The sequence below is a fragment of the Metopolophium dirhodum genome, chromosome 7, assembly GCF_019925205.1.
Source record: "Metopolophium dirhodum isolate CAU chromosome 7, ASM1992520v1, whole genome shotgun sequence".
Lineage (NCBI taxonomy): Eukaryota > Metazoa > Arthropoda > Insecta > Hemiptera > Aphididae > Metopolophium > Metopolophium dirhodum.
Genome location: NC_083566.1, coordinates 391,907 through 452,854, shown reverse-complemented (window position 1 = coordinate 452,854; position 60,948 = coordinate 391,907). Strand labels below are relative to the sequence as shown.

Below are 60,948 nucleotides of genomic sequence, written 5' to 3'. Positions count from 1 at the left end.
GTGGTTATGAGGGAGTGGAGCTCCCCTGCGGTAACTAAAATAAACAAGATTCAGTCACGTTTGAATAAATTCCAATTTTATTGTGATACCTACTATATTATTAATTTTTTTTTTTATATATTGAATTTACAACAATATTTGTTTTGTTTTTGTCCATTGATATTTTTGATATACCTACTACGTAGAATATTAACTGTATATAGTGAATCTATAATATAAAAAAATATACTAATTATTTTATATTTTGTAAAAAAATGTCCTAAAGTCGATATTATGGTAAATAAACTTGAAAACTTAATATGTATTATTTATTAATAAAACCTGCAAAAAAATTTAAATTAAACGTTTATTGTTTAGATCCAAAATCTTTTGATTGTATCTTTTGATTTTAAGTATTTATACTGAATATTTTTTTTAAATAAATGGCTTCTCTTAAATAAAAAAAGACATGTTAGGGATGGACTGTTCAAAATAAAGCTTTTTATAGAAAACCAACTACACTCGTCAACCCAACACGGCTTTTAAAATTTTAAATTCATTACATGTCAATCCAAAAATATGCAAGCTGGACAATTTTTTTTTTTAAATATATAAATCATTTTAATATTTTTTTTTAAGTTCTTTGTTCATTATTTTATCTTCATATAGTATATTTTATTGTGACTTGTTGAGTGCTTTGTTTATTATTATTCGTTATTTAAAATGGTTACCTATGACTTATGACTGAATTATTTTTACTGCAATAATAAAGGTAAACATAAGGTACATTTTTCCTTATTGTTACTTTATAAAATACTACCTGTTACTTATATCATTATTATTATATAATTGGATGAAACTTCTTAATTTTGAAAAATGTGATGAAACAATATATTATATTATATTATACCATGCGGGTTATAAATTAAAATTGGATGTACCATTCTGGAAATTAAATTGTCGGCATTACAGTTCTCGTGCAAATTATCTATATTATATAGTGTACATTATATGCCGATGTCTATTGGTGCACTTAGAATTTTTTTTTCAAAATTGTATGTCTTGTTCAATGTTTCAACGTTATTCATTATATAATTTCCTTTAAGAAGCTTATATATTATTTTCCTTTCTATAAATCCTAACTTTTAAATTTGATAGACAACAACTGACATTTTATCGGTGGTATATTAATTATTAAGAAGGTTGGAAGTGGTGATCTTCTGTCTTTGTCTAAAACACGTGAAACCTAGGAATTTAGAAGTGTTTTCATTCTAATAAACCGATTGATCTATAGACTATATAGAAGCGATAATAATTCAAAAAACAGATTTTAAGTTGTTGTCAAGCCTACTTGAGATCAACTATCCCAGATTTTAGATTCTGAGAGGAGCGATGAATGTATTGATTTTACAATGATGTGTGTTTTATTTTTTGTGTCTGTGTACACGAATACTCGATAAATAGTCGAAATAATGCTTCAATTTTGAACTTCAGTATCTTGTTTGATGGAAAGTGAATCTAGTTGGTGTATTGGGGACGTCAAAATATCATATTCACAGTAGTTTTCAAAAGCACCGGGAAAAACAAAAAAATAATTAAGGAAAAACGGTAATTTACAATAAACGATTTTTGTTTTTTTTGGTGTATATCTAAAACAAATGACCGTAGACATATGAAATTTTCACTGAATGTTTATATTTGCATTTTCTTATACACCATAAGCTTTTCAAAATATTTTGACTTGTTTTGAGCTGTTTATGGATAAAGTCAGAAAATCACCGCATCCAACCCCCTTAAAAACAAATTAATTGTTTGACCGAACCAAATCCGCCCACGCCTATGCCCTATGGTAGATTATATTGAATGCATTTTTGTCGCTCAATGCAATATGTATTAAATTTAATGTAAGTAATATGGGAAATTCAATTCATAAATGGAACTGTGATAAAATCAAAAATGTTACATCTCTGAACTGCTGGAGCGTGTCTGGACATTGATTTGTGAAAGTAGTATTGTTATTTTATTATAATATTGTATTCAAAACATAATAAATAATAAGTATCATATTATATTGTTTCGAGTTTAACCGTTTACATATAGTAAACACTAAACGTAGTATTTAATATATTATATATGTATTATAGGTAAGTAGGTGCTGCGCAGGTTTAGCATTAAAACAATAATATATAAGCAAATCCCCGGGGAATTACCACTATTATGTATAGTATTTATCAATTGTACCACGTCATTCAATCGATCACTGCAGTAATGGATGTGCTGCTACATTTAAATTCTACGATAAATCATTGTATAGGTACGATGGAAAACAATTCCGAGCGGAAGCTGAGAATTAATCAATATAGGTAATATTTCTAAGGATATTTTGTCATACCTATTTATTTTACACTGCAATTTTTTTTCCTTAGTAATATTGATTGATATAAATTTTGCAAAATACATTTTATTATATGGCATAAATTAAATACTTCGTAATTATTAAACATAAAATTATTAGTTATAATTGACTTACAAGTTACAAGTGAGAGTATAGAACAGTGTGTATATTGTTACACACTGTTGTTTAATTTATCTAAATATTCTGCAAATTCATTTGTGTATATTATGTATATACTATAAAATAGTAAATAATAATGTACTTCATAATGGTGATAAGTTTCAAGTTTTGACAAATAATGTTTTTGAATTACGGCAAAAAAAATAAAGTATAGGTAGTATAGTATTTTTTTTTTTTTTTTTTTTTTTTAATTATAATAGCTTTTAGTATGAAACTATAATAGCTCGACAATTATTAAGTAAAACAAATAATAGCTATGACAACAATATAGTAAGACAATATAAGATAATTAAAAGGAAAGAAGTAACAAATTAAAAAAACTAATTAAATAATAATGTGTGTAGATACCACCTTAAATTACAAAGCCAGCTTCCAATAAAAAATGTATTATTTTTTTTATAGCTGTTTCGCATTGGGTGTTGAGTATAGAAGGGAGAGTGGGAGGAATGTTTAAAAACGTAATATAATTAATCAAGGATGTACGCTTGGAATACAATGACGGACAGTCAAATAGTAGATGAGAGATGTCACAGATACTTTCGGTTATGTGTAGTGTACAGAGGGGAGAGTCATTTAGGCCAAGTTTGTATGCATGATCTGGAAGAAGTGAGTGGCCCACGCGAAGTCGGTTAAAACGAACAATAATAGACCTAGGTAGGTCTAAGTTGTAGAACCAAGTTTTTTTTTTAATGATACTGGGGACAATTGATTTATACCTATAGGCAAAGCGAGCAGGCAAGTTAGGTAGTATAGTATATATTATATTATAATCTTATAGCTATCGAAATTTAAAAATGTATAGTTAGCAAATTTTCGTAAATTTGATGAGTTTGTAAAACTTAGAACTTCAAAAGCTTATGTAAAAAATCGTTCCTATAAATTTTCAATATTTTTTAAATAATCAATAGAAGAACAAATTTTTATTTGAAAATTCAAATGCCTATAAATATTTATTTATTGGAAATTTGGATAAAGCTTAAAAACTGTCTAAATATTTTGAACATTTCATTATGCATACAGCAGGGGATCCACTTAAGTGCTTACACGACTACACTCCTTATTACTAAAAGTTTTAAATTTTTAAAAATATTTTTATTACATAATTTGATATCATTTTAAATGAACATTTCTGATAAAAATTATATTTTTTATCGTTACCATTTTTAAGATTTTACTATTTTGAATGACACAATACATTTTTTATTTCATATTCTTAGCAGAATATTTTGAACTACAATGATCAAATGTCGAAAAGTAGTTTGTTACTTGTTATATAGTTATAAGCGTTTAAAGTTTAGATAAGTGGAGTAGAGTCCTACACACCATAAAAATATTTCCTAACTATGGTAAAAATATTTTTAGGAAAATAATATATGACTGTCAAAATATTTTAAAAAGGTGCCTAAATAATTAGGAAATATTTTAGTTATATTCTTTGGCCAAGAAGTTCATATTTTTGATAATATTTTATAAAAAACTTTTACAAAACATTTAAAAAAAATTATTTTACGGAAACTTTATAAAAATGTTAAGTCAACATTTTTATGCAATCATAATGTACAATCTTTCGTTATTATGAGAAGAAAATATTTATACAATATTATTAGTCAAATATTCATTATTCAAGCACTTTAAAATATTCACAAAATATTACCAAATGCTGTATGGGGCGGGGTACAGCGATACACCGCAAAATGTCCACTACTCCGCTATTCTAAACTTAATAAAGTTATATGTAACTACTAATGAACTACTTCTCCGAAATTTAATTTTTATACATTAAAATAGATACTTACTCTGAATAATATTCTGCTTCGGAATATTAAATAAAAAATGTATGTAAAATAAATAAAGAAACTTAAAAAAGTAATAACCATAAAAATTAGTAAAAATATTATTTTATTCGGAGATATTGTTTTGAAATGGCATCAAATTATATAACATAAAAGAATATTTAAAAAAAAAGACTTCGAAATATTGAGTGTCAGACACATGAATGGATCCTGGTAGAAATGATGGTTTAAGTATATAAACTTCTATCGCTCGTAAAAATTGTCGCTTCAATCTAAAATTTTTTTTTAAGTTAAGTAAAAAAAGGTGGGAAAGTGGATGTCGCTCTGCTGTACAGTAGGTGACAAGTGGCTGTAATGGATGGTGTTAAATTTGAATTCAATGATATCATATCATTGTATAAGAAAAACTATTCTGAGCGAAAACGGTCAGTCAGCCTATGATATTACCAAGTATATTTGATGATATTATTGTGAATAAAGTAATTTATATATAACCTATTTACGTGGAATCTTGTTTTAAATTTTCAATCCTTTTCAAAAATAAAAATAAAAATAGTATAACTTTTAAGATATTTATAAATACCACAAAATGATCCAAATACTGAAAGTTATAACATGTCTAGTAAATGCTCATATGAATATTTTATAAGCATAGTTTCAAGTCTTTATACAGTTATTCAGTTTTGAACTGTAACAATAGTCAAAATCTGATTTAATGACAAAATTCCAGTTAATACTTAATTAATTTAAAAGTACACGACATTTTGGTAACCAAAAGTATCAACTAGACTAGATTTTCTACCAGAAACCACTCTCGAAGTTGTGTATTGAAACTTTTTACTATTCCAACTGATATAGTGAAAAAAAACACATATCATTGATTGTAAAATCAATAAGTACATTCACATCGCTCCTCTCAGAATCTAAAAAAAATACGGCAGTGGCTGTATTCTGTGTATGCCGCTTTTATTGTTTAAGAATAAAAAAAATTTAAAACTTTTAAAACACAAATCTCGGCCAACGGAATTCTCACGAAGTCTTTGCGGACGACCGGAGCGCTCCATCGGCGGCGACTACGAATATGCTATACCCGCGACGGACGAGAAATAGTGGTCGGTCGCCGCCGCCGCCGCCGCATGCGAGTGTACACAACGATGATATGGTGGGGTGAAGTGTGGAGGAGGATCGTGTCGGAGCGGGTGGAGGAAGATCGCGGCGGCCGGCGACCGAACGGCCACGGCGGCGTTCAACAGTCGTCAGCCCGTCAGTCGTCAAACAGTCGGCCGCTCGTCATCGTCACTGTTCATTGCACTCGACCACGGTCTGCCACGTTTTCACTAACGGAACGGCTTTTTTTCCGAATTTTTTTTACTTCTTCTCAACCGACCATCGCGTGCATATTATAATCCACACGGATCCCCGACGATGAGGAGCACCTGGTTACGCGCGTTGGCCGCGGTGTGCGCCGCCGTGGCGCTGGCCCAGGCCGCCGAACCGCAGCAGCAACAAGGCCAGTCCGAGACGCTGGCCAACGGTCTGAAGATCGAGTACGTGTACACGTTGGACGGATGCGAGCCCAAGTCCAAGATCAACGACATGCTCACCATGCACTACACCGGCAAGCTGGTGGACGGCACCAAGTTCGATTCGAGGTAAGCGGATGCTGCAGAGTATTTCCCTATACTCATTACTCATATAGGTCCCCACTCGTTTGACGAGCACTGCACATTTAATAAAATATGGGAAAAGGAACACCACACATCACATTGACGGACAGTGATAGTTATTGAAATTATTTCAAACTATAAAAATCACGCCTAAATAGTAATTTAATCGATGTCCTAGAAGTGACAAATGAAATGTCCACTCATAACTGTTATACGTAAATGTTTACCTCTTTATTTTGTCGGTGCACAGTATGACTTGGTCATCAAACCATTGAAACTACTATTTTCATAGCTGTAATGCTTGTTTCCGGTCGGTATTTCGATTACCTCTACTGTAGCTATAATTATGTAAATATTATCGAAAAGAGTCATCTGTTGCATTAATCAAAGCTACTGTTCAATAAAAGTACTCGTTAATATGACCGTCCGTCAATGTGTTGTAAAGTAAAAGCGCGCGATGTGTAAAAAAAAATTTAAAAAACTCGAAGTCGCACTTGAGAGATTTTTCATGGTCCGAGACTAGGAACCAGCTATAACGTGTCACTGCACTTACACGTCATAATAATATCAGTATCCACATAATATTATTATAATTTTATATCCACCGCCGTTTCCGCTCAATCGGATGCTAGCGCGTTACGACGTGCACCTACAACTAAACAACAAGTGGCGTTTATATATCACAGCTGTTACGAAAATCTCGGGAATATCGATATTAACGGTTGCATATTATAACAATGTACCTATAATAGTAAATTATTATTATATACCGTATATTATTATAATGCAAACATAGGAAATATCGTATTATTATTATTATTGTGCGCACGTTTTTATTGCACCGATCTATTATAGTCGACTGCTGCTAATAATTTATCTTAACTGTTTACACTTTGCGACAAACACGCACATGCCGTTATGTGTACGCTCGTTACGGTTAATAATAATAACGTCATCATCATCGTGTCGTCGCGGTAATGACGTTTTATGTACGAAAACGCCTCGACGGCTCCAAGTCCACGTCCCGATATGAGCGTCCTTACCGCGTGGTTGATGATGGGCGTGACATTTGAATTCCACGGCGTCGCTATCGGACGTGTTAACGTTTTGATATTTAATATTACATTATCGTGTATAACCTATAATAAAATTGTGTATAATATTATATTACCTACGGATTTTTTTGGCCATCGGTCCGATACGACGCGAACGTTTAAAATATAAAAACAATATCACGCCAATCCAATCCTACTTATTTCGCCGAACACTGGTTTTTTTCTTCAGATTTTTAAATCGTAAATCCATAATACAGTTAAACATAATAATTGTATTTAAGTCCACACGTCAAATTAATAGAATTTTCGAAATGTACGATATTATCATCGCTCGGTAGATACAATTGCGCCCGAGCTTTCACCCTACGTTAAAACACTATAATTTCAAAGATAAAATTATACTATCTTTCTCGAATTTTAGGCGATTTATAAAAACGCGTAATACTTGTATGTTTATTAGTGCAAGCCGTAATAGTATGTTATAATAACCACACAAGGGCTAAAATATTGTATTTTATAGGTGCCTGCTTATCACATTTCGTATACTACCCATGAGTATTTAATTTATACCCATCCATCAAACCGTTAGAGATCCGTATATATTTTTGTGCCAAGCCGCCCTCCCCTTTTTTTCCCTATAGATCATGGCTATGATGGTCCTATAGTCAGGTACCACAGCCGCATTGATCAGAATATTCGTGGACTACACGATAAGCCACATGACATGTTAATGTGTTTTATACGCATTTGGCGGCGGATACAAATCGCTGGTCGTTAGACAATCATAATTATATGTATTAATAACACGTAAACCGTGTATTATATAAATGAAAAATCATAACATTAATATTGTGTGCGTATCATAGAAGACGCGTTTACAGATTAATAACATTATCACCGCGTGCTCTGTTCTAATTAATTAAAAACGGACTGATAAAATATACAATGCTTAACGATGTTGATGTGTGTAACTCAGTAACACTGTAACAAATACTTACAATATTAGTAGGTGGTGATGTGGTAAATAAGTGTATAACACGTATATTGTACGCATTTATAACACCAGCTATACATGCATTATCGTTTTGAATGGTTATCTAACTGTTTAAAAACCGGTTTCGTCGGAGAACGTATAATATCATTTTCTAAACTCGAAATACTTGAAAAACGTCTAGAATATAATGAAGAATAATATTACTTTACCTGCGACACGTATAGCCACGTAGGTATGTGGTATCGTACTATACGAAGCGCAACTTATACATAATTTATTCTTAACCTAAACATTTCTCGTCGTTACTGCAGAAAAGGACAAGTATCCTCGTCCCGATACAATTTATTCGTTCTTTTAATCGTTATAAACATAAAATGTCCGCCCAACGCGCATAATATATTTTTCCCAAGAAAACTCTTTGAACTTCAAAGTCATTATGTACACTGTCTAAAGCACCTATTCATAATATTATAAACTGCAGCGGACGAGTCTTTTATACTTAACTTTTAATCATTACATTCTATCTGATGGCCATAATTAATCGTGTTCGTCTTAGCAACACATGACCGACCGAAACTCTAAAAACCAATATTGTGCCAAAGAAAAAGCTCATCACATTAATTTTGAATAGATTTTCTGCCCACACCCCGCCGTACGTATACACCTACCTGTGAGGACCTGGGATATCTCGAGCCACCTCAGTAAACTGTAAATGAATAGCTTTCGCTCCTAATTCCCATCACGCATCCGCGCCACCCCTTTTAGCTTTGTCCCGTGGGACCACGGTGGAAATAATTTAACCAGTTTATAAAAACACGGCGTTCCAAACGACATAAAAATCGAACGACTACAGCTGATAGAAAACGATAACGATAATTCGTGAATTTACGGTCGAAGTCGAGTTTCGACAATTATTGCTCGTCAAATCAATTTTTAAGCTCGATGTGATATGATATGTATCTTCACAAAGTCAAATGCGGTCAATACTAATTAGGTATAATCGGCTACCGAATCGAATACCGAATGAGACATAATTACATTTCCACTTGTGATCAATAACATATTTTATGAATGTGCCCTTTGTACCACCTATAATCATTAAAACGATCTGTGATCTGTCGCTGTTTTGAAACATTATAATTATACATAATATAATATGTGTGATGTGTATGCTGTATAATATTATGTTATTGTACATTAAGTGTGTCGAGTTAAAACATTTTCAACAAAAGTGATGTAAATATACAATAATAATATTAACCAATAATCAATGAATATAACTGGGTGATGATGAGAATATATTTTATTATGTTTGGGTCTCGCCGTTAAACTTTTTAGATATAAACTAAAATCTAAAGTCAGCCTTGAGCGATACTGAATAAACTGAAACGTCTATTTAGGTATAACTCAATAGTACAATACCCTGAATTCGTGGTTACAATACAGCTTTCATGTTAACTTGACCTCATCTTAAGTTGGAAACATTACTTATCGTATTTACGAAATATTGACTTATCTCGTACCGAGTATTTCACTCTTTGATGCGCACTGACATCCGCTTTCAAATAAGCTAAATAAGAAGCTTCAGATAACAAATTAAAAATGCATGCATTCGTATACGTATAATACGGATTTATTTAATTTATAAAATATTTATATAGCATACTGTATAATATGCTATATTATACTTATAGGTATAGACAATAACGCTTAGTCTTTCAGCTATAATAGTCTCAATTTTCTCGAATTTATTGCTATAAGCTATTCTAAATAATTTGACAAAATATAATCATTAGGAAGTCGTATGTGTATTATGCCTGTCATTGTAGTTTGCATATTATAATAACTATGTTTAAAAAAAATGAATAAACGTTTTTATAATTATTGTTAGTTGATTTCGTTTCGTATATTATGTCACATTATATTTCGCATCACGCGAGTAGTTTTCGCTTTTCGGCAGTCGCGGTTAGGTATTAAGATATAAATGAATATCGAACACGTTGTTTATTTTGACATTTTGCTTGACACTATAATAAATTCATAAGCGAATAATTAATGTTGATGATGAGGGGGGTTATAGTCGACTGTCAAACTTTGTTGAAAATCCAAAAGCTTCAATAATGAAATCCGTCACTGCGATGTCACCGAGTTTACCGTTGTGGGTCAAAAGAACAATGGATCGAAATATTGTGACAATAAGCTACGTGAAAATCCTTTTAGTGACAATGTTCAGGGGAGTCGGCGATGTACATAAGCCACCGCAGCCGCAGCCGTTGTGCGTATGTTAAATTTATCATTATTATTCAAGATTCGCAAAAAATGATAAAAAAAACCATTTTTTTGAAATTGTAACCTTCCACTTCGGCATCGCTTGATTAATCGTAAGTCATAAATAGCATAGAGACGTAACACACGCTGTGTGTATTAAAAACGTGCGTTTTGTATCCTTTCCGCCGGTTTTTGGATTTAGTAATTTTTTTCCTTAGAAAAGTAGTGCAGGAAAAACCTTTTTTGTTTTTTTTTTTAACTGAGCCTAAGATCCGACTAAGAAACATATATTCTGGAAAAGCCGGTGTAAATCATTTGTCACGTAGTGCACGTTGGTTCGCATAGTGAAAAAGGGGAAGTCTTGCAGTACACCGTTAAAAAAAAAAAAAAAATAAACGTCCGGGTAATCGGTTCTCATTTTCATTGGGAAATGTAGTGTAGCAACGCGGGACCAAATGATAAATGACCGTATTTTGTGATAACTAAATATCGCCAAAACATTTATAAAACATATATATAACTGACATACGTAACTTTTTCTATACGACACGTTACTATTATTATAACCGTACGACGGCTTTAATATAAAATATCATATACAGCGTGTTGCACTGTTGCTCCGTGCAAAAACATCGGGAAAACTTTTTTTCGGACTTGATAGTATCTGCAGCACCAAATCCACCCGATTCGTTTTCAATACTTACCCGCACATCCCACCCAGTCACAACTAACACAAACTGCACCAAGTCGCTAGTTGTTAACTATTACTGAACCTATACTCAAAGGTTTTTAAAAATGTATACCTAAGCTATATAATTCTCATATAATACTTATAAGTACTACCTCGAATCCATTCCTTTCTAATCACAACGATAGTAGCTATATCGTACATATTAGGCTCAGTTCTGTAATACATAGTATGTATAAATATATTAGTTTTAGAGGTAGGTTTCCCTGGCACCACAATGTTCAAAATTCCACATTTTTTTACCCGTAAAGGGAAATTGATTTTATCCTGGAAAATTTGTTGGTACAAATTCTGAAATGATTGGTATAAATTGGTACAATTAATTGTGTAGGAAAAACGTGGAAAAATTAATTTGGTGTGACTCCGGATATTGGGGAAACCAGGACCCAGGGAAACCTACCATGTGGTTCCAGGGAAACCTATACCTCGGTTTTAGTAAAAATTATTTTTAACGGTATTTAAGACTTAGGTACCTACCTATATCTTGTAATGCTATCGAACTTTTTTTATAACTCCACAATGAATAATGATATATCTCTCTTTCTTATATATTATCTATATAGTGTTTAAACTATGCTATATTTTAGTGTTCACCCTATATAACTGTATGATTCACCATCTTACTGGCAGTATATACGATATGATTTTCTTAATAATTTGTAGTTAATCTCTTCATCTATTAACAATTGTTGACCGACGTAGTACCTAGTAATCAACATAACCAATACCTAACTATCATTGTTGTAAAATCTTAAAAAATCGAAATCATTAAAAGTAATTATTATAATATTTATTATGGAGCACGCGTGGAACAAACACAGCACCGCGAACATAATATAGTAATAATTATAATATTTCCAGATGGTAGTTAGTATCGTTATTTCTGTAGTTTTAAGTGCCTACCAACTACCTTACCTACCCATCTATTGCTAAGCGGCGTAAAACGTATTTTCACTCAGCAACAATCGTTAGACATTTTAAAATATACATTTTTTTATCGTGTTACGTACTTACAGTCTTATAAAGTCTTTAAATAAAAGTAGGTATACTTAAGAAAATTAATGTATTCAAATATATATTTTGAATATGTTATTTTTCAGTATTTATATTTTTATATTCGAATACCTTTTACAAGAAAAAACCTATTACTTATATAGGAATTCGTATTTATAAATTATAAGCCATAATTTAATCAAAGATAATCTAGATTTCTATAGTATCGAATAAATTATATTTTATTATATTTTATCAAAAAAATATTGTATAAATAATAAAAATGTAAATAATCAGCAACTGAAAAATTTTCTAATACTTAATTCATAATAATACAAAATAAAAGTATTCCTGCTACAAGAATTATCGAATCATTTCTGTAAAAATTAAACAAAATAGATATTCAATGATTCTTATAGAATAGGCCTATAATAATATTATAGGCAGCGGTGGTTTTACGGGGGACGTCCCCCCACTTGACCTGACTAAATATAGTGTAAATACGTAGTACATAACTATATTACAGCCATCATATTATAGTCATCAAAATATAAAACATATTATATTCTTAAATTCTAAATAAAAAATATAAACTGTGTAGCATATAAAATTACTTTTCGTGTACCTATTATTAATAACGGAAAAGAAAGTCAGATTTGCAGTGTATAATGTACAAAATATTTTCGCTCCCCCCCCCCCCCTTTGGGATTTGTCAAAAACCCTTAGTATATACCTACGTATAAAATATAATATTTAACTCAAAATCCTTGTCACCACAATCGTAACATAATTCTGTATAATATCATACGAATAAAATATTATCACAGCAATTTTAATCAACAAATGCGTTTGGATTAAATCAATAATAGTATATATAGGTACACATAATATCGGCTTAGACGTGACTAAAATATTGTACCATGGGTCGTTAAGCCGGACAAAAATAGCGGTTTTAACCGAAAATCAAATAAAAAATAGACGTATACACTTACGTTTTAATAGTTATATCTTCGGGAGTGTATACGCTCTCTCGGTGTATTCGTCCTTATATATATATATGTTCCACACTTCCACCGCACAGCGGTTTTATATTGCCGCCGACGTTGCATATTAAGCCTTGGTTTCCTACAATCACGCGTGCGTGATTGCGCGGTGCGCGATGCGTGATGCGTGATCGCGCAAAAGTTGAAACCACGAAAAACTATGTAAGTGTTTATTAATAATTCACGCGCGTGAATATTCGCGCGCGCGATTGTCGATCACGCACTCCAGTCACGCAGCTGTCGCCACGAAGTCAACTTCTGCGTGAAACGCATTGCGGGATTTCATTTATTTTAATATATTATTTAATTATTATTTAATATAATATTATTGTATTATATGTTTTATTTGATTTTATCAATATCAAGTCAAATCAAACGGCAGGTAGAAGTAAGTAAGAATAATTTTCAAATATAAGCTGCTATATAAATAACAAATAATTTTTTTTTTGTAAATTATTACAATTTTCAATGTTTTTTTTTAAATTAGTTTTGGTGAACTATGGAGTCGAGGGCATTTAATGTTATGGATGACGAAAAACTCATAGAAGTTGTTCGTAATTATCCTGTAATTTATAAATTGAGTGACAAAAATTATAAGGATAATTGCATTAAAGATAATGTTTGGAAAGAAATTTCACAGTCTATTGGAAAAAACGGTATGTAATGTCATTAGAAAATTAATATAAATTATAAGTTAAAAATATAGTAAGATAGTAATATGATATAAGAAAATATTATGATTTGTGATTCAAATTGTTTGTTCTTGAATAACGAATACGAGACAACAGTCAAGAAAATTTGATATTTATAGAATATCAATATGTGACTGAATAAAATCTTATCTAAAATTAAATAATTTACTTACATTTCTAATAATACAGAATGTTTTAGTTTAATTATATCTATATGTGATAATTTATAGTGACCGAAAATAAACTTATATACATATAATGTTTGGTTTTATAACTTAAAATAATATGTTAGTTGATAATAATAAACTTAATTTTACATTATAAATAATATTACACTGAATATAATATGAAAATAGTTAATAGTAAAATCATATTTGGACTACTAATAATTTTTGTAAACAGTCAATATAATATATAACAACACTATCTTAATTAGTACGAGTCACGTGTTTTTGCTGCCAACTCACTGATCCTGACCTACTGTTAAAATAATCTTTAAAAGTTTCCCTAACTCGAAAAGCTTCATGAGTTGCGTTTCCTCCAACTGCACCAAATTGTATCATGTTCGTGTTCGTTTGAACGTCTGTTATGGGATCTCTGTCTGTCGAATCCATAGGACACACCATTCGTTCTTCTCGTAACATGTTATGGATAATACATGCGGCCATTATTAAATTGTCGACTGTGTCAGGCAGAATATTAATTGGCGTGAAAAATACACGAAAGTATTGACACATTATGCCAAACGTATTTTCTGTGGTTCTTCGAGCTCGACTTAGGCGGTAATTAAAAATGGCTTTTTTTGGATCTAGTTTTGATTGGTTTCGGGGATAAGGCCTCATCATTGTCTCCGTCAATTTAAATGCTTCGTCACCGACAAATACATGTGGCAAGACTACATCAGTGTTTGGTAAACATTTTGGTTCTGGAAATTTGAATTCTCCGGTTGATATTGATTTGCCCAAATTAGATTTAGGGAAAATTCCTGCATCGCCTTCTTTACCATACGATCCTATGTCTACCACCAGAAATTTGTTATTCGCGTCGACTAAAGCCAATAACACAATTGAAAAAAATGACTTGTAATTAAAAAACAGCGATCCAGAGTTATCAGGGCAAACGATCCGTATGTGCTTCCCGTCTATGGCGCCGCAGCAATTTGGAAAATTCCACATTTCATAGAAATCGTTGGCTACTTTCGACAAACTACATTGCGTTGGTTCAGGTATTGCTATATTTTTTAAACGATGACAAATAGCAACTAATACTTCCCTTATAATAGTACTTATCCAACTGTGAGATATTCGGAATTGAAAAGCAAGGGATCTATAACTTTCACCGGTTGCTAAAAATCTGTAAAATATAAATAATACACTAAAATTATTTTCAGTAAATGATTGTAAGACAAGATGGCGCACAATAAGAGATTCATATAAAAAAAATTTAAAGAAACGAAGATTAGGTACCGGTTCAGCAGCTACAACAAAATCGAAGTACAATGACGATTCATTAAGTTTTTTAGATAACATCGAAAACGAAAGAAGGTAAACAATTATTATATGTCGTATATTATTATGTATTATATTGTATTGAATTTTTAAACCTTAGATAAGGATTATAAAAATGTTATGAATTTTTAACTACTAAGGTTACTTGTACATTTTTTTTTGAAAATAGAAAACAATTAAAAAACGCAGTTGTAAAATCAATACATTTTATATTTATGTGTATTTTTTATGTGTAATTATTTTCAGAACTACATCGAACATTTCAGTAGAAAAAAAAGCCTGCAATGACAACACAAACTACTCAGAAATGGCCGTAAATGATAGTTTTGACCAAACTGAAGAAATCGAGCCAGAGAAGGAACTGTTACTTAAAAGTTCTGAACCATTATTAGATATGCCCATTGATGACAAACTACCAAATACAGAAATAAACCATAGTTTGATAGATTCATTTACAAAACCGTGCGAAAAAAAAACAACACGAAGAGCTCAAGATAAAATATTAGATGAAATTAAAAAAGGACGAGAGGAGCGATTGGCAGCGTTAAGAGAAATGAAACAACAAGAATCTATTGATCCAATTCAAACTTTTTTTAAAAGTATGGCGTCAACGGTTTCAATGTTTCCTCCAGAATCAGTTGTGGAAGCCAAAATGAGGATATTTAACATTGTTTCCGAAATGGAATTACGCTTATTAAAAACAAAGGCTACCACGAGTACACCACCTGTAGAAACAATGACATCAACATCAACATTTTCATCGAATCTGCAAGTTCCTACAATACTTGCCGATGAATCTTCGTGTTCCACTACGATGTCAAGTGTTTCGGACATTTCAAATCCTACTCCATCTGCGAAGTCCAATTTTTCTTATTTAAAATATCTCGAAGAATATTAATTTTTTTATTTTTATTAAGCAAGTTTAACATTTTTCATGCACAGTTTTATTTTATTTTATTTTGAAAAAAAATTATTTTTTGATATTTTATAGTTTGAAAATTACCAGATTGGTACGAAGTTAGTATATATATTATTTTATTTTATTAAAATGAAATCTCCATATAACATTGGTGTAAATTTAAATATTTATTATTTTTTGTTGCTTTATTTTAATTACTATTAACGCTCAGTGGTTAGGACTTAGGTTAGATATATTCCAAGTTCTAAATAAATAATATGTATGTATTTTTTAAATGAATCATTCTATCAATATCAGAATAATATAATTGAAATGGAAAATTACCCAAATATTTATTGTCCCTTTCTTATTTTGATAAATATACCTATAGTACAATAATTTTACTTACCTTAGAGTGACGCTAAGTTTCTCTTCTGGTGATATTGGTTTCTTAATCCGATTACTTGGACGCCTTCTTATATCTTCTTTAATAGCATTTAGTATATAATTAAATAATTCAAATGACACTCTAAAATATGCCCTGAATCTAGTTTCATTGTCAATTAGGCGCCTTTGAATTAAAGTACTGAAACAACCCTCCCTGCTCCGTTGACTAAACATTTCATCATTTTCATTACGGAAATGATTCGCAAGTAGCAATAGTTCTTCATCTGCTTCATCCTCCAAAATATTGTAAAGCATAACTACGTCCATTTTGATGAAATACTAAACATCAACTGACGAAGTGACGACACTTTTCTAAACTCCAAATCGCGCAGTCGTAAACACGCATCGTAGCAAAACACTTCCATCACGCATCACGCAAGCGTGATCGCGCAAACGCGCATCGCGCACCGCGCAATCACGCACGCGTGATTGTAGGAAACCACGTCTTTATATCTTATAACACATCGCGTAACAGCTGCAGCTGAAGTCGATTTTGAACATTTAGCCGTTGCCGTACAGTAAAATATAAATTAAACGACGCGACAATAAATACGACTGTTGTGTTGTAGGTGTCTTCCGAAAAACGTCCGACGAGAGCTGATAATTTCTCCGCCCGACCGGGAGGTAAAAAAAATAATCATTGTTTTCGTGCAGCCATATTATATAATTTTACATATTATACATCGAGCGTGGCGCTGAACGAAGAAAAATATTTTTAAAAAAAACGATCCGCCGAGGGAAAAAAATCGCGAGTTTTCGAGCCGCACACGCCGCTGATGCTTGTGTTACATGATAATAATACGATGCAAATATTATTTGCGTTGCATATTGTATTGTTGTAATGCACACGCGTACGTGATTATTTTTCTACTGAATTTTTATTGTCTTATCGGCGGGATTCGACCGGTGCGACCGGGTCGGGAGGGGGGGGTGTGGTGGGGGAAAACCGCTGCGGTTTTTAAACGTGTGCGGTGGCGGCTACCCTTTCGCGTCCCCCGAGAGTCGAGAGGGTTGTTATCACGTAGGCGTGCTGCAGCAGTACAACACACATATACGTGTAAATATAGTGAGCATGAGCTCCGGTGCATTTTTATGAATATTTCACAAGTCTCTTGATTAGAACACCATACACCATGTATATAATATAATATATAATATATATATACATTTGACTTTGTATATAATGCGTAGTATATACACACGAGAATTTGGTGATTTTTTCGCACCCCCCTCGCACCCGCACGACATCACTGGAGCGGCGCCGACAACATATTTATAATGAACAGTCTGCGCTCGAGTGTACATATAATAATATATTATTTATTATGTTTTAACGTTGCGTTACGCACACGATGAATATGTTATATTAATAATATTATCGTTTTAAACGCGCACAACACTGAAATTTAGCCGACACGCACACGGACGGTACGACATTTCTACAGTGTTCGGCCGCGCATGATTATCGATCAAAGGTTTAAAAAAAAAAAACCGATTGTCTACGATTCCAGTTTTACCGCGAGATTTATACGTTTCCATCTTCTCGGGTCGCATACACGCGTGTATGGGCTTTACGCTTGACTTTTTTCCAATGGTATAATAGAGAATAAAAAAAAATAAACGTTCGTTTATATATATATGTGTGTGTGTGGTTCAGTACCTGAACCTTTTGGCCGAGGGGAATAAAACATGACCTCTCGCTCAGACTTGGGACTTTATATGCACGGGGGTGAGGGGTTCTCCATTAACTTAACGTAGACTGGTAAACCGGAAACAGAATTTTTCGATTATCCCGCCAAAAGGGCCACGAATTATGGTTCGTGTTTTCTGAAGGATTTATATCGAATGCCAAACAGCATAATTATATTCATACAGATATATTATACATACAGTTATATTAGAGCGGCTTTGCTTTTTTTCCAAAAAAAATTACCATTAAATATTTTATAGATGAAATGCAAAAATATACCTAGGTACATATTTATTGTTCACCTGCAAAACACCAGAAACACAAACATATTATTATGATGATTGAAATCGTTTTTTTTGTTTTACTTCTTTCCGTGGCATAATATTCTAATGCACTTTTTTAGATAAACAGTTTTTCTATATACAATACGGACAAACTCTGTAACAATCGTGTCTGTTGCTGTTTGAGTGTACACAAAGATTCTTTTTGTGACAAAACAAAAATCACTATTTTTAAAATAAAGGTTAATCACTCATACATAATAAATACGCCATAATTTAACAATTTTATTTATTTTTACGAAATTCGAGCCTGTCGCATGTGTATAACATTTATTTGTAAACGTTTTTTAATTTGTTTTCAAAAAATATATATAAATAATGTAAGCGATAGTTGGTGCCGGTAGCCATCAGGTGCCTTTTGATATATCAATCCAATTTATACTCCGTGATCGCCTTTGAGGTTCTTAGCAATTTACTATAGATATAGATACTCGCATTTCTCGCGTGTATATTAAACTATAGTTGAAGTTTTTTCAGTATCATAATAGAAACGAATCTTTTATTGATTTGCATTAGTTCTATGTCGTCCGTAGTTTATTGCGATTCCTCGGCAACCGTTCAAAATATATTGGTAAAGGAAATAGAGATAACTTATATGGTCGGAAGGCAGGGGCGGTGGTGGCTGGTGAGAGGCGTGTAAAAATCAGTCACGTCGCACATATTTGATATTAGGCATTATTTCTTTATAAGTTTCCAAACGGGAAAAATACGAATTTACAGAAAAAACTGCGGGTCGAAAGCGATTGGCGTACACATCACACACCTGCGGATGTTCATTTTGCGATATACCTATATTTATATATATATATACCCGAAAGACGGTCTATCATTTACACGGCCCGCAGTAGAATATTACATTACATAGGCACAATGCGTTTTAATATTACCACTATACATATTATTAATGTCGTTGGTACATTCATACTGATGTGGGTTTGCGCCGCTGCCAGGCAGCGTCTGAATGAAAAACGGATAACGGAACTCTTTATTCCATTTTTTTTCACGCGTTTTGTGACGAGCTTTATATAATAGTAAACACGACACATTATGTACAACTTGGCAATACTTAAGCCGTTCCGAAAAAAGCGACCACGGTGCTCGTAGATTAGATTCCGGGCCGGTTAAAATTAAGGTCTGAAAGGTCATTTGAATTTTAAATGACCCAAAGAGAGAAAATCGCTTTTGAAAAATATAATAACCCTTCCCGAAGAATTTTAACTTTTTTCCATTTACGTTTGGGCCACAAAAAAAAAATAATATATACCAAGCTCTTGGCTGCTATATATTATAATATTATAAAGTATTATTATATTATCGCACGTAGTTCAACCCCGTGTCGTATTTTCCACACCGTAATAATGATTTGTTTTTCATTTTCAGTTGTATATTATATTATATTATTATGCATGTACGTTACTACTACAACAACTTACAGTCGTACGAGAAAACAATTTTACATACCGACACCGGTAATACCGGTTTCGCATATTATACGCGTGGCCGCTTATTTTGATCATTTATAACGATCACGACTGACAGTCAGTACATTTTTCCGACTAAAAATACCTGCGCCATAACGGATCGGACGTTTGACGAGTTTGACGATTCTGTCCCGGCAGTAAAATATATATAACCACTAATACAGTAATACCTATATTATAGTAACCAAGATAATATTTTATAAACACATTAGGTACATACAGAATATGAGGTGCACACTGCAACATTTAAATACGCATTATATACCTATTGGCGATCAAAAGCTTATCAAATTGATACGGACACGCTGTGTATCAATTATATGTTATTTTTCCATCTGGCCCGTTACAGACCACTCCCCGCTGGCTTGTAAATTGATAAGCTTTTGATCGCCAATAACCTATAACCATAGAGTTCAATTGCACGGATTTACCATATTAATATAATCGTACAGTTATATTCGATTCGCATAATATTATCCGGGAAAGTGAATTATTAAACGCTCGGAAGTTCCCGACTTTACATATTGTTTACGTCACGTTTATGGCAATGTTATACATATACAGATAGGTACTTGAATAGTGGTCGTAGCCCGTAGGTACCTTTATTTCACAGGAGATACCTACGATGGATTATAATATTATTATATTAGTCGTCGGTTATGCAATCTCAAACACGCGATAAAATATATTCATCGACGTTTCTCTAAAAGTTTTACGAAAAATACCGCCACGTCATTGTCATAAACTATTAGGTACATAATACCTATTATACAATATCGTATGATTTTCTATCAATATTATATGACTAATGATTATGATAAAAGTATTTGAAATTAAAAAATGTCTACCTAATTATACACGTGTAAGTTGGTGGAAATGTGCACGTCGCGTGTAATATATATAAGCCTATAACAAAAAAATACGTGTAAAAAAACATTCAATTCATCATACAAAATATTTATAGGAAAATCATACGAAAATCCCGGGCGGTTATAATATATAGTTAGTAAGCTATACATAGTACATACTGGAGAGGCCGTGACCATCCCCCCTCCCACCGATGTGGAAAATTTTTTCTCATTACTCTTGTAAATCGACTGCACAAACGTCTCAATATTATAATTTCTAACTTATTTTAGACTTCAATCAACGTTTTAACAGTACAATATAATGTATAAGCACTAATAAGCACTATAATATAAATAATATTATATGCCTAGGCATATAACCAATTATGTTTGTGTTGTATTTTGAATTTCTGAAATAATTTCTTCTGCACTAATATTTTGATACAAACATCAAACGAATCCCATGGGAACTTTGTTCATGAGACGAGTAGACGACAACAACGTTGGCTAACCATTTTGCATTTATATATATTATACCTGTAATAACTAATATTTTATATATTACTTATTATAGGTACGCACAGCATAATAATATAATATTACGTAAGTTATTACCAATAGGGTTTTGTCTCAAAAGAGTTTTCGTTTTTCTTAGATGTTTATTTTATAGATTGCCTTATTTTTCATATTATATACGTATATAATATAATATAATAGTATACCTAAGTATACGATAGGTACATTATTACTACAATTTTATGAACGACGTTTATACATTTTTTTTTATCTAACGAGTGGTTTATTGCCTCGGCACTAACTCGAGTAAATGGTATATTGTTTCCCTCGTTTGTTTATTTATCAATAATTATCATATTATAATATGAAACATGTACAGTATTTTCATACTTGATCATTTTCCGTAATGTACAACCGATAACATGTTCCAACAAAACGAACAAAATATGTAACATTATTAGATGATAACTATGGCACCGAAATAATATCTTCATTTCCCTACAACAATTGATAGTATCTTATAATATGATGAATATGACAGAGTAGATATATTGTGTAAAAATATTCTATTGTAATTTAACACTGGCAACAAACGAGAATTTAACCACGCGAATCATAAAAATAATTTAAGTGGAAAATAATTTGTTTCGCCCCGCCGTATAGGTAGGTATGAACAGTTTTAAAATATGGAACATTCAAAGTATACCTACTGTACAGAAAGCGAACCGTATAAAAATGTAATTAAAAACCATGTACAATTTAGTGGAAATCAACGCATAACGTTTCTAAGCAATTTATTATAAAAAAAGGAAATTTTTAGCTTTCAGCACGACTGAAAAATAATTCTTTATGATGTAGAATATTATATAATATAGGTACGCGCCTAATTTATTGAGCTGCTTAAAAACAACACTCAACATTCAACAATACACATAAGCATCACATCTATGTTGTGGCATGAGCGACGAGCTTTTAAATATTATGAGCTTCAATTCAACCGTATCGGGCAATGTCGTTTTAGGTTCATTTTGTCAATGATAATCGAAAAATATACTACATCGATAAGTATTAGTGGCATCAGTTACCTTTCCAGTTTTTTTTATTTTTTATCGGTTTATTTATTCACGGCTACCTGCACTATTATCGTTACGATTTAGTAAATATTATATAAAACCAAGAAATAAATGTCATCACTACAAATAATAATAGGTAGTGCATAAGATTAATTACTTATCAATTATATAACTTCTTATTATTAATAATGACAATTGGATTTGGATTAAAATGTATTATAATGTGTAAAATAATTTTGATAACTCGTGTAAAAAAAACGATAACGTGCGGGAAAGTTCAAACTTAAACTTTCTCTGTACGTCAATTTTGGGTTCAGGATTATTATGTAGGTTGTTTGGCCAAAATTATAACAACATTGTGAAAACAATTTCCTATGTTACCTATGCAGTTTTTAAGTGGTACACTCTGTTTACACGCATATATCATTATGTTTATTTAGGGCGGCGTTTTATTAATTGTTACATATTATAATCGTATTTTATACCTACGCGTTCGTAGGTGTACAGAGAAAAAGAGTGAGAGAGAGCTTTGAGGGGAAATCAGAAAATTGAAACGAGTTCGGTGTGTAACTGTAAAACATACTGTACAACCTTTATAGCTACTGCATAATATTATTATCATCATTATTATTATTATTATACGCCGATGTTCGTGCAATGTATAATTTTACAGTAGGTGACTATATACATTCCGGCGCGTCAGCTAATATATTATAGTACATTGTTGCAATGTATCGAGCGCGTTAAAATTGCCATCTGACAGACTTAAAAGGAAGTACTCGAATGACAATACGAAATTTTATACATCGACTATAGGCGGTACCATTAAACGTATACAAGCTGTGTGTTTAATAATATTGTGCGCGTTCAGCGTTTCCCTTTGAGTATAATAGGTATCAATAACAAAACGGAAATAGGTAAATACAATATGTATATATACTAACTTATGTGTAGTAGCTTTACAATAATGCATGCCATTATGTAATACGCGTAGGTACGTATTATTATTGTTACACACGTCGTAAGATTCCACGAAAATCCTAAAAAACGCATTCGTTAAACTAATTATTACAAAATTAATAATTATATAAACTGCTTCTATTCAATATAATCAAAATATTGACGAGTATAACATTATAAATACTAAATAAAATCCGCAAACAAACCAGCACGATTTCTTACGTACACAATTAATATAACCTTAATATTACTTTTATATTATAATATGTTGGGTTACAACTTCACGTCTTCACCGTAGTTATATGTATTTATTTACCACATACAAATTAAAGTGTTTTGTTCGCCAGAATGCTTCATAAAAATATTCATTTTTTGGTTATCCTTATCGCATATACCAGAAATAACAACTTAAACAAATACACATAAAAGGTTATAAAATAGTATTTGGTTGGATGTATAATTCAATTATCAAAATAGTTGGTACAGACGTTGTAATATGAGCAATATCCTGAAAAATAAATTTAAATAATATATTAAATCAACAAATAAATTAATAAATGTGAAAATTGTCAATGCTTATTTATTATTGTTAAACAGTCTTGATTAAAAAGAAAAAAAAATATGGTTAAAAGATAAAATTAATATCACACATACATTTAGGTATTATATAACTACCTTAGTACAACTGATTATTCTCCAATTATCCATATAGAAACAAAATGTAATATTTATGGAGGTTTAAAAAGTAATTAAAAAATACTTTGAAGCGTAGTATGATGAGTAGTATGGATTGGATTATTAGGGTTCTAGGATTATTTGAATAGATGAGTTTCTATTTTCAATTAGTAATTAGCAATTTTGTTAACATACCAACATCTAAAATGTGCTTTCAGATTTAAAAGATTAAAATAAAACTAGGTACTAATTAATAATTAACAATCGGCACCTAAATATCAACTAATGTCGATCCAGTGTAAAACCGGCTTCTATTATCTATTAAAACACTTTTTGAGCTAAAGCCGAACTAATTTTTAATTAATTAATTATTTATTTTTCCTTTATAATATATTTTATTATTTACCCTGGCGTATTAGGTACCTAATTTTTATATTTTTACGATAGGTACGGTACACCGGGTGTTCAGCCCCATGTATAATCTTTTAATAACCTTTCATAACGTTTTTTCTGTAAATAGGGGAGACCCGGGTAAGTTGACGAGCTGGGTAAGATGACGAATTTATAATAACTGATAGTAGATTATATTAACAGCTGATGTTTTACAACAAATGTAAGGAATAATGTTAGGAACAACTATTTTACCGATAAGAAATAATCACGATAAAGACCATGTGTTTTTATTTACGATTTTCTGTTATCACCGTACACACTTTAATTTTTTGTGTTTTGAAATAACGTTTTTCCGAAAAAAGGAAAGTGAAATCCATTATATATTGTTTTTAATCAATAAAGTATAGTTTAAGCTTTATTTTTATGTATAATTAATGTTTATTACGTATGTTAAAATGACAAAAATATTATCATGATTAAAATAATATCGATCGGGGCAAGTTGACGTGGGTAAGATGACTATCGTCAACTTATCCCATTTGATTATATTTTATATTAAATATTTTTGTTAATTCGTGTTTATTCACGAACTTTGTGCAGGAGTTGAATCTTGGAAAACATTCACCTGCGAGTTTTGCAGAAAACATATTTTATAAGTTGATTTTCATATTACTTTCATATTTTATAGGTATGAAGACTGAATGTTTATTTTTAGACTGAAGGAATTTTATTGTTTTAGATATTTGATATTAAGGCTCTTAGAAGGTTACAATTTTATTTTATTGTTTTATATATTTTAATATATTTTATATTAAGACTGAAAACGTTACAATTTTATTTTATTGTTTTAAATAGGTATTTGATATTAAGACTGAACAAGGTTACAATTTAATTTTATGTTATTTTATTTGATTTTCAGACTGAAAGAAAAATGTTATTTTATTGTTATTTGTCTTTAAGTTTTTAAGACTTCGAATTTTTTAATTTTTAAATATATGCACTGAATTTTATAAAAAGTATATTTACTCATTAAAACATAATATAAATTATGCTTTGTCAACTTAACCCGGCAAAATGTCAACTTACCCCAGCACATGGGTAAGATGACGAATTCCAAATTATTTTTTATTTAATTTTTTTAACCCGTTAAAAAAAAAAATGAAGTCTAACTTTTAATTTTAGAACATTCTTCAAAAGTACCTCTATCTATGTGTGTACAATTTACAAATATATATAAAGGTAGTATATTTTAAAAATACACCGAACCTTAGATTCGTCAACTTACCCAGGTCTCCCCTAATCTTTTTAAAATATAATTTTAGAAAAAGAAATGCCGCTGTAATACTGTGATTAGATTGTCTCGAGTTACTGTGCTTTTAATTTATTTGTTGATATCTAATTATACCTAAACTCAGAATAAAAATATTAAAAAGTGCTTTTTGGAATCTTTAAAAATCTGAGATTGTCAATTTATAAAGAAGTAATTTATTTATATACACATACGTCATATGCAGCTTGTGTAGAAATTTTCACTGTCAAATATTACTCTACTTTCAGTCATATATATTAAAGTTTTAAAGCTTCGGTGGAAGACAAACACCGCGCCGCGAGACGTGGGTGTACCTGGAAAATTTAACAAATGTCCATTCAAATTTAAACAATCTTCCATTTAAAGATAATATATTTTTTGATTCCTATATACTCAGTATGTGTGTAACTATAGGACTGCAAGGTCAGTGACCAGTGTGAAATTCGTGTTTCTGTTGACCTAAAAAATTACCCAGTATAACATTAGTTAGTATATATTTTAGAAAATGAACCAACTAGTTAAATTAAAAAGTAAAATGATTAACTTTTTAACTAGTTAGTATGCACACCTTTGCACATATTATAATATGTACTCGTCCTATATGACGGACTGCACTACAGATATACCTATACGGACATTGGTAGCTAGTTTGAAAAATGAAAAATTATAAAATTATAAAAATACCAAACAAACAAATAAATAAAATCGTATGTACGTAAAATTGTCTTGCCCATGGGCAGTTGCCCTCAGCAGTCAGCACAATCGATCGAACCAGAAGCGAATCGTATAGAATAATAAATATATACGATTAAACGTCCAACAAGCGAAAGGTCCGGCGGCCCCAGCACTACACCTTTATTAGATTATTGTCGTCGTGTGGGTACCCGGCTGACTTTCACCGTGCACGCTTTCCAAACCGGATGTCCGGATGTGCAAGTACCTATACCGATATAATTTGCTTCCGACTGTGAGGGCGACCGAGCGTCCGGCGCCGCGCGCAGAACGACTTTCCCGCAATTGCGTGGGCGACTGCGTTAATAATAATAATGTAACGGTCATAACAATTATTAATTCGAATAAGAATATGATTACTCGCGTGTATCGTCGACAAGGCGTTTGAACTTCAGCGAAATATAATATTATAATTCTACAACTATATTACAACTATATAAAATTCCAAAATGTACTCGAAAGTATTTGGGGAAGTGTAGTTAAAAATTAATATAGGAGTATCGATAATTACAATTGACAATAATATTAAGTCTTATAATCAATTGTATGACTAATATATTATATTATATAGTATACTTTTTCTCGAACAGAGATTTGTGAATTGGGCACATCTTGAAATTGACCACTTCATGACCGACGGTTGACGTCACAGGAGTTCACATCACACATAATATAAAACCGTACGTTTACCCACAGACCCAGAAGATTATTTTTATACGTTATTACATATTTTTACATATTTATCCATGCACGCGTGTACAATTACGACAATAATATGACGTGCTAAAAGGTCAAAGTGAAAATTCCTACAGTATTTGGATGTACAATTACGCACTTATGCGAACATTATTTTGTTTTTATTAATTCCCGACAGTTCAATCCGTCCGTTGATTTTTTTGGAATCCGTAGGTATTTTTATGTTTTATGAATTAACACACCAACTTAATATATTCTTCCTAAACAATTATAACTGAACATAACGAGGGTGTAAAATAAAAGCATCCTTTGATTTAGCCAATTTCGCTAGCAATTTATAGCGTCGTAATGGTACACATACACCCTACAGGTATAATATATTACCTGCCCATATAAAATATGATTAGTGCAGGTTACCCGGTATTACCAGGTATTTGAGTACCAACGTTGGCTACAGTGTATTAAGCGGTATTACAATACGTTATGTCCGTTTTGTATAACAACTCTGGACCACGATCATGTGTCAATAATCTGAGAAATTCTGTAGGGGGTAGTCATATTATTATTTATTATGTACCGTGCATGTTACATTTTGTTCATTTTTCATTTTTCTATCGAATTTTTCGGCCAACGGCTATTATGTATTTATTATCATAATATATAGTACGCGAGGAATGCGTTAAAAAAATGCTAATAACAAAGTTGGTTGTGGATAAAGTTAGGACGGGGACGTCATTGGAATAATATTTTATACCTAGGTATAATATTTACCATCGATACCAGTTATTCCACGAATCCCGGGCACACACAAATACAATATTATTTACTAGATACTAGGTACCTTTGATGTTTAATTGAAATCGATCATAATAATAATATTTTTTCTTCACAGATATTTCGCAGGTCTCTAGACACTAAATAAATTATATTCTCGATCTATTGGTACATATTATATTATATCGTATATATATAGATCCCGCTCAACAACCACAAAAAATATCAATCAATAATAACATACACAACAATATTATATTATATTATAAACATAACAGAAGGTTATAAGCATTTTGTTATTTTTTGTTTTGCATTTTTCCCGCTTCTATTCCATCAGGACGAAGACGTAACGATTTAGCGTGCCGTTGCCACTGCGCCGATATAATAATATTATGTCTATGGATAAAAAAAAATTTATTACTATATCGTTGTGTTACATTTTGAAATAACAACAGTATCGCATAAACACATCGCATCGATATTACGAATATATAATATTATTATAATAATAATTTTGGAAACTTTTCCGCGAGTTCTCTTCGGAGAAACAAAGTTAAAATAAACAATACTATATTATATTATATATAATATATTTCGCAATTTGCATGATCGACAGCGCAGTCTTATTGCCAAATCGCGTAACAAATTATGTAGAACTCGCAAATAACTTTTTTTCGTTTACGTGCATAATATTATGGTTTGTTTTCGTGCATGTAAAATAATACTATGGGTCGGCGGACGATTTGAATAAATAATAACGTTTCGAAAAATCACGTTCTCCCGTCGGTCAAATCGTAAAAACGATAATATTGCATGGCGTCCGTTATGCGATTGACATCGAACATAATAATATAACAATATTATTAAACATGTCAACTATTCGCTATACTGCTAAATAGTGTTATACTATTAAGTCTTCGATAGTTTTGAAATACGTTTTTTTCAAAATAATATCGCGTAGATTATCTGTCTTAATGTCGTATAAGATAAACCACCAAGCGGTCGACGCTAACACAGCCGAAATATCCATTTGCCTCTTTTAATTTCTAATATTTTTTTTACTTGTATACCTACCTCAGAAAGTAATTTTGTTCGACTACATTACTATTCATGTTACTATATATGCACAGAAGCACAGTATAAGTCCATAAAAATGATACAGGTGCAATAACGTTTTTTTTTTTAGGACCTTTATTCCAACTCGACTGTTACGAAATCGACTATAACTCCGACCAAATCTGAATTATTGTAATAAACATTTTTAATTTTGTAAATTCAATGATAACATATTATACATGCGTTTACTTTTTTTTTGTTTTGAAACGTATTACAAATATCTCATTTAAAACATACTTACGCTGAGTTTTTTAACATATGCGATGAGTTGACTTCTGAAAAAAAAAGTAGGTAGGTATTGAATATAACATTATTCGCGTTGTTGATATTTATTTTTTTCACAGAGTGGTAAATGTTTATATAAATGACGTATTCGTATTTGATAATCATTATGGACTTTTAACTCTGAGTAATGTCATATTATATACCTATCGAGTTTATTTAATACGTCGGTGAATTATTATAACTTATAAGTTGTTATAATTTATAAGTTTATAACGAACATATTGCTCCGCACAGCGTACCTATATATACCTATATATTATGAAAAACATTTCGCGTGCAGATAAATCATTTTTTAATCACCTTATAAAATAATATTTCAACGCGACTTACGCGATAACCGAATTGATATTATAATAATATGCACTGCGCAGGACTTTATTGAATTACATATAATTTATACAATATGGACGCGGCACAACGACACGTTGCCGAATAATGAAAAATGCAATAATTTATCTCGTTGCCGTTTTTAGTTTTGTGAATTATTATGACGTGTCGCCGATAAATATTGTGCACGAACAGTGTCCAACAATTATTATTATGCTGCAGGTCGTATACACTCGTACAACGATTTTTGATGCCTAGCACCACCCGTGTTTGGTGATATATTATTATTTTAGTCCGATATCATTTGAATCGTTTTTGCAGCGTCTATATATAGAGCTCCAGGAACAAAACGCGCTGTCGTATAGAAGTAATAATTTCGAAAACTAAGTTTTGCTAAGAAATTATCGGAGTTTTTATTTTCTTTCTCGTAAACGACCGCTTGTGGTGCTATTTAAAATAAAGTGTTTTTCTTTTTCTTTTCGTCCGCTGCGCCTTGCAACCTTTTGGATTTTCTTTCTTATAATTACGAAAGTTGCGGTGGTTATTGTAGAACCGTGTACCTACTCGCGTGCGGCTGTGAAGTTGATTATTTAGAATAGGTAGTCATTTTTTTTTTCACTCGTCATTTCCCACTTTTTATAACCATTATAATATCAACATAGACATTTTCCAAGATACTTTGTTACAATACATATTTGCACTTGGAATATTCGTAAGTAGTAATTTAAATTCAAAAAAAATAAATATGTAACGAAATATTTTAAACTTAATAAATATAAACTCGCGTGACATAAACGATAAACCGAATATACCTACTGTCATAATATATAATATTATGTCATTATGGTTTATTAACAATTTGTCACGTTTCGATAAATTCAATAAACGTCACTGGTCACCGCCTAATATAACATACACAATATTAATAATTTTGATTAAATTTATATTTTTACAAAATTATACAATCATTCCAAGCATCATAACTCAATAACATTTCGCCTTAGAATCTAAGAACATAAGCGTACTATATAATTATACATATATTCGACATCAGTCTGTTTGTCCTGATGTAACAATTTTATTCTAAAATTAATAAAATTGAAATTGGTGTATTATAATTTATAATAATTATTAATTTATCTATTTTCAAAAATACAGACTTTAGCCCAAAGTTATAAACATTGTATTTGAAAGTATTAGTAATAGTTATTTTATAGTTTGGTAATAATAATAATAATAATTTAATAGATATCTATGATATAATGGGTAATAGACAACATTATAATAGAACCAACATCATTATTTCTTGTAGGTACTAACTACCATGTACCACTAATCACTATTATTATAATATACCATCGAACTGTTCGTGATTACAACAAGGATACAATATGATAATAATATAATATTTATCTATAATATAGATAATATATAGATTATTATATGAGGTATACTTGTATAGAGGAATATGTATGACGTATTGTGTAATATCATTATTACGGATGTACAAATAACACGACATTTCCGCGAAATGTTGTACAACACGTCGACATATTATTTAGGTACTATACAGTTAAAATAGAGAGCTGGTCATCATTATTATATTCCCACATGCAAAATGAGTAGTGATGTTGAACGTCATATTTCTATTATTATTATTATTATTTGTATTATTTGTTGTTGTGTCATGGTTGTCGTTGTGAACACTTTGAGTTTAAAGGGTTAAAACAAAGAGTGTTTATGCGTATAAATAAATAAATAATAAAAAATCTATTCAATTATAATTTCCCCTGTGTGTGTCCCACACTCCCACTGTTTGTATAAAATAATATACTTATATTATGCGTACGGGCATGCGTCGCATATAATATACATACAACATATGATATGTGCTCGACATGGTATATTCGCACCCTCCCCCTAACGAGGCAGGAGAAAGAAAAGGAAGGAAAAACGCCGACAACTCGTTTTTAAAACGTTGTCAGACACTACGTACGGTAAATTATCGAATTTTTTTTTACATTTCTGACGGTTGACGCTGACATATATATACATACACTGTAGGTAACCGCGTGTTCGGCGAAAATAATAAAAAAAAATGAAAAGTTAGTGTACATAAAAAAAATCGTCAGTTTTCGATAAAAATAGACCGTAAAGTGTACACTGTACAGGTGTGTAATTATTACACGAAAAAACATAAAACGGTTTGTGCATTTTGAATAATCGCGTCGCAGTGTTTCCACAATAATAATACCTATATATTATTATGTATATGTAAATTATTCATAATATAAATCACGCGATAGAACTTTTTAATTATTACTATATGATTGCGGCCACTTGTTAGTGGTTATTTTACTCGTTCAATGCGAAACCGTCTTAGTTAAACCATTGATTATAAATACTAATACTAATGGTTAAACGTAAATTTGTTAGGTATATTTTATTGTAACGCGGAGAAAAAACTTCGTCGTGACGACAAGCGAATATATAAACGTTATTATATTATATCATTCGATATTGATTTACAGTTTGAAAATATGAAAACACTATACGATGATGATTATAGTATAACATACCACAGTGCGTCATTTTGGGTGTTTTTCTTCCAAGGTACACAAAAGGGCTAATATTCTCTTAAGTGAAGGGCGCGTCAGGCCATTCGTTCTTTCTTCCTTTCTTTTACGGTTTGCTTACGTGATTTTTCCACTCAGCTCCTACTCCTACTCCTACGGTGACTTTTATACACGCACTTCTATTAACATTTAACTGTCATATATCGGAGACATGCCACATGCAGTAAAATATACCATATACGTGTGTTGTATAAAAGATACGTCGGTATATCACATGTACATATGAATTTATATATACTCGACCACCGGTTCTACACTTGGAAAACAAAATATTTAAAACCCCGATCTGTCGATTTGGGGCAATTATAAGTTCGCCGGTCTTCATTGTCAGAGATTTTATGAATCGTATATTATGGTGTTATACGAGACACGACTACGGTTTTAGTAACCAAATTCTTAAGAAACCTCGACGTGGTTGGGGGGGAGGGGGGCATATCTTTACAATGCCATTTATAATATTGGAGCTCGTATGGAAAAAAACGAGAAAAAAAGTTGTCGTAGTCGTCTTGTATAATATAATACGTTCGTTCGAGGAGAAGACTGCAATGTACGATCGACTGTTCGCCACCGCAACAACCACGAAACCACTATCCCTCTAGTCTCCTACGTTTCTTTATAGGAAGTAAAATTATATTATTTTGTTGCAGTGCAGATTCTTATCGTTATATTGTATGTGAGGGTGGGGGGGGGGGGGTGGTTTAGCACGTATAGTGTGCCGTATTTGATGGCAACCCTGGCCCAATTCCGTAATTTTATGTTCGGGACCTTAAATAGTGTTAAATCAATAATATTATGTTTTAACACGAAATTCCATTTCAGTCTTTACTTTCATTCTCGTATACAAGACTGCGCTGATGATCGGTTGTCAGTTTATATAGCAATTTTATTTTTCCATCTACGAGTCTTGTAGTATATTGTTGGTCCACCCCAGATCACAGTAATATAATATATTATATTGCATACTATAATTATATGATACACACTTGCCCATGCATTCACTGATGTGCGTATGTATGTATGTGTGTATTAAAGACCTGCAATAGCCTTGAAATAAAATAAAGGGTTGAACCGGGCTTTTTAAGTCTTGGAATTTTATTCCGGGCCGGGCCGGGCTGGACTTCGAATAATAAATCAAGGGTTGGACCGGGCTTTTTAAGGATTTTTCTTCGATAATAAATAATCACAATTTAAAATAATAAATAATAAAAACGAAGTTGGTACAGGTTTAGATACTAGATAGTAGATACAACCACAATGAATATAATAATATATTGATTGGTGGATATAATAAAGCTATTTATATACCATAACGATATTATATTTTTTTTCACAATATTTTTTGGACCGGGCCGGGTAGGGCCTGAGGATAAAATTGATGGACCTGACCGGGCCGAAAATTTACGGCCCTTGTAGGTCTATAGTATGTATGTTTATATGTATACTTATATATATATATATATATATATATGTATATAAACTTTTAACACGCGCGTCCTGTTTTAATCAACGCCCCGGCGAGAACTCGTTATACACACATGCCGCGCGTCCACAACGGAAAATAGTTTTCGCGGAAAACGCGAAAAGTTTCCTCGTTTCCGGTCCGGCGTTCAATTATAAACGAATATATCCGGAACGCCACTAGTGCGATCCGTCTGGTTTTTTCCTCCCCCATAGGTATAATAATATACACGGTGCCAACTCGCGTGGTCTTCGCGCATAATAGGTGATATCGTAAGTCTTCTCACGCATATATACCTACACGTATTATAGCCACGTCCAGAAAACGAAATCGTATTTCCGCCGTCAAAGCGTCAACATCACTGACTCGTGGCTGATTATTATAGTGGCAGGTATCCACTTGTGCACACACGTCACACGCACCTACCCCATCGCGTTTGTCGTCCGTCACAGCAGATTTTTGCTGTGATTAATATTGATGTAAAATATATACCTAACATTGTATAAATTATTATATAATACCGTCCATTCGTATTCGTTCAATGTATACTGCACGCAAGCACGTGCTCGACGCCCCCCCCCCCCCCTCGGCCCTGCTCAACCAAAAGTGAACGATATAATATATCGGTACATCACATGATAAATTCAGTGGTCCCGTTTCAGCTGCATATATGCGGGTACATGCATAAGTGATGTAATATTATGGAGGGAATCGGATAGAGAGCGTGAGCTATGGGATCCGAACACTGTTTCAAACCTTTCTCTCGTTTATTACGGTTATAGTTCATTTATGATATGGTAACTACAATATTTCATAATATAATATGTGAGGCCCATTATCTTCTTGAAGAATAAATAAAAATAATTCGCTAGACTAAACCGGTTTAAAATTATCCCACATTATCCCGCACCGGGATAATGAACCATATAAATGATATGGTCCAAACATCCCGGTGCATTATTTTTCACACCGGTTTAGTCGCTAATTTCTATAATAACTAAATAAAATTTGTATATTATGGTTTATCTGCAGTCTTAAAGCTATTTATTTTTATTTATTTAATAGTAGGTATACCTGGTATATATAATATATATTTGGCAATATACGTAGGGTTAAACTTGTCGACACTGCAGTTGCAGCAAGTATACATATTATATATAATACGTGTGCGCACATTCCGAACCCGTGGTTAAGCGAAAAAATTAATTTCGTTTTATTTTCTCCTGCGGCGGTCGTTTCTTGGTGGTCCGTGCGTTAAAAGTTTGGACATAAAAGTGGGAGAAAAACAAAAAAAAACTTCACAATGGCCAAAGTTTGGCATGGCCATAATATAATAGGATGAAGAGACCGCCACCGCGTCTATATATATATATATATATATAAATATACTAATTATATCCACGCGGTCGCCCCTGCAGACTGAAAAGGTCCTTTGGGGTATCGCGGTTTGTATTTCGACCACCTCCTCCATGTATATATAACTCGCCCTCACATCCGATGAATTCTTTATGGACATGCGCGCGTACGACAACCTTTACATCCGCAAATATGTGCGAGTTTCTATTTTCTGAAAAAAAAAATTATATGTACCTTCTTATGCTATATACGTTGTGCGCACTTTAAAATTCATGAAGTTTTCAGATTGTAATACGATTTTGTTTTTTATTACGTTTTTGCAGTCACGACCGAGACCAGCCATTCACTTTCCAATTGGGTGTGGGACAAGTGATCAAGGGATGGGATTTGGGATTGACCAAAATGTGCGTCGGTGAAAAGAGGAGGTTGACCATACCGGCCAATCTAGCTTACGGTGACCGCGGAGCTGGAAACGTCATTCCCGGAGGTACGTACCGTTGTGAAAGCAACAAAAATATTTTTAATATATATCACTGCCGCTGCGGTTTAAAAAAGCTTAATTTACTCGTACCGAATAAATAAGGGATCTTAATCCGTGGTATATCTTCTATATACAGAGTGATAAATTGTTAGGTACAACTTAGGTATTTGTTAAAATATAACATCAAAATATTAAAACTTACCATTTTTATAATCACACAATATAGTTGGACAAATATACAAAAATCGATATGTAAATAAATCTTATTTGAAAAATCGAGTAAGTGTACACTCTCAGCAGCAAACCTGCAAATGTAAGAAAAACACTACCTACAAACAATTCCCTATAAAACAGTATTACAAATTTAAAATAAAAATAAAACGAGTTAATTACATAAAAAGACAGTGAAATAAAATAAAATATAATATTTTAATTACTTGCTCGGTAAAACACATATTTTATAGCTGCGACACAGTAAATCCAATTTACTTTTTCTTCCCTGTACGTACAATATTATGCTACGTCTTTAAAAAAGTAGATATTTTATAAATTGTCACAAAACAAAGAACCAAAAGCAATAGTTTTAACTTTATTGATTCTGACCGCTAAATATCTAATTTGCCTACAACTCCTTAAATGCACACGGCGTGTGTAATGTTATATTGATATAGTATATTATAGATAGGTGTACTGTGATTTACGTCAATATATAATATAATAATAACAAATGATTTCCAATAGAGTATTTTTAATCGTTATTCTAATATACGAGTTTGGGTTATAGCGGTTTGCTTATTTTGAAAATGGAGGTTTAATTGGTTACAGTGAAAAAGAGCTATATTATATCGCAATTAATTTTTGTGACGTTAAAAACATGTTATATTGTTCGTTGTTTTTTACATTAAAAAAAATGATAATTGCCTACTATTTGAAATGTGGAGTGAAGTGTCGAGGGGAAATATCTTATGCATTATACTCCACTCGATCATTCAAGCTAATTCTTATCAACATTAAAAAAAAATACCATACTTCAAAACTTTATAAAAACTATTGTACGCTGTATACAACCAAGTCTGTCAGCAATTCCAATTACGTAACAGCTCTAATTTTAAATTATCGAGCTTATCCTCCTCCCCCCCCCCTCTTCCAGAAATCGACAAGTTGTAATGACATTAACGCCATTGTATTTTGGTCATATTAAATTGAAATATGTATTATTATTTACTATTGATTGTGTAAACGACTTTACTGTAACGACTCATTAAGTATATTGTATGTATGTAGGAGCCACTTTGGTGTTCGACGTTGAGCTGTTGAACGTTGGTGACCAAGCACCCACCACAAACGTGTTCAAGGAGATCGACCAGGACCAGGACAAACAGCTGTCCAGGGACGAGGTTAGCGAATATCTGAAAAAACAGATGGCAGCGGCCGAAGGCGCGGAGGGCGGTGATGACATCAAGCAGATGATGTCCGACCACGAGAAGCTTGTCGAAGAGATATTCCAACACGAGGACAAGGACAAGAACGGGTTCATATCGCATGACGAGTTCACCGGGCCCAAGCACGACGAGCTTTGATGAGGGACACGGTGGATGTGTTAGTTGGGGAGGGGGAATGGAAATGGTCGGGAGGAGCCGGTTCACGGAATTACGCCGTGCACGTCATCTTATGGCACATTACAATATATTATAATATATATGTATACACATTATGATATCTGGACGCAAGTGCTCGCTTAATCGAAGTACTCCAGCATTATTTTTCTTATTATAATATTATTATTATTATTGTTTTTATTTTAATTACTTTTATTTTTTGGGGAAGTTTGCCAAAAACAAAAAACCAAAATCCCTCTCTGAGAGAAATGTTTTAATTTTATTTCTTTTTATGAATAATATATAATTATATTTATTTGATTCAGACACAAAATTAGCATAATATACATCTTTATAATATTATTATGTATAGTCGTAATTGGACTACTATACTATAAGTATACTATACATTTTTTATAGTCCGCGAATTTTTGTTTAATTGAAAACTTTTGTAAGAAGACTGTTGTAATAAAAATGTTTTATATATACAATTCATACTGTGTTTATTTCGTCTATTTATTAAGTATAAAGTTATCCGCATATAATATACGTTATACTTTGTATATAATATTATATTCATATAGCACCGGTAAATATAACTATGTACCGTCCAACCCCACAATTATAAAGTATATAATATACTTATTATATACATATTATTAATTTAAAGAAAAAAAAAACATTAAGTACCTATTCATCAACAAGCGCAATAGTGGAAACAACATACACGAAACTTAAAACTTTTTAAAAATATAAAGAAAAGATTATTTATCGTACCTATACAGATATACGCAGAACTTTTGATACCCAGCTTTGTTCCTAATGGTAAACCCTACTCATGCCCTACGTTTAAATGCGTAATATACCTACCATACAAATTATGATTTATATGCAACCGTTCATCCACTGCGTTTTCCGCGCACCCCTCCCTCACTTAAATACAGTTGAAATTGATTTCCTCCTCCGACGCACGTGAAACTGAACTGAACAAAATACATACACACAAACGTATCAAAATGTCAATCAAACAACACAATAATTGAATAATATAATATACGCGCAACTCAGAGAACAATGTTGAAATCTATACACTACACTTTATAATAAAATATAAGTAAGTACTTAGGATTATAATACTATATGCATACATAATAATAATATTATATTATATAAACCGAACACAGACGCAATTCGGAGTGGCCGTTTAAATGCAAGGTAAGTACGTGAAAATTTTTTTTCATGTAATGAAAACATTCATTCGATACCTCAATTATCACATTACGTACAAAGACAAATTAATTTTAAGAACAATAAATTATAAATATCGTATAATGTAAATACTAAATACACACAAATTACCTTTTTTGTAAATACTTACTTTTATTGGGAACCACTGCCCTATAATATCTGATATAAACGTGGGTATAGGGTATGAGACGGTACGAGACCTCAAGGGCGGCAGACTCCGGTTAGTCCAAGAAGCATTCAGTTGGCCCAATCGTAGGAGATTTCCCTAACGAACTGTATCGTATTTTAATGTTAGGCATCTCGTTCTAATATCTGTTGTCTATTGTTATAATAAATGTATTATGTAGAATAATTGTTGTAGGATTAAGGACTAATTGTTACAATTATAAATTATAATCCATGTGGCTGATGGGGAAGTAATAGTAACGCAGTTCCCCCTCAGGTAGTCCGATAATACAAATACAGACAAAAATAATGGAAAAAGGTATATAGTGTGATACAGAATGCGACGCTACAACGCTACAACAAAATCAAAACGAAAATCAATATTAATTATAATAGAGGACGATCGATGATCGACTGAAATTTCAATGAGTCATCGGTGTCCTCGTTTCAGAAAGCTCTCACACTATTACATATAGACCAAAGCACACATTATTATTATAATACATGCATACGAGTCGAAATACGATATTTCGAAACGGGGAGGGAAAACGGGTATAGAAATGGCGTTCTACCATTCATTATTATACCCAACATCCTCCAAAAGTTTCGTTCGAACGTTGAACTGATATTCAAGTAGGTACAATATTAGTATAAACTATATAGTTACACAAAAAGCTGCACACTGGGCTCGGTGCTATATTAGTCACTCAGCAATGGACCGAATTTTGGCAAAGATTTAAATAGTACCTATTCAATAATGTATCAAATAGAATAGGGAATGGTGTATGTATATTGAATATGTCAGTGGAACAATTTTACCGTTTTTAAGAGTAAGATTTGATATAATATTTTTTTGAATAAATATTATTATGTACTTTCGCATTCAGTAGATTCGCGGTTTTTATTATTTTTATTTTTTATTTAAATAAACTTGGTATAAACTATAAACACATTAGTTACGACATTTACATTTTCAATTACAAATAAATTAACAACTATTAAATTAGGAAAACAGATATTAATAATGGAAATAGATCCATAATATATAATAATTAAGACATTAGTTAAACTGAAAATGAAACACAATTTGAATATTTTAATGATATTAATGAGGGGCATGGTAGGTATAGTAGTAATGTATAAGATTATATTGAGGAAGTGTTAGACGAAAATTATAAATTAAGGAGAGTTAATGCATTTAACAATAGGTAAGTGCATTTAGATTCACAGTTAAACGGTTATATAGTTTCAAAGGCAACATGCAAGCTTTTGAATAGTTGAGCGATTGAACAGTTTATAGTAACCAGTATACCTAGCCACATAGGTAATAAAATATATAGCAAAATATAATGTGAAAAGTTGTTTGGAATTTGGGTGACAACAAATCATTTTTAATAACCGATATATAATGACTTTAATAGTTTAATACAACCAATGTGTACCTACCTACACCATATTGTGCATGTGATTTGTGAAAATGTTATCAATGTTACTACCAAATACCAATCAAATATGAGGAAATAAAGAACAGTTGACGGTCAGATAATTAAACAATACCTGCACAGTAGTTATATTATATAACTATATATTACCTATATTATATTGCTTTCTATATGATCGGGAAATGGGAATAATACTTTAAATTCAGTTATTTTCATTGTTGTTGTTTTTAAACGTTATTGTGGTCATATAATACATTTTGGCGGTTGTTTTCTCAATATGGTCAGTGGCCAGAGTTAAGTGTTAAGGTGATCATAAAATTATTAGTTTAAGATATCCGCAGGGCTGTAAATTTGTAGAACAATGTCATGTTGTAGGTTATTGTAAATTTGTAAGAAATAGCGTTTCTGTATAATACACATTATATTATTTTGCTCAGCCGAAACGATACAGACACAAAGTCAAAAACTCGAAAACATATTTTCTATACGTATATATATATAATGCCTTAATAATATAAGGACAATCGGGCGCCACTTCACAAAAGTTTCTTGTTTCGTAATCGATAAAACGATATATTATAATATTAGGTATATGAGTGCGTGTGCAAGTGTGTCTAAATGTAAAACAAAAATGGAGGACGAGCAAAACGTTTCTCCTTATGGAACGCGAAAGCGTATATTACTATAAAATCCAGTACACCCATCGATCGTCCGCGTTCCATAAAAATTATAATATAGAACTAGAGGGCTAAGGGGGTATAGGTCCCCCCCATACAAAATTCCTGGCCACACCACTGTATATAGGACCTATTATTAAATTATTGTATACAACTTGTTGGTATTTAAAACCACTAACCAGTGACATTTTTAAAATTTTTTGCTATCCCGAATAAATTAATTTCAGGACAAACATGAAACTATATTAATTTATGATAAGATTTTTTATTCATTATTATACATACAGTGAATATACCTGGCTGGGTAATGAACAATTTCGACAAAGGAATTTTAATATTTTGTTTGATTGTACCAACCAAAAAACTTCAAAAAACAGAACCCGGGTCGAAAGTTGATTGTTTATAACTATTTATTATTCAAGATAGTTACCGTTGAATGGTTCTGACCGTCCTTTTGTAATGCGGTTTGAGATAATTGTTGCTATGTGTTGTTACACACAGTGCTACTAATACAATTACGGTGGTACCCGAAAGCCCAAAATTGATTTGCTCTTTTGTACTGTAACAATTGGATAAAATCACAAAATTCAATTTTATTATTTTGTATTATTAAAATCTACTGCGCTTTAATTGTTTACCAACAATTTAAATTGTATTAGCTTAAAATTTGACGGTCGTAATATTTGATTTTCAGATATTGTGTAAGTATTGATAAAAATAACGTTCAGTAGAATTATATTTATTGGATTGATTATAGTAAATTGTAAACACGTGCATGCAATATTAAAGCATGGAACGTACCTATATTCTAGAAAAAAATGTCTCGACCACTTAGAAAACGGTGGGCTTCAAATTTAAAATTTAATACTAATAGGTACTTCGTTTAATTATTATAAAACTTAGTCAATAATAATAGGTGTAATAATACCTATATTTTATTTAAATAAAACTAACTTGGTTTATTTTTAGCAAAATATATTAAAGTTTATGAGTGGTTTTTGTTTGCGATAGTATATAAGCATTAAGAACCAATTGATGACGGTCTTTAAGTTATCATCTACATATAATATTATGATAACCTAATTATGATGAGATTTTTTAAGTAGACGAAAAACTAGGTTCTTGAAAAATAACAGTGGGCTCGTATTATAGACGTCTGCTACATATTATACTACCAAATGCTATCTGCAGAGTTGTGCTAGACGAGACTTTTTGAGATTTCCCCTACGTGCGCGTATCACTGAAAAAATTTACTTCGTACAAACCTTTCCATCCGCTAAGAATATTCAAAATAATAATAAACAATACAATTATTTATAAAATATATATTGAACAATGCGCTAACGATAAATTGTTTTACAAATAAAAATGTACATTATAATATATATTATGGTATCCGGATATTTCCCCCCCGGACATTTTCCCACCGGCTGTTTTCGGCGTAGTAGGACATTTTCCCCCGATAAATTTTTGGATGCGGACATTTTCCCCCCGTTTTTTTTTTTGTTTTTTTTTTATATTATTTACCTTCGAATATAAAATTATTATCTTTAACTAAAAAGTCTTTAATCTTAATTTGTATTTTATCCATGATCACAAAACAAAAATGTACAACAATGATTTTTATTTTAAAACGTATATAACCACTATAACCACTAAACCACTACTAAACTGCTTTGAACAGTTTTGATATAAAATATTGACTCAATCTTCATAACGATGTAAGATTGTATAGAATGTTATCTTAACAGTCTTAGTAATTGACTGGGGTTTGGACACAATTTTAGATTTCAATGTTAACCATCTAATTCAATATTAGTATACTACTATTTTACTTTTATTTAAAATTATATTTTTACTTAACTTGTTTTAAATATTATTTATTTATTATTTTTTTTATTGAAATTAAGATTGAAGACTTTTTAGTTAACGTACAGTTTTTACAAAAATAAAAAAAATAAATATGAACAAAAGCTAAAAAATATGTGTTAAAGATAATAATTTTATATTCGAAGGTAAATAATTAAAAATAAAAAAAATAAAAAAAATAAAAAAATACGGGGGGGGAAATGTCCGCATACAAAAATTTAGAAATGTCCTACTACGCCGAAAACAGCCGGGGGGAAAATGTCCAACATTCATATATTATATGTACCCACATTTTTATCATGGCAAGTAAGATTTATAACAACACTGAAGCAAAACCTTGGTATTTTTAACAAATACGTAGCAAAAATAAAAGTCATGATATCGTATGGCATTCTTAATTTGTTCAATCGCATCGGTCGGGTATCGAAACGTGCCACACTACACAGGCTTCGCGCAATGTTATTAAAACGCATTTGAATTTTAGCTGCATGAAAGTAAATAATAATATCTTTCACATCGTGCAGTGGGTTAGGTGTGGAGCCGGGAGCGCTGAAATAGACTTGTAATTTCGAAAGATGAAAACTGTAGCTTATATAATATAAACACACGCGGTAATTCGCATTATCCGTTTCGTCTCGCCCTTGCAGAATTAGCAAAATAATAATAATTGAAGGAAAAATATGAATATAATATGTTTAGGTCTTTGTTATACACGACGGGATACCTATAACCTCAAACGTAGATTCAACAGTTTGTAGGACAATATTAATTGTCCCGGCGTAAAATATATTATATATATTAGTTAGCTTTATATTTTAACTTATTTTGATCATAATAGTAAAGTAATACCCACTTACAACAAACAAAAAAATATTTTATTTATTAAATATATTAACACGAATAACTCAATCTAGGAAATTCAATGTACTCATTCATATATGAAGCTAATATTTATTATTATTGTAAGCTAATAAACTTAGTTGTTGATGCTGTACCAAGAATACAAAAAAAAAGAAGATAAATACCTACTTACATGCCCATCATCGTATCTTATCATTAGTAATTCACATATTGAAATCGCGTAAATCGTTATTAACATACTTACCTATTAATAATTACTTTACCAAACTACCATAGAAGTTTTTTTTTAAAAACCGACAAGGACTATGTTAAAAACTATAGGTACATTTTTCGGTATTTTTTTTTAACGATTCATATTATCACAATTTGGTTAGTCATCCAAAAGAGTAATGCAATAACATGCTGCAGTACTGCAGTATTATGCATAAGTACAAATGTACAATATACGTAGAGATTTTCTCTTGGATAACCGATTCCAAGTCGCCGTCGGTAGTTGCAGCAGCGGCGATGTGTGGAAGAACGAGAAAGGATATAATAATAATAATAATAATAATAATAATAGTACGAACAACAACAACAAATACCTTTTACGTCACTCAGTTATAATAGTGTAGATACTATATAGAAAGTCGACTGGGGTAGAGAAAGCGAGCGCGCTAGCCCGACGACGACTCTCATAATAATAATCACTATTTATATACCTAGGTACATAACATACGGACGAGAGATAAACATCACGATGACGGTGACTCGGCGGCGATCAGCTGCAGGGCGCCAAGCTATGTAAGTCTCGTGTGCATCGGATATATTAATACTCGTTGTAACAATTACAGTCAACACAATGAAATAATATTAATAACAGTAAAATAAAGATGGGTACACCTACGTGTGGTCGTGCCTTAATCTGGTATGTACCACGGTAACCACGTATGTGTTATACATTATATGGTAGGTACTTATAGGTGCATCCATGTCAATCGCCAATCACTTTTCCCGGTATTTCGCATGCATGCGCATCATTCGTCGTTAGTGCAAAGAGGATTTTAATGTATAAGTACATTATTCGACATTTTCGTTATTATTCAAATTCCAACATTTTACTTTCGACTTGTTAGTCCACCATTTGTACAGTCTAATACATAATATTTTTGTCGGTGAAACAAATATTATAGGTATCAACGTTAGATTTTTTAAACTCCAACCCATATTATTATGTATGTATAATTTGTACCACAATATTTTTATAACATCGTTATAAATATGATTTTCGGGATAAGGATGAAAAAATAAGGGCAATAGTAAAATAGACATTAGGAAAAAAGCTATAATGTACCTACTTTTCAAATCAACGTGTATAATACGCCTTTAAAAGAACCTCAAATCTCAGTGTATAGTCTTCCAACTTGGTGGGAGCAGTATTATATAACTTGTATATAATCACTATAAAATATATAATATGCAGCTGCACCGCACAAGAATAAAATACAATATAAATAAATTACTCACTAGATCGTTTTCGTTCCTATTCTCGTATAAAATAATATAATATCATTTCTAATATTTTATATTTACATAACTGCAGCGCAGCTACCGTGGGCGAACGTGATGCGAAGTGGCGAGAAGCGACCGGAAACGCGCGATACATCATCTATCGCCACTGCGACCGTGGCACTCACGTAAGTCCTCGGGCCGGAACGCCCAGAACAGAATAGAAATCATGTGTAAATGTATAATAATGATATAATAAATAATTTATATTATTGTATACCGTCGTCGAGTCTCCGTCGTCGTCATACCGCGGAGGCGTCTCCGCTCTCAAACCCATTACGATAATAATAGTATTGTGATAGGTACTTATATATCATATTTTTGGTATAAATATAATAGTGAAATGAATTATGCGAATTGCGGGCTGCTTTGATCAGCTTTTCCAGAGACTTTTGTAGGCGGGACGTGACGTTAGGACTTGTTTAGACACCGCGCGGCGACGGTGAAGTACGAAAACGTTTCCGAAGTGACCCGCCTTAAATGCAGTGCACATTTAAAACAAATTGAAACGATAATAATATTATGAAGGTTAAGTGCCGAGGGGATATCGAATTATTAATAACATTTTACTAACGGTATAGTGATAAAATAAAATTGTTGGTATATAGGTATTATACGACGTATAAACATAAACTGAGCTCAGCGATTTCCCTGCCACTATTCAATCTTCGCCGTAAATATATTTCCCAGAAGGTGATACTTTTAAAATTAAACACTCGTCACCCCGCAAAGAATTTATGCTTTTGGAAGTATTTGTCATCACATATAATTTAAATAGACGCTAACAAAACTACGTTTTTAATGAAATTATGTATGCTTTACGAGATAAGTACTGAGTGTTAACTGTTAAATGAATCACCCTGTATGTAAAACGAAAAGAAAAATAACCGGGTAAAAATGGTTTACGTGTGGATTACCGATGCACGCTGTGTTTTGACGGGTTGTTCGCAATATCATCAATTATACAATACAAGAGCGGTTCGCGGTAGCGCGCAGGATAGGCAGCGCATGTCGTAAAACGTAAATAAAAATAATAATAAAAACAGGTAAGCGATAAATACCCGATTGCAGTACGTATATTATGCAGTTTATTACTACCGTGGACTGTGGTTCCCATACATAATCACGAACAAAAATATACCTCGTATATTAAATAAAAGGGTTTTTTCTTTTATAAATATTTATTTAATTACAACTTCAACTTATAATTTTATAATCTGAATTAGAATACTTATAATATTTATGAATATAACGTCATGTCGAGTGTCGACGTATAAAAGATAATATCAAATAGGTATATAGTATTTCTTGTAAGCAAATTGTACATTTTAATGCTTGCCCTTAGGTTGTACGTCATCATTTAAAGTTTAGATGAAAGCAGCGGTTAAATGGAAATATTCGCGCTCGTCTCGAAATCTGAGGTGCACTATTCCACTCATCCAAACTGAAAAATTTTTATTATTAAAAAAAAAAACTATTTATTCAATATTCGAAATGTACAAACAACAATATTTATTGTATGAAATTATAACGTCACGGGTATTTACAAATTACAAAAACCTAAGAAATTAAATTATGAAAACTTACAAAAATAAAAACTTTTACAGGTAGAAATAATAGATAATTGACAATACCCTACATATAGGTACTTAAAACTATGTGAAAACATTTTTTTGATCGAGTTAATTTAGAGTGCTCTATTAAAACAATCACCCTATATCACCCTATTCTGCAAATATATTAGGATTTATGTGCGTATTATAGGGATTGTTATACATGCATATAATAATGTACACAACTACCAAACAACGGATAAACATCTAATTTTTCACTTTCTTCTGTGGTTCTATACAACTCTTATATTTATTATACGTATTTATTGTGAAACGGAATAGCGCGAAAAACTATGGTAACATTATTGAACACTTTACCTTATTATTTAAATATACAGGGTGATTTACCAAGCATATGCTTACCCCTATTTTTTCCTTTAGTAATGAAATTATTGGATACGTTTTTGAAGTTTTTTTAAATTCTTAAATTTGTTTGTACTACTTTAAGAATAGGTATCGTACTATGCCACCAACTTCTATTTTTCAAATGACAACCCCTCCTCTCTTTTTAACCCATGATTTTCCGCGATGTAATGTTTGTCATGTGATAATTTTTATGAAAATGTTTTCGTATCAGAATTTAGAATCAAAATTCGAACGAGTAGTTTTGAGTTATTTAACTTTGTGTAGGTATTAAAGATAATACTATAATAGGTCTATGATAATGGGTTTGTAAGATATGAGTGCTATGGGGATTGAAAAGTGTTGGTAATTAATATTAATCGATCAACATTAATCATTTGTAAAAATGGTCCAAGTATAATAAATACTAGATCCAATATTACATCTGTTTTATAAAACTATTTTTAAGAGCTAAGTATTATCCTTAGAATAAACATATTAGTTACTCGTTCGGTTTTTAGATTAGGTGGCTAGGTATATAAAGTAAATACCAAACAACTACTAAACACTAAATAATTTACAGTTAAAAAGAGGAGTTCTCATTTGAAAAACAGAAGTTTGTATCGTATTATGAGTCTTTGTCTCTTTGAGTGTAATTTAAAAAATTAAAAACCAGAATTTGAATAATTTCATCGTTAAATGAAAAACATAGAGGAGAGCATGGTTTTTTAATCACCCTGTATGGTGTATTGACGTCCACTTTCAAATCTTCCCGTTTAAATGCGTTTAAACATTAAACATAATAATAATATTACTATAGGTAGGAGATACCTACTGTGTATTTGCATTTTGCTCATGTGAATAATATATACGTTTACTCGAACTAATAGAATATTTTCATTTTTAACTGGAAACTACATGTTTGCAGTAGCCTGTATAGTGGGTGCAATAATAATATATATGGTAATATTACTGATTTGTAGTGAAATATATATTATATAATAATCATTCAATAGGCATAATACGCGTAATGTTCGACTTTATATAAATTATTTATTCGTATTACGTTTACTTATAGTATCTATATGTATGTAAAGTAGGTAATAGTAATTATATTATAATGCACTCGAGTGGTTGCATCGTTGAGGACAACGGTTTCCCCCCCGTTTATGACTACGAAGTAAAAGTGTACGTATATACAAGTAAAATATTCTATAAATGTTCTGACTTCTGAGAATATTAATTATGATAATATTATAAACCTAGGTAGAGGTACCTACTACCTACATCTAAACCTAATATAAATTCATATATTTTTCAGCACGACCGGTGTTTAATAGTATGGTTGTTTTATTGATTGTAAGGCCATTAGAGAGAATTTAACCCATATGAACATATAATAATATGCACCACGATTTGCAAGTGTAAGGTATACGAGGGACCAATTCGTCGTCCGTAGACCGTATAGGCACAGTTGACGATGCGTGGCATATTATCGTATACACTCAGACTCAAAGGGCTGGTTTTAAAAACAATTCAGCATCGTTTGAAATCGACGTTTAGTATAGAAATGAGTTTTGTATGTTGGATAACTTGGATATATTATTGTATAAAGTGTAAAATATGTAAATTGTATTTTATAATAGTTTGCAGTCGCGTTCGGTTTTTACGGAAACTATCTGTGGAAGCGTAAGTCACACCTCTAAAGCAGCGTCCAAACCAAAATCATTTATCAATAGAATATGTATCTGACAATGTCGCGAACATTCGATTACGTTACCTATCGGTGATGAGGGTAAATCAGAAACATTGTCGGACAAATGTATCATTGGACTGGACGAGGCGACCCCAAAGCAGGTCGTATACGAACCAAAATATATCCTGCAGTCACACTCAAACTGCGGCTATCCGACCTTTTTTATGCGAAATTGGCACAATAACAAAAAACACACTAATTCAAAATTATATTTAATTATAGGTATACACTATACACAATAAATCAAAAAATTGTAAATAATTATTAATTTATTTTAACTTTTCTGAATACACCCCTACGACCCTACACATAACCACCATTCTATTGTGGCCCGCGCAAGGTAATGGACATTTGTAGGTCTATACAACCCAATTAAGCAGAACATTTTCATATTTGTCAGTTTTATTGTTCCCTTATTAAGAAGCATGGTGAGAAGGGTGGTTAGGTTTACCTTGATTTGTTTTTACCAACAAACAAAAAGGGATCTAACGATTTAATGTGTTATATTATATATATTTTTTTAATATCTATGATAAAGTCTGAGGATTTGAGTCCCAATCCTTGCACCTCTACGGTAGTTGTGGAACTGATAATATAAAATCAATAACAATCGTTTCTATTGTGATCGAAAAAAAAAGTTTCACAACGACATACCTTATACCTATATGTATATCGCTATACTATGTTTTCGGTGAATTTATAAAGTTTTCCCAAGCGTAAAATATGGTTTCGATAGGGTTAAAAAATAAAACAGTCAGCAGATAACTGCTCGCGAGAGACCGCAATTAAATAAAACACGCGAGAACATTCAACCTACTGTACAAAAACTTGTATAAAAGTGAGTCAATTGAAGCACAGTTTAGTCTTGGACCAGTGGCGTAGCCAGAAGGGGCCAGATAGGGGCCCCCTGCCCCTCCCCCAATCGGCCGTTTGTTTTTTAATATTGATTTCATATCAGTAAATCCATATACTATAAATAAAAAGTATATGAGTATAATGTATATATATATTCTGCTACCTAGTGTAACGTCTCCACTCCACATGTCGCTTCGTATGCTGCTTGGGTGTCGTTCTGTTTATATTTACGAAGTCTCGGGGACTAGACCTCGGAGTGTGATATTATTACTAGAGATCAAGGTTACCTTATGTGAAGCAAAGTACTCAACGTATATATATATATATGTATTTGTTATTAATAATTATACTACAACATATTTTTACAATCTTATATTATAAACGAGGGTTACCTACCGATCGGGCTGTGGTGTGTCTAGGGTGCTGATATCCAATGTCGGTTGAGGCGGTCGTCCGCTGGTCCTCTTCAGGTCACCCATCGACTGCCACTGTTGACCTTTGCGACAGTGCAAGACCTCAAAATTGGAGATATTTCAATTTTCAACTAATTTTATTAAGATGTTCACTCGCTATAATACTGATTGCTTTTATTAAAAAATCTTCTAGGAAAATGTTAATTGTAGATTCGACATAATAATACTTAATATTGAAAATATTTACCTTATATTTATTAAGTTGTTGTCAATAAATTATTATAAATAAAAAGTTGTTAAATATATTATTCATTTCAGTAGGATGTATTTAGTATTATTAGTATTTTGGTCATAAAATAAGTAGGTATACGAATTATCTCTATTATTTTTTCTAGTGAAAACAATACAAATTTAACTATACTACCCCCTCCCCTCCCCCCATTGGCCTATCATCTAGGTTAATAAATTGGACGGTTTTTAAATATTGTGTCGTAAAACTTGGAAAAAACAACCCCCCCCCCCCCCCCCCACAAAATGAAATTCTAGATCCACCACTGCTTTCTAGGCTAATATTATGGTGTATTTAAATCATTGTAAAACAAATACGCAATTTCAAAAGCGTATTCTACCCTATAGGTAGGTATGGTCGTATGGATAACTAAATTGGTAATAAAATTACCTAGGTACGCTGAATTATGTAACATAATAAATGGTTATATATGTGTAGGTTTTTGCGCCGCGTTATATTCCGACAGGCAACAATTAACACCAATCAGATTTCTAATCGGAGAGAGAAATTCAAATAAGTAATTCCTATGCCTGCACCTCACAGTGTATATAAAATATATATAATATACAATATATTAGGCACCATAATAATACTATACAACTCGCACAATAATATTATTATATAGGTATCTCTATTTAACAATTAATAGTAAATTTATATCCGTATAATACATTAATACTCGACAGCCCGCCAATATTATATTATACCACGCACGTACTATAATACGTGTATTATACTATAGACACATAATATATTATACTGATGGATATTTTTACCTCCACCCGAGTCTCAACACTTTCGACTCTCGTTCTCATACTTTATTTCCGACAGCCAAAGACTGCAATTTATTATTAAATTATAATTGTCGTCACAACTACTCACCAGAAAGACGCGTATTATATGACGGCGTATAACAGATGTAGGAACCTAACGACAGGTACACGTGGCGTGTATGGTGTATTACTTAAGTACAAGTAATAATATTTTGTTGGTCTTTCGTGTTTAAGTGCTGGGTATAAGTAAAACGCGGTAGTCAGAACTCTTCTTTATATGTAGCCAAATTGTTTTATCGTTATATTAATCAATAACCAGTCACTGTTTCGTTACTATCTTATTGTTGAGCCCTTAACCTATATAATAAATTTATGTTTAAAAAATGGTACTTTTCCTGAAAAATTTAAACTTGCCATTGTTAAACCTTAGTTCAAATCAGGAAATAATGAAACATTGTCAAATTATAAGCCTATATCCATGCTCTCAAGATCTATTGTCTTTAAGATGTACAAATTAAAAAAAATTATACCTACTGACAGTGGCGTATTTAGGAATTTGTCATGGAGGGTCCAGATATTTTTCAGAAAACAGAGCCGCGAGGACAAAGCCCCCCTACCACCCAAATACACTTTTTTTAAAATAAATATACCATATTTATAAGACGATATAAAATGTTTGAGTTTTTAATTATTAAATAATAATATGTACAAAACAAATTTAAAAAAGTGGGTTAGTGGATGTTGCTCTACTGTACAGTAGGTTACAAGTGGGTCACTATATAATGGATTGTATTAAACTTGAATTCAATGATATAACATCATTGTATAAGAAAAACGATTCTGAGCGGAGACGGTTTGTCAGTCTGGATATTTTATATTATTATTATTTATTTTAGCCTATAAGTTGGATTGATATTATAATATTTTTTTTTTCATTCGTTTCTATGGTGATAAACAAAGCGTTAGAAATTAAAATCCCATTTTTAGGTGGTTTTTCGTATTTGTTCGGTGGTTTTTTCCGTAGCATTAAAATACTATTGAGAAAATAAAAAAATAAAAAACCTAACCTAACCTCCCTAAAGTACCATCTTGATCCAACTTGCTAAAAGATAAGGTACTATGTATTGAAATCGAAGCACTCCTTCTGGTAGAAATTTTTCTATACAGGATGAAAAAAAATAATAAACACCATTGTAAAACCACTAGCTTCATCGCTCCGTCCAGAATCTAAAATAGTTATGTTACTGGCAATGTTCAAAACTACAAAATATTTGAATTAAAAATGAACTCGGTATTTTTAAACCATTTTCGGTACCAAACTCATAACAAAAAAAAAAATCACGATATTAACTGAAAACGTTGATAACTGAAGCTTCGTAATTTTTTTACAAAATCCTTCGTATCTTATGATAAAATTTGTTTTCTTATGTAAAAACACAACATTTAATATGTATGAGACACGAGTCGAAGAGGGGGAGGGTCCAGACCCCACGGACACCCCCCCTCCCGTAAATACGCCACTGCCTACTGAAATGATGCATACTATTTATCAAGCTTTATACAAATCCATTATTCAATATGGTTTAATAATTTGGGGAGGTTGTGCTAATAACTCTTTGAGACCTTTAGAAGTGCAACAAAACTTGATGGTAAGATTATGTCTAAATAAAAAAGATTTAATAATTATATTGAACTTAATGCACTTCCGGTCAGGTCTCTGTACATGCAATTTGCCATATTACACGAGTTAAAAAAAATTAGAATTCAAAGAAATTATTAATGTACGTGAAATAAGGGCGTATGACATTCACGTTTCGTACACTAAAAAAGATTTTGGTAAACATTTCATAAACTATCTAGGTCCAACTATGTTTAATTATATGCCTTTACTTCTTAAAAAAGATATTTTTCTTAACGTTGAAAAAAATTTATTAGGTTATTTAAATAACAAAAAATTGTATTAAACCACTTAATAAAAAATCTTAATTTGTAGACTTAAAGTCATAGTTTACTTAGAAAATTAATCTTGTAGTTTTAATGTTATATTCATCAGTTTTTTTATTTTATTTTTTGTTTTTCTTTCTATAATTTTATTTTAAGTTTGTAAACATGTACCTAACTTATTTACCCCACTACAAGCTACGCTTATTGGGGTAAATTAATCAAATTGTATTATGTATTTCTTTTTTACTATGTATGGTACCTATTTGATTTTCTAAATAAAAAAAAAAATAAAAAACTTTACCGGAATGGTTAGTATTATGTATTTATGTATGATTAGCACAACTAACATACGCATTATAGGTAGCCCGGGTATACAAAATAATTAACTCTAACTTCCAAATATTTTAAGTATTTCAATAATAAAATAGCAGTTACAATATTGACACCTTAACTAAATATTAATCTATAATTTTAGGACACACGATTTTTTATTTACCCTGAGACTAAGGACGGCCTTGGCTATGCGTAGGTACAGATTACTCATTAATATTATTGAGTGTTGGATACAAATATAATTTAAAATATTAACAAACATTTTATTCTTATATGTATTACAATTTGAACCCGTGCACATCGTTTCCCGTTAAATGTACCAACTCTATAATATGACTCAAACTTTGTTCAATTCGTTAATTAATATTCGGTGTATGGTGTTCAAATTAATCTTAACTTTTCTGTTGCCCGGAATAAAACTTCTGATTTGCAGCAATATATTATTAGGTAGGCAATTTACCTGCGGTAGATCGGACTCCGTACTGTTTGTACGTAAGTGTATGATTTAACTCTAAAGTACCAAAGTTATACCAAGATTGTCGTATTCTATCTATGGTGGATTAATATAATCAATTAATACAAAATCCTAACCTAACCTAACCGTACTAAAATCAGATGAATAAAAAAAAACCAAATTTAACCATTTTTAAATTAGGTTATATTCTTCCCAGAGGTCTAATCTACACATAAACATTCATTTATATTATATATATTAAAAAAATAATAATAATAAAAATCAACAAACATGCCCGATTAACCAATAGCAACCAATATATAATACACTATTATTATTTTAATCTGCAACAATAAACTAAATTTTTTAATATTTAGTTTATTTTTTTTTCTGGACAGATGTCACCACTGTTGTATTTTTGACATCCATATTTCCTACTTTTCCAGTGGATTTTCCCAAAATTTTCTTTCATAAGAACCTTTTCCGTGATATACCTACTCTTTTGTTTAAAAAAAAATCAAAAAGATCTGATAAGTAATTCCAGAGTTTAGCCTGTAGAGAGATTTTCATTTCACATTTATATAGTTAGATTACCATATTAAATACGAAGTTTTGTGTATTAAGTTTTGATACTGGATCAGTACCTATTTGACATTTGTAACCTAATAATTAATATTACATAAATCATAATTTAATAACATTAATTATATAAGTACCTACTTCAAGTTTTATTTAACATTTTTTATAATAATTAAAAATGTATTACAGTATACGTTTCGACTTTATTATTATTATTATTTACTTTGTTCTAAGATAAATCGAATGAATCTTTCCTTACGCCAACGGTTCATAATAGAAAGAAACCCTAGAATAAAACGACAGATATTATTAATTTAGGTATTCAAATTATTATTATAGGAATACTATAATAATAAGTTATTTAGAATTTAGTATTTACTACACCTACATGTCTTGAACACCTAATTTTTTAGATTCTGAGCGAAGCGATGAATGTATTGATTTTACAATGATGTGTGTTTTTTTTTTTTATTTTTTTTTATTTTTGTGTCTGTCATCACCTTTTAGGACAGTAAAAATGCTTGGATTTTCTTCAATAGTAACTTTTCTGATAGGAAAGTGAATCTAGTTGGTACTTTGGGGGGTCAAAAGTAAAAATTTCCCAGTAGTTTTCACAAGCGACGTGAAAAACAAAAGAAAAATTAAGGAAAAACGGGAATTTTTAGTTTTCGAGAAAATAGATTTTGGTTTTTGGTGTAACTCTAAAACAAATGACCGTAGGGACATGAAATTTTGACTGAATGTTTATATTAGCATTTTCTGTACACCATAAAATTTACAAAATATTGTGACTCTTTTTGAGCTGTTTACGGACATTGTCAGTTTTCAATTTTTTTAGTTTTTTTTTCTATAAATATCAATAAAATTTTATCTGTTGAGTAAAAAAGCTTGAAAATTTGATAGAAGGCTCCTAGGTTATTGTTTCAAAGGCAGATGAAAAAAATTAAAAATCCTTAGTCACAGTTCTTATTTATAAGCATTTAAAGTTCAAATTTTGACAAAATACAGAAAGTTCACGAAAATTAGCAAACTATTTTGAGTTGAGAATTCATAAAAATTTTTCTTTTTAAATCTAAGATTTGAAAATGTAATGTAAGATTACTCATAAGTTTGTCTACCTATATCAAAAAAAAAATGTCTACAAGAAACTTAAATTACATTTTTATGAGCGTCTGAAATTTATATTTTTACAACATTTGATGTTCACTCGATTTCTCATGTAACAATTTTCTTATTTTATTGTAATTAAAAAACGAATGACTGTAGATACTTGAAAATTTCACTGAATGTTTATATTAGCATTTTCTATACACGATAAAATTTTGAAAATATTTTGACTCTTTTTGAGCTGTTTACGGACATTGTCAGTTTTCAATTTTTTTAGTTTTTTTTTCTATAAATATCAATAAAATTTTATTTGCTGGGTAAAAAAGCGTGAAAATTTAATATAAGGCTCCTGATATTATTCTAATAGTAGTTAAAAAATATTAAAAATACATAGGCAACATTTTTTTTTATAAGCATTTAAAGTTCAAATTTTGACAACATTTATCAAATTTATAATTTATTAATTATTTTGTGGTTAAAAATGTATAAAATGTTTAACTTTTATGGCTAAGGATTGAAAATTTAAAACAAGGCTCCACGTAAATAGGTTATACATAAATAATTACTTTATTCACAATAATATCATCAAATATACTTGGTAATATCATAGGCTGACTGACCGTTTTCGCTCAGAATCGTTTTTCTTATACAATGATATTATATCATTGAATTCAAATTTAACACCATCCATTACAGTGACCCACTTGTAACCTACTGTACAGCAGAGCGACATCCACTTATCCACCTTTTTTTTCTTATTAGTTAACCCGCGGCTACTTATTAGGCCATTGGGTGGTTTTTAAACTGTGGGGGAGGGAACAGTAGGTGTAAACACGTGTATGTAGTTTTGGCAGATTTTCAAGTGGGCACCCGTAGGTATCGCTCATGCCGGGGTGGGGGATGGCGGCACTTGTTCTCCGGACACCGTGACTTGCCCGAAGAAAAATGCCACCCGCGGCCGAGGAATCGAACCAGCGTCGGTGTGCGTTGCAACCAATGCTTTAGACCGCTCGGCCACTCCGTCCCCCACTCCTAATTTGTTTATATAAAAATAATTATTTTTATTACTATTTAGATCAAGTTTTTTATGCTACAAAGATGTCACGAACACTATCATTTTGAGGTTTGTGGAATATGTAAGATTAATCTAAGAGTTTACTCAGGAATTACTTATCAGATCTTCTTGATTTTTTTTTAAACGAAAGAGTATATCACGGAGAAGGTTCTTATGAAAGAAAATTTTAGGAAAATCTACCGGAAAAGTAGGAAATATGGAAGTCAAAAATACAACAGTGACATCTGTCCAGAAAAAAATAAACTAAATAATAAAATAAAAATTAGGTTGATTGTTGCAGATTAAAATTATAATACCTAATGTATTATATATTGGTTGCTATTGGTTAATCGGACATGTTTGTTGATTTTTATTATTATTATTTTTTTTATATATATAATATAAATGAATGTTTGTGTGTAGATAGACCTCTGGGAAGAATATAGGCTAATTTAAAAATGGTTAAATTTGGTTTTTTTAATTCATCTGATTTTAGTACGGTTAGGTTAGGTTAGGTTAGGATTTTGTATTAATTGATTATAGCTACACCGTAGTTGGAATTAAATAAATAACGACAAACTCGGTATAACTTTGATATTTTAGAGTTAAATCATACAGTTACGTACAAACAGCACGGGGTCCGCGATCTACCGAAGGTAGAATGCCTACCTGATAATATACTGCTGCGAATCAGAATTTTTATTCCAGGCAACAGAAAAGTTAAGATACATTTTTAACACCGTACACCGAATATTAAATAACGAATTGAACAAAGGTTGAGTCATATAGAGTTGGTACATTTAACGGGCAACGAAGTGCACGGGATCAGCTAGTATATTATATAAACATATTTTTTTTAAATAGAGTCTTAACGTATAATAATTAATATAATATTATAAAAACCTCTTTTGCCATGGCGTGACCTATTCCGAACAAAAATATAATATCAACTGGTCTTATAATTATTGATATGATGTCGATTATTACATGACTAATATTTTTTGTGTCATTGTTTTAATTAAGTATAACTTTATAGAACAATAAAAAATTTATTAGACCAACATTAATTGATGCAATAAAACTCACTATGACTGGAAAACCGTATATTGATCTATTTAAATTGTTTAAGCATTCTATAACTTCCAAATACAAGTCTCTGAAGGTACTAATTGTTGATATAATTTTAGGGATTTGTTGATTTATTATGTACACCGTCCATTTTATATTTTTATGTATGAAATAAGTAGTTTGTATTCATAAAATTCAACGCATTCACAAATTATTGTAATCCACCCTGCGACCTAAAACAATATTTGAAATATAGGAACGAATTTCTCATTAATGTGCTTATTTAAAAGTATAAATGTAATTATATATTATTATACAATCATTTCATTGAAATTGACTACATTTTTTGAGGGGACTCAAGCCCCCCTTCCCATAGGCCATATTGCTTAGTACCACAGAATATAAAAATTAATACTAATTACTAGATTTTGAACTGGGGGGACTTGACCGGCATTTGGGGGGACTAAGTTCCCCCAAGCCCCCCCCCCCCTATTTGCGCCAATGCATTTCAACTCTCAAATTTACTAAAAATAATAATATTTTAACATGTATTTGAAAAACAAGAAGACACGGATATCGATAAATGAAGAACAAATAATTTACACAAATAATTCATCTATAAGATTCGACAGTACTAAAATATTTTTAGTTGTTGATGATTTATGTATGAGGATCTTATTTTAAATAAAGTAGATCCAAAACATATTAAATGCTATAAAATGGACACGAACTCGAAAAATTGAAAGCCAATTAAATTTTATTTTTATCAGCTTGACCACATTCAGATGTATTAATTTGTCGTGAATTCCTTCAAGTTTAGTCAATACCATGATAGTTTATTATCGAAAAGTAGGCGCCACACATTGGAAAAGACTGGCCCAATTAACATCAACTCATAGCAACTTATCATTACTAACGACGTAACGTCAAACATGTCTGGATCAATAATTTTGTCCTGTAAAATATGATTTTTTTTAAATATTACACATATTACTATATTTAGTAAATTAATACTTAGTACGTAGCAAGTACATAATATTATATAATATGTAACAATGTAACATATTATTTAAACAGATATTAATAAATTATTGAACATTTAATATTATTAATATAAATGTTAATGAATCAATACAGTGGGCTAAATGGTAGGTTACATGCTATTATTTTATCTCTAACTAGCAGACATCCCATTTATTTATAGTAACATTTTTATTTATTGATTCATAAAAATAACATACTTAAATAAAAATATGATAATGAATTTATATACAATTTTTGTGTGGACAAAGGAAATATTGCACCTTGATTATCACTATTATTATTATAACTAATAAGTAATAACTATTATGCTTGTAGCACGTACGTACTGTACGCGTATTATATATAGACATAGAATATACTATAATCTTGGATATTTGTACCTACTACCTCCACCCGAGCTCAGCACTCTCGGCTCTCATTCTCGTACCTTTATTTCCGCCAGCCAAAGGCTGCAATTTATTATTACATTATTGTCTTCACAACTACTCACTATTATAGACAGATGTGTATTATATTATGACGGTGTATATTAGAGGCACCCAGACAAGTATACATTGGGGGGGTTCAACACCTCCCACCCCGAAAATTAATAGTTGTGTAATTTATTTATATCAATCATCGATAAATACAAGATAAGGACTTCTATGAACCTCCTCGAATTTTATTTTGTGTACATACCTGTAGGAACCCAATGATAAGTACAGGCAGCGTGTAAGTGCTACTGTGCTAGCAAACGTGGTAGTCGAGTATGCCCATTTATGGTCGGTTGTAAATTTGGATATACACGAATTGGTTCTCATCATGCCGAAAAAAATGTACATCCAAATTATTGCTTGTCCCACTTAGATTTTACAAATAAATTTCAAATTTCAAACAGTTGTAAATTAATTTTTTTTTTTTAAAGTTGAAATATAACGTTATTATTCGGTTATGGTTCATGTTATCTTATAATATATACCATAATTAACAGGTATATAAATAATAAATACATTTTAGAATAGAAATGTATGAAAATGTTTAACTACCCCTACTAAATATAGACACTGCTTAGGTTAATCTAACCGCTCTGTAAATGATACGCGAGACACAAGTTAATTTTAAGAATCACAATGGAAACCGGTATTGAAAGTAATTGTGGCACAAGAACAGTTGATTTTAATTTTTGGATTGAATTGTGAAATAATGGACTTAGGTCCATTAGGTATACGTCGGAGGTGTACAGCTAAAAACTGTACGGAAAAAGTTTGCTATTATTTTTTAAAAAACTTACAGTTGTCATTGTTTTATAAGTACCTACACTCCCTAGCCAATTACTTGGATAATCGTAGCCTATAGGTATGGATATAACTAAATTGGCAATAAATTTACCTACGCTGTATTATGTACCATGGTATTGGTTATTCAAGTGTAGGTTTTTACGCCACGTTATGTTCCGACAAGCAACAATTACCTATCACCAATCGGATTTCTAATCGGAGAGAGAAATTCAAATGAATAATTCCTATTCCTGTACATTATATATAATACAGTAGCCAGTATAGGTGCCATAATAATACTATACAATTCATACAATAATATTAAACACCTCTATTTAACAATTAATGGTAAATGTTGATATACCGGGCGTATACGCGACAGCCCGCCAATATTATATTATAGCACGCACGTACTATGTCTATATATGCGTGTATTGTACTATTGTGTATAATGTACCTACTATAGTGATGGATACAGCATATTTGTACCTCCACCCGAGTCTCAACACTGTCGACTTTCATTCTCATACCTTTATTTCCGCCAGCCAAAGATTCCAATTATTACATTATTATCGTCACAACTAATCACTATCGAGTCCAGTGTTGGGTCACAAAATAATTATAATATGAGTCACTGTCGTACTGGCTTTATAGGTAGGTACTTAACATTTTTCAAAGATTACCTTAATTTTCAGTTTATTAACTATAAAGTAAAGAGGTTAGAGGAACAATACTATTATACTTAAAAGTTAAATCATGATACTATATTATATTGTTTTTTGACATTTAGGAGTGATTGATAATCGAAAATGTTTTGATCTAGCTCCCCCTTTTTTATTTCTCGGTCCACAT

General features: G+C 31.3%; 3 protein-coding genes across 4 annotated transcripts; 2 read left to right on the top strand and 1 right to left on the bottom strand.

The window, feature by feature from the left end:
* Nucleotides 1-5,598: 5,598 nt before the first annotated feature.
* LOC132948152 (peptidyl-prolyl cis-trans isomerase FKBP2) lies at nucleotides 5,599-37,901 on the top strand. Its single transcript, XM_061018496.1, has 3 exons — nucleotides 5,599-5,999; nucleotides 35,651-35,814; nucleotides 37,093-37,901. The coding sequence occupies exons 1-3, from the start codon at nucleotides 5,773-5,775 to the stop codon at nucleotides 37,386-37,388; spliced, it is 687 nt and encodes a 228-aa protein (XP_060874479.1). The 5' UTR covers nucleotides 5,599-5,772; the 3' UTR covers nucleotides 37,389-37,901.
* Nucleotides 13,333-16,542, top strand: LOC132948151 (uncharacterized). Of its 2 annotated transcripts, XM_061018494.1 has the most exons (4): nucleotides 13,334-13,503; nucleotides 13,603-13,771; nucleotides 15,198-15,351; nucleotides 15,562-16,542. In XM_061018494.1, exons 2-4 carry the CDS (start codon nucleotides 13,615-13,617, stop codon nucleotides 16,211-16,213), a joined length of 963 nt encoding a protein of 320 aa, XP_060874477.1. In that variant the 5' UTR covers nucleotides 13,334-13,503; nucleotides 13,603-13,614; the 3' UTR covers nucleotides 16,214-16,542. The 2 variants fall into 2 exon arrangements, with proteins under 2 accessions (XP_060874476.1, XP_060874477.1); XM_061018493.1 differs by having other exon boundaries at nucleotides 13,333-13,771.
* LOC132948150 (uncharacterized) lies at nucleotides 13,758-16,927 on the bottom strand. The gene is made up of 2 exons (XM_061018492.1): nucleotides 16,623-16,927; nucleotides 13,758-15,160 (listed from the first exon to the last, which is right to left on the bottom strand). The coding sequence occupies exons 1-2, from the start codon at nucleotides 16,925-16,927 to the stop codon at nucleotides 14,236-14,238; spliced, it is 1,230 nt and encodes a 409-aa protein (XP_060874475.1). The 3' UTR covers nucleotides 13,758-14,235.
* Nucleotides 37,902-60,948: the final 23,047 nt, after the last annotated feature.

What these genes read in the sequence shown, in the direction of transcription:
- LOC132948150 (XM_061018492.1), bottom strand. Translation starts at nt 16,927, where the DNA reads ATGGACGTAGTTATGCTTTACAATATTTTGGAGGATGAAGCAGATGAA. An exon ending in AAACTTAGCGTCACTCTAAG is followed by an intron (nt 15,161 to 16,622) that starts GTAAGTAAAATT and finishes TATATTTTACAG; the next exon opens with ATTTTTAGCAACCGGTGAAA.
- LOC132948151 (XM_061018493.1), top strand. Translation starts at nt 13,615, where the DNA reads ATGGAGTCGAGGGCATTTAATGTTATGGATGACGAAAAACTCATAGAA. An exon ending in ACAGTCTATTGGAAAAAACG is followed by an intron (nt 13,772 to 15,197) that starts GTATGTAATGTC and finishes AATTATTTTCAG; the next exon opens with TAAATGATTGTAAGACAAGA. An exon ending in AACATCGAAAACGAAAGAAG is followed by an intron (nt 15,352 to 15,561) that starts GTAAACAATTAT and finishes AATTATTTTCAG; the next exon opens with AACTACATCGAACATTTCAG.
- LOC132948152 (XM_061018496.1), top strand. Translation starts at nt 5,773, where the DNA reads ATGAGGAGCACCTGGTTACGCGCGTTGGCCGCGGTGTGCGCCGCCGTG. An exon ending in GGCACCAAGTTCGATTCGAG is followed by an intron (nt 6,000 to 35,650) that starts GTAAGCGGATGC and finishes ACGTTTTTGCAG; the next exon opens with TCACGACCGAGACCAGCCAT. An exon ending in TGGAAACGTCATTCCCGGAG is followed by an intron (nt 35,815 to 37,092) that starts GTACGTACCGTT and finishes GTATGTATGTAG; the next exon opens with GAGCCACTTTGGTGTTCGAC.